The sequence below is a fragment of the Somniosus microcephalus genome, unplaced genomic scaffold (genome assembly GCF_052327205.1).
Source record: "Somniosus microcephalus isolate GS21.2 unplaced genomic scaffold, FLI_Smic_1.0 unresolved_chr4, whole genome shotgun sequence".
NCBI classification, from domain to species: Eukaryota; Metazoa; Chordata; class Chondrichthyes; order Squaliformes; family Somniosidae; genus Somniosus; species Somniosus microcephalus.
The window spans coordinates 34,067,818-34,137,879 of NW_028225182.1; the positions used below are offsets into that span (position 1 = coordinate 34,067,818).

Below are 70,062 nucleotides of genomic sequence, written 5' to 3' on the forward strand. Positions count from 1 at the left end.
GTTCCTTTCTATCTACCCTACCTATGCCCCTCATAATTTTGTACACCTCAATCAGGTCCGCCCTCAGCCTTCTCTGCTCCAAGGAAAACAACCCCAGCCTGTCCAGTCTCTCCTCATAGCTGAAGCGCTCCAGCCCAGGTAACATCCTGGTGAATCTCCTCTGCACCCTCTCCAATGCAATCACATCCTTCCTATAGTGTGGCGACCAGAACTACACACAGTATTCCAGCTGTGGCCTAACTAGCGTTTTGTACAGCTCCATCATAACCTCCCTGCACTTATATTCTATGCCTCGGCTAATGAAGGCAAGTATCCCATATGCCTTTTTAACCACCTTATCTACCTGTCCTGCTGCCTTCAGGGATCTATGTACATGCACACCAAGGTCCCTCTGATCCTCTGTCCTTCCTAGGGTCCTACCATTCATTGTGTATTCCCTTGCCTTGTTAGTCCTCCCAAAACGCATCGCCTCACACTTTTCAGGGTTAAATTCCATTTGCCACTGTTCTGCCCATCTGACCAACCCATCTATATCGTCCTGTAGCCTGAGGCTTCCCTCCTCGCTATTTACCACTCCACCAATTTTCGTGTCATCTGCGAACTTACCGATCATACCTCCTACATTCATATCTAAATCATTAATGTACACTACAAACAGCAAGGGACCCAGCACCGATCCCTGCGGTACACCACTGGACACAGGCTAGGAATAACACAGTGCTCCCAAATCACTAAAAGTTGTGACACAGGTTAACAAGGCCATAAAAAAGCAAACCAGGCACTAGGGTTTATTTCCAGAGGGATAGAATTGAAAAGTAGGGAAGTTATGCTAAACCTGTATCGAACCTTGGTTAGACCACACTTAGAGTACTGCGTACCGTTCTGGTCGCCATATTATAAAAAGGATGTAGAGGCACTGGAGAGAGTGCGGAGAAGATTTACAAGGATGATACCAGAAATGCGAGGGTATACATATCAGGAAAGGATGAACAGGCTGGGTCTCTTTTCGCTTGAAAAGAGAAGGCTGAGGGGTGACCTAATAGAGGTCTTTAAAATTAAGAAAGGTTTTGATAGAGTGGATACAGAGAGAATGTTTCCACTTAAGAACATAAGAAATAGGAGCAGGAGTAGGCCATACGGCCCCTCGGGCCTGCTCCGCCATTCAATAGGATCATGGCTGATCCGAACCTAGACTCACGTCCACTTCCCTGCCCTCTCCCCGTAACCCCTAATTCCCTTATCAGCTAGGAAACTGTCTATCTCCGTTTTAAATTTATTTAATGTCGCAGCTTCCACAGCTCTCTGAGGTAGCAAATTCCATAGATTTAGCACCCTCTGAGTGAAGAAGTTTCTCCTCATCTCAGTTTTGAAAGGGCAGCCCCTTATTCTAAGATTATGCCCCCTAGTTCTAGTCTCACCCCATCAGTGGAAGAGCATAACTGGAGGCCATCAATATAAGATAGTCACCAAGAAATCAAATAGGGAATTCAGAAGAAACTTCTTTACCCAGAGAGTGGTGAGAATGTGGAACTCGCTACCACAGGGAGTGGTTGAAGCGAATAGTATAGATGCATTTAAGGGGAGGCTAGATAAGTATATGAGGGAGAAGGGAAGAGAGGGTTATGCTGATAGATTTAGATGAGGAAAGACGGGAGGAGGCTCGAGTGGAGCATAAACGCCGGCATGGACTGGTTGGGCCGAAGGGCCTGTTTCTGTGCCGTATATCCGATGTAATCCTATGTAAGGGCAACTAGCCCCGGTAGCAGCTGTTTATGCTTGACACAGATGGCACTGTGCTGGCAAAACCCACCTCCTGAGGTGGGTCCCAACACTGCCAATATAAATGGGCGGCAAACCCCAAGAGGTTGAAGCTTTGAATGAAGTTTAATGGTCAGTTTAAACAGAGGGTGGGCCTCAAGTTACAAAAGGCAAAACACTGCGGATGCTGGAAATCTGAAATAAAAAACAGAAAATGCTGGAAACGCTGCGGCGGGCCAGGCGGCTTCTGCGGGGAGAGAAACAGGGTCAACGTTTCAGCTCGGTGATCTTTCACCAGAACCTTAAGAGTAGATGGCTCCAGGCCCCTGCTGTAAGATCCTTTCTCTGTAATCTCCTCCAGCCCCTCCACCGCCCACCCCGAGATATCTGCGCTCCTCTAATTCTGCCCTCTTGAGCATCCCTGATTATAATCGCTCAACCATTGGCGGCCGTGCCTTCTGTTGCCTGGGCCCCAAGCTCTGGAATTCCCTCCCTAAACCTCGTCACCTCTCTCTCCTCCTTTAAGACGCTCCTTAAAACCGACCTCTTTGACCAAGCTTTTGGTCACCTGCCCTAATATCTCCTTGTATGGCTCGGTGTCAAGTTTTTTTGTCTTATAACGCTCCTCTGGCGCACCTTGGGACGTTTTATTACGTTAAAGGCGCTATATAAATACAAGTAGTTGTTGTTGTTGATTCTGGGACGATTCAGTCCGATTTTTCAGGCCTGGGAGAGGGTGCGGAGGAGTTTTACCAGAATGGTGCCAGGGATGAGGGACTTCAGTTATGTGGAGAGACTGGAGAAGCCTGGGGTTGTTCTCCTCGGAGCAGAGAAGGTTAAGGGGAGATTTAATAGAGACGTTCAAGATGATGAGGGGTTTCGAGAGAGTAGATAGAGAGAAACGGTTCCCACTGGCAGGAGGGTCGGTAACCAGAGGACACAGATTTAAAGAAGAACTAGAAGCGACATGAGGAGAATTTTTTTTACGCAGCGAGTTGTCCTGAAAGGACGGCGGAAGATTTCAAAAGGGGAATTGGATAAGTACTCGAAAGGAAAAAATTTGCAGGGCTACGGGGAAAGAGCTGGGGGGAGTGGGACTAATTGGAGAGCTCTTTCAAAGAGCCGGCACAGGCACGATGGGCTGAATGGCCTCCTTCTGTGGTGTGTCATTTCTGTGATTCCATGAAATGTCTGGCATTGTACTTTGTGCAGTACTCCTGTTGTGCCAGCAGGTGGGGACGTCGAGCTGTGTAATGCTCCGAATAGTTCTGTGCAAATCTCCTGCATAAAGAAAGACTTAGGGGGAAAAATTCAGTATCGCTGGGGCGCTAATATCAGCCGGGCGCAAAGTTTAGCGCCCAGCACTAATTATCACCTCCGACTGCAAAATTTGCCTCTATCGCCCCCTGGAGGTGATTTGAGTGCTAAATCGGGCGCTACACACCTCTCTTAAGGCGCTAACGTCAGGGAGCGAGGCGCCACCTCAGAACGCTATCGAAGCTCAGGCGATGACTGTTACCATGGAAGCCAGACAGACTGGCGCCGTCCAGCTCTTATAGGGGAGGGGCCATCTTGCTGGCCAGCCACACCCTGCTCATTGCAGCCTTGAATCTCGGCCAGAGAGACCTCGAAAGCAATTGTGTTGGAAGCACTAATGGATAGGCCCAGGGAAAGAGCTCGGCACTTAGGAACCTCAAAAGTGGTGCTGAGGGCCGAAACTCCTTAGGACAGTGTTAAAACCAAAATTCTGCCGACAAGAAAAGGCAGGAACCGCCCGACTTTAAATAGCGCTCCCCCAGCCCCTTCCTGACTGCAAAAGGTTCCTCTCTACCTGTCGCTCCTAGCGGCAGGCGCTAAGGCAGGGGGCGTGACACAATATCCGGTCCAGGGCGTTGCACGCTCGACTGACGTCACGGTCTGCGGGCGCAGGAGATCGTGGCGGTAGTGTTTAGCGCTGCCGCAAAATGTCTGGTCAATTTTGCACTCGGTCGCTATGTTCCTAGCGCCCCATTAGCGCCTCCGGGGGGCGCTAACCAACCAAATTTTTCCTCCTTGCATTTCTATAGCACCTTTCACGACCACCGGACGTCTCAAAGTGCTTTACAGCCAATGAAGTACTTTTTTGGAGTGTAGTCACTGTTGTAATGTGGGAGTTGTCTTTTTTATATTCATTCATGGTATGTGGGTGTCGCTGGCAAGGCCAGCATTTATCGCCCATCCCTTGTTGCCCTCGAGAAGGTGGTGGTGAGCCGCCATCTTGAACCGCTGCAGTCCGTGTGGTGAAGGTGCTCCCACAGTGCTGTTAGGGAGGGAGTTCCAGGATTTTCACCCAGCGACGATGAAGGAATGGCCGATATATTTCTAAGTCAGGATGGTGTGTGACTTGGAGGGGAACTTGGAGGTGGTGATGTTCCCATGCGCCTGCTGCCCTTGCCCTTCTAGGTGGAAGAGGTCGCGGGTTTGGGAGGTGCTGCCGAAGAAGCCTTGGCGAGTTGCTGCAGCGCATCTTGTAGATGGTGCACACGGCAGTCAATGACGAGTGCAGAGGGAGCTTTACTCTGTATCTAACCCGCGCTGTACCTGCCCTGGGAGTGTTTGATGGGACAGTGCAGAGGGAGCTTTACTCTGTATCTAACCCATGCTGTACTTGCCCTGGGAGTGTTTGATGGGACAGTGTAGAGGGAGCTTTACTCTGTATCTAACCCGTGCTGTACCTGCCCTGGGAGTGTTTGATGGGACAGTGTAGAGGGAGCTTTACTCTGTATCTAACCCATGCTGTACCTGCCCTGGGAGTGTTTGATGGGACAGTGTAGAGGGAGCTTTACTCTGTATCTAACCCATGCTGTACCTGCCCTGGGAGTGTTTGATGGGACAGTGTAGAGGGAGCTTTACTCTGTATCTAACCCGTGCTGTACCTGCCCTGGGAGTGTTTGATGGGACAGTGTAGAGGGAGCTTTACTCTGTATCTAACCCCGTGCTGTACCTGCCCTGGGAGTGTTTGATGGGGTAGTGTAGAGGGAGCTTTACTCTGTATCTAACCCGTGCTATACCTGAGTTGGGAGTGTTTGATGGGACAGTGTAGTGGGAGCTTTACTCTGTATCTAACCCGTGCTGTACCTGCCCTGGGAGTGTTTGATGCTGACACTGGGTGCTGGATAGTTCTCCCCAGTAATATCCCCCCTCACCTTTTATTGAGCACAATTGTAGAAGTTATTAAAGTATCAGTTTGAATCCTGTTCCCCCACTTTGTAGAGTTGTGTGTCCATGTGACAGAGTGCAGTGTATATAAGTGAGAATAAAATTAAACACTGATGTCAAAAAATGAATCTTGGGTCTTTATTGACAATGTTTTGGGGCTTGGTATCTTCCAGCACAATGGCCACCATTGTAAGCTGGGGTAAGTCCGATGCCTCCGCAGGTGATTGCACTGCCAGGTGTGGTATGGAGTCAGATGGGTCTGAACAACCCAAGTTCCTGCCATAGTCCGTGCTGACCCATTGCCCCCTGTGCTCGCTGACCTACATTGGCTCCCGGCAATGCCTCGATTTAACATTTCTCATCCTTGTTCTCAAATTCCTCCATGTCCTCGCCCCCTCCCAATCTCTGTAACCTCCTCCAGCCCCACAAGGCCCCCCCCCACCCCACCCCCGCCAGGATCTCTGAGCTCCTCCAATTCTGGCCTCTTGAGCATCCCCGATATCCATCGCCCCACCTTTGGCGGCCGTGCCTTCAGCCGCCTGGGCCCCAAACTCTGGAATTCCCTCCCTAAACCTCTCCGCCTCTCTCTCTCCTCCTTCAAGACGCTCCTTAAAACCTACCTCTTTGACCATAGAAAAATATAGAAACATAGAAGATAGGAGCAGGAGTAGGCCATTCGGCCCCTCGAGCCTGCTCCGCCATTCAATGAGATCATGGCTGATCATCCAAATTCAGTACCCGGTCCCTGCTTTCTCCCCATATCCCTTGATCCCTTTGGCCTTAAGAAATATATCCAATTCTTTCTTGAATATATTTAATGAACTGGCCTCCACCGCCCTCTGTGGCAGAGAATTCCACAGGTTCACCACTCTCTGGGTGAAGAAATTCCTCCTCATTTCAGTCCTAAATGGCTTACCCCTTATCCTTAGACTATGACCCCTGGTTCTGGACTCCCCAGCCATCAGAAACATCCTTCCTGCATCTAGTCTGTCCAGACCTGACAGAATTTTATAGGTTTCGATGAGATCCCCTCTCAATCTTCTAAACTCCAGTGAGTATAAGCCCAATCGACCCAATCTCTCCTCATACGTCATTCCTGCCATCCCAGGTATCAGCCTGGTGAATCTTCGCTGCACTCCCTCCATGGCAAGAACGTCCTTCCTCAGGTAAGGTGACCAAAACTGCACACAATACTCAAGGTGCGGTCTCACCAAGGCCCTGTACAACTGTAGCAAGACATCCTTGTTCCTGTACTCGAACCCTCTCGCTACGAAGGCCAACATACCATTTGCCTTCTTAACCGCCTGCTGCACCTGCATGCTTACCTTCAGCGACTGGTGCACAATAACACCCAGGTCTCTTTGCACTTCCCCTTCTCCCAATCTATTGCCATTCAAATAATAATCTGCCTTCCTGTTTTTGCCACCAAAGTGGATAACCTCACATTTATCCACATTGTAGTGCATTTGCCATGTTTCTGCCCAATCACCCAACCTGTCCAAATCGTACTGGAGTTTCACGACATCCTCCTCACAGCTTACCCTCCCACCCAGCTTTGTGTCGTCTGCAAATTTGGAGATATTACATCCAATTCCCTCGTCCAGATCATTAATATATATTGTGAACAGCTGGGGTCCTAGGACCGATCCTTGCGGTATCCAAATCAAATCAAATCAAATTAACTTTTATAGTCATTGTTAGTGCACAAGTGCAGTACAACGAAATGTAGGCTTGCGGCTCCCGAGAGTGTACAATTTGGATTAGGACACTTAAACATTCAACATACATTTATACATTTGGCTTGCAGTATATTAGCATAAATATGACCATAATAAAGTGCATTGGCAGATGTGCAGGCTTTAGTGTTTATTTGTGGAGTTCAGTAGGATGACAGCCCTGGGAAAGAAGCTGTTCCTAAATCTGGTCGTACGGGTGCGAATGCATCTGTAGCGTCTTCCAGATGGTAGGAGGGCGAACAGACTGTGGTTGGGGTGGGTAGGGTCTTTGATGATGGACCGTGCCCTCCGTAGGCAGCGTTTCTGATATATATGCTCTATGGTCGGTAGCCGGGTGCCGGTAATGCGTTGGGCAGTTTTGACTACCCGCTGCAGGGCTTTCCGGTCATGGGAGCTACAGCTGCCATACCATACCGTGATACAGTTTGTCAGGATGCTCTCTATAGTGCAGCGGTAGAAGTTAGAGAGGATCAGGGGTGACAGATTACATCCCTTCAGCCTCCTCAAGAAATATAGGCGCTGCTGGGCCTTCTTCACCAGAGAGGAGGTGTTGAGGGACCAGGAGAGGTCTTCCGTGATGTGGACTCCGAGGAACTTAAAGCTGCCTTTAGTCACTGCCTGCCACTCGGAAAACGACCCGTTTATTCCAACTCTTTGCTTTCTGTCCGCCAACCAGTTCTCTATCCAAGTCAATACCTTGCCCCCAATCCCATGTGCCTTAATTTTGCACGCTAATCTCTTATGTGGGACCTTATCGAAAGCCTTCTGAAAGTCCAAATACACCACATCCACTGGTTCTCCTTTATCTATTTTACCAGTTACATCCTCAAAAAATTCCAGTAGATTAATCAAGCATGATTTACCTTTTGTAAATCCATGTTGACTTTGTCCAATCCTGTCACTGCTTTCCAAGTGCTCTGCTATTACATCTTTTATAATAGACTCTAGCATTTTCCCCACTACCGATGTCAGGCTTACCGGTCTATAATTCCCCGCTTTTTCTCTACCACCTTTTTTGAATAGTGGGGTAACATTAGCTACCCTCCAATCCATGGGTACCGTTCCAGAGTCTATCGAGTTCTGGAAGATGACCAGCAATGCATCTATTATCTCTAGGGCCACCTCCTTAAGTACCCTGGGATGTAGACCATCAGGCCCTGGGGATTTATCGGCCTTCAGTCCCATCAATTTTCCTAACACCATTTCCCTACAAATACTGATTTCTTTCAGTTCCTCCCTTTCATCAGACCCTATGTTCCCCGGCATCTCTGGGAGGTTTTTTGTGTCCTCCTTTGTGAAGACAGAACCAAAGTATGTATTTAGTTGGTCTGCCATTTCCTTGTTTCCCATTATAAATTCCCTTGATTCTGACTGTAAGGGACCTACGCTTGACTTCACCAATCTTTTTCTCTTCACATATCTATAAAAGCTTTTACAGTCAGTTTTTATGTTCCCAGCTAGCTTACTCTCATATTCTATTTTCCCTTTCTTAATTAATCCCTTTGTCCTCCTTTGTTGACTCCTAAACTGCTCCCAATCCTCAGGATTATTGCTTTTTCTAGCCAATTTATATGTCCTCTCCTTGGATCTTATGCTATCCCTAATTTCCCTTGTTAGCCACGGTTGAGTCACCTTTTTTGTTTTATTTTTATGCCAAACTGGGATGAACAAATTCTGTAGCTCATCCATTCGGTCTTTGAATGTTTGCCATTGCCTAGCCACCGTCAAGTCTTTGAGTGACATTCCCCAATCAAGCCTACCCAACTCGCTCCTCAGACCATCGTAGTTTCCTTTATTTAAATTGAGGACCCTTGTCTCTGAGTCAACTACTTCATTCTCCATCTTAATGAAGAATTCGATCATATTATGATCGCTCCGACCCAAGGGGCCTCGTACAACAAGATTGCTAATTAATCCTTTCTCGTTACATAATACCCAGTCTAAGATGGCCTGATCTCTGGTTGGTTCCTCGACATATTGGTCCAGGAAACCATCCCGTAAACACTCCAGGAATTCCTCCTCCACAGTATTGTTACCACCTTTTGGTCACCTGTCCCAATATATCCTTATGTGGCTCGGTGTCAAATTTCTTTCTTCGATTACGCTCCTGTCAAAAGCCTTGGGATGTTTTTCCGAGGTGAAAGGCGCTATATAAATGCAGGCTATTGTTGCTGAGTGAGCTGTTTGGGGGTCAACAGTGACGGGGGGGAGGTGGGGCTGGACGATCTGAGTCAGTGACCTTGGGAGAATGAGCCAAGGTGTCTAGCGAGCACCTTGCTGCTGTCTGGGTGAAGAGAGGAGCTGACTGGCCGGTGATGCCCTCGTCGGTCGAATTGCCCGCTGGCCCTCACCCTAAAGGGGTCAACGCCTGAAGGACGGAGCTGTGCCCCAGACGAGGCGCCGAACCTTCCCGAGCACCAGCGCCGGAGATTTTAATCGCAGCTTCCCACCGCATGTGGGGCGATTTAGTTTGGAAAGGTCGCCCAGCCTCACTCCACCGGAGGCCCAGACCGGAGAGCCGGACGCAGAAACCAGAGCGCACCCATCGCGGCGCTCCCGGTGATGGATTTTACCGACCAGGAACACCGGGAGTCTCTCCTCTCTGTGCTCGCGTCCAGTGCGAGGAGTCCCATTCGTCCGAGGTTACCCCGTTATTCCTCGCTTTGGCGTTTTGAGGCTGGCCGATTGGCTCAGTGGGCCGCACTCGCTCGCCACTGAGTCAGAAGGTCGTGGGTACGAGCTCCACTCCAGGAGACTTAAGCCCAAAAATCTAGGCTGACGCTTCAGTGCAGCGCCGCACTGTTGGAGGTGCCGTCTTTCGGATGAGACGTTAAAACCGAAGCCCCCTGTCTGCCCTCTCTCAGGTGGACGTAAAAGATCCCACGGCCATTATTTCGAAAAAGAGCAAGGTGGGGCGTTCTCCCCGATGTCCTGGGGCCCAATATTAATCCCTCAACCAACATCAATTAAAAAAAATGATGATCTGGTCATTATCTTCTTCTTCTTAGGCAGTCCCTCGGAACCGAGGATGACTTGCTTCCACATTAAAAATGAGTTCTCAGGTGACTGATGAGTCCGATGCGGGACCTACAGTCTCTGTCACAGGTGGGGCAGACGGTGGTTGAAGGGGCGGGTGGGTGGGGTGCTTGGGTTGACGTGCGCTACTTCCGCTTGCTCCTGGCGAAGAGACTCGAGGTGTTCGGCGCCTTCCCGGATGCTTCTCCTCCACTTTGTGCGGTCTTGGGCCAGGGATTCCCAGGTGTCGGTGGGGATGTTACACTTTTTCAAGGAGGCTTTGAGGGTGTCCTTGAAGTGTTTCCTCTGCCCACCTGGGGCTCTCTTGCCGTGTCGGAGCTCCGAGTACGGCGCTTGTTTTGGGAGTCTCGTATCGGGCATGCGGACGATGTGGCCCGTCCATCGGAGCTGATCGAGCGTGGTCAAAGCTTCGATGCTGGGGATGTTGGCCTGAGCGAGAACACCGACGTTGGTGCGCCTATCCTGCCAATGGATTTGCAGGATCTTGCGGAGGCAGCGTTGGTGGTACCTCTCCAGTGCTTTGAGGTGCCTGCTGTACATGGTCATTATCACATTGCTGCCTGCGGGTAAGCTAGCTGTGCGCAAGTTGGCTGCCGAGATTCCTACATTACAACAGTGACTAGACTTCAAAGATTACTTCATGGGCTGCGAAGCACTTTGGGACGTCCTGAGATGGTGCTGTAGAAAATGCAATCTGGTTTTACTGTTTAAGCTGACACAGACACAGCCTGGAAGGATTTGTTAACAGCTCAGTTAGCTAAGGGAGTGAGGATCAAAAAGATTCATATCCTGGCTTGTCACTGAACAAGTGCAGCACTGGGCGCAGGAGGCAGCTTGAGGTGCCGGGGTTTTTCGTTGTTGTTGATGGATAGTCCCTTAACTTCTGTTTGGTTTTTTTTCTCTCTCTTCACGCTCACCGAGTTTCTGTTTCAGTTTACTGAGGAAACACAGGCCCAGACAGGCCTCAGGCCCACCCACCCCCAAGCTCCGCCTCGCTGGACTTGCTCCAGGCCCCAGGCCTGGATTTTCGTTACGTGACCTGCAAAGACCCTCCCCACAAGCTGCTGCGAGGATTACCAGTCAGCACCTGAAGGTGGGTTCAAGCGGTAACATTTGAGACGGATTAAGCTGGCCATTTGCGGGCAGGAACCAGGATAAAAATTGACCGTGCAAGCTTCCGGAATGTTGTGTGTATATATATATAAATAAATTTTAAAAACCCCAGCTGGTTCACTAATATCCTTCGGGGAAGGGAACCTGTCACCTACCACCCCCCCCTTGACTCTTAATGTCAGCTGAAGTGAGTCACACACTTTTAAAAACAATTGCTTCAAGAGAGACCCACTTGCATTTCTATAGCGCCTTTCACCACATCCCCAAGGCGCTTCACAGCCAATGAAGTGCTTTTTTTTTCGAAGTGGAGTCGCCGTTGTAATGTAGGAAACGCGGCAGCCAATTTGCGCACAGCAAGATCCCGCAATCCGCGATGCGATAAATGAGCAGATCATCTGGGGGTTTTTTTTTTAAGTGATAATCGAAGGATAAATATTGGCCCCGGGACACCGGGGAGAACTACCCCACTCACCACCCCGCTCTTCTTCGAAATAGTGGCCGTGCGGATCTTTTACGTCCACCTGAGAGAGGAGCAGACGGGCCCTCGGTTTAACGTCTCATCCGAAAGCCGGCACCTCCCAACAGTGCGGCGCTCCCTCAGCACTGGCACCGGGAGCGTCAGCCTAGCTTTATGGGCTCAAGTCTCTTGGAGTGGGGCTCGAACCTGATTTGAAAATTCTCATCCTTGTTTTCAAATCCCCCCTCCTCCCTCCTTCTCTCTGTAACCTCCTCCAGCCCTATAACCCTCCGAGATCTCTGCGCTCCTCCAATTCTGGCCTCTTGCACATCCCCCGATTTCCATCGATCCACCATTGGCGGCCGTGCCTTCAGCTGCCTGGGCCCCAAAGCTCTGGAATTCCCTCCCGAAACCTCTCCGCCTCTCTCTCCTCCTTTAAGACGCTCCTTAAAACCTACCTCTTTGACCAAGCTTTTGGTCGCCTGTCCTAATATCTCCTTATGTGGCTCGGTGTCAAATTCTTGTCTGATTATGCTCCTGTGGAGCGCCTAGGGACGTATTACTGCGGTAAAGGCGCAAGTTTCCTCACATGACCTTCTCCCGCCAATTGCTCCGCCCTCCAACACCCCCGCCATTCTTCGACTCGAGGGTTCTTGACTGCCCGTCAAACAGCACTTTTATACTGAAACATGAAGTGTGGAAAGAAAGTCATCGGGGGAATAATTGAGTCGCGCCTCCTTTGGGTCGAGCGCCCCGAAAAAATTAGCGTCCCCCCGCGGCCGAAATTGAATGGTAGCGCCCAAGAGGGAAGCGGGGCACTACTGGAAACGCCCCGCCTCCCTCCTGGGGCGCTGCGAGGGAATATCGTGACACGACGTGCTGCGGTATTGCACGCCTTCCTCCCCTTCTTAAAGGGGAGGGGCCTAGCGCAGCGCGACCCGGGGCCCAGCTGGGCCCCCAGGGATCAGGTGTGCCGGCAAATAGAGCCCGGCACTCGAGAGAAGTGCCGGGCTCATGGAGCGCAGCCGGCACACTGCGGGGGGCGCGGGTAAGGAGGCCGGGGACGGCAATGGGGGGCAGGTGCTGGCAGGCGGCAAGCAACAAAAATGGCCGCCCGGCACCTCGCCTTTTAATTTGCGCCGCCCCGGCCACAGGTAGGCCCCCCCTGACCCCGTTGGACATAACGTCCGGCGGTAAGTCAGGGGGTGCTACCGAAGATCGCGGCTGGGGTGCGAGCGGGGCGCTGTGCACGGTGATGATGCCATTGCCGGCGGCGCAGTGCACGGTGATGATGCCATCGCCGGTGGCGCAGCGCCGCGGGGCGCTAATGGTTATCGCTGGCGGCGCAGCACCGCGGGGCGCTAACGGTTACCGTCGGCGCTAAACGCCCGCTGAATTTCGCGGGAGGCGCTGGCGGCGCCACGCCCGGGCGCTAGTTGCTTTCTCCGGCACTAACGGGAGGCGCAAAAGCAACCGAATTTTTCCCTCATAGAATCGTAGCAAGTTACAGCACAGAAGGAGGCTGTTCGGCCCGTCGTGCCTGTGTCGGTTCTTTGAAAGATCAGTCGTGCTGAATCCCACATCCCAGCGTTGTGTCCGTAACCCTGTAAATTGCTCATCCTCAATTACCCGTCCAACTCCCTTTTAAGCTTATTGATGGGATCAGCTTCCTCCACCTTTTCAGGTCGAGTGTTCCAGATCCCCAAAACTCTCTGAGTGAAGAAATGTCTCCTCCTCTCCCCCTCTCGATCTTTTGCCAATGATTTTGAATCTGTGACCTCTGGTTATTGACCCACTGGCCAGCGGGAGTCGGTTTTTTTCCCTATTTACTCTGTCAAAATCCTCTCGTCATCTGGAAAACCCCTATCAGGTCACCTCTCAACCTTCTCTGTTCCACGGAGAACAGCCCGAACGTTTCCAACCTCTCCTCATGACTGAAGTCCCTCACCCCGGGCAGCATCCTGGTAAACCTCCTCTGTATCCTTTCCAAGGCCTTTACATCTGTCCTGAAGTGCGGTGCCCAGAATTGTCCGCAGTACTCCAGCTCAGGCCTAACCGGTGATTTATAAAGTTCTAAGTTTATGATTTAATTTTTTTAAATGATTTTTCTCCTGGGTTGTCCTGAAGATTAATCTTCAGTTCCCGTAGTGTGGGTAACCAGGCTGCACGCAATCCAAATCCACAGGCCTCCATTTTCTTTCCTGATGCCAGTTTGGCAACACTTCTATTTTTTTAATCTCTGAGTATCGGCTGATTGTTTACGACCCCTTTTTTTTTAGCACCGTGCCTCAGCCCATGACTGTGCAAGACAGCAGTGAGTGCAAGTGTGTGACTAATGCCCCTCTCCAGTTCAGTTTAAACCGGGCCTGATGCCTCGCTTTTCTGGCTCCTCCCAGTTTCACAAGCCAGCTGCTTTTGGTTTCAGGACGGGCCAAACCTCTTTCGTTTCAGATCTCCCTCTCCCCCCACCCCCTCCCCTCCTGAAGGAGCCGAATCCTTGCCGGAATGGGATGAGTCAGCTGTGGCTCAGTGGGCAGCACCCTCGCCTCTGAGCCTAGAAGGCTGTGGGTTCGAGGCCCCACTCCAGAGACTTGAGCACAAAAAGCCAGGCCGGCGCTCCCAGTGTCAGTGCTGAGGGAGTGCCGCACTGTCGGAGGTGCCGTCTTTTGGATGAGACGTTAAACCGAGGCCCCCGTCTGCTCCTTCAGGTGGACGTAAAAGATCCCACGGTCACTATTTCAAAGAAGAGCAGGGGAGTTCTCCCTGATGTCCTGGGGCCAATATTTATCCCTCAACCAACATAACAAAAACAGATGATCTGGCCATTATCACATTGCTGTTTGTGGGAGCTTGCTGTGCGCAAATTGGCTGCCGCGTTTCCCACATTACAACAGTGGCTCCACTTCAAAAAGTACTTCATTGGCTGTAAAGCGCTTTGAGACGTCCGGTGTTCGTGAAAGGCGCTATAGAAATGCAAGTCTTTCTTTTTTCTTTTAGCGGGGTGGTAGCGTGTCGCCTACCAGCCAGCATTGTCCCTGGAGTCTCCAGCAACTAAAGTTTAACCTCCAGGGGACACTGTGGGAAAACGTGAGGTTATCCACTTTGGGAGGAAGAATCAAAAAGCAAAATATTATTTAAATGGGGAGAGACTACAGAACGCTGCGGTACAGAGAGACCTGGGGGTCCTCGTACATGAAACACAAACAGTTAGCACGCAGGTACAGCAAGTAATTAGGAAGGCTAATGGAATGTTGGCCTTTATTGCAAGGGGGATGGAGTATAAAAGTAGGGAAGTCTTGCTACAACTGAACAGGGCGTTGGTGAGACCACACCTGGAGTACTGCGTACAGTTTTGGTCTCCTTATTTAAGGAAGGATATACTTGCATTGGAGGCAGTTCAGAGAAGGTTCACGAAGCTGATTCCTGGGATGAAGGGGTTGACGTATGAAGAAAGGTTGAGCAGGTTGGGCCGATACTCATTGGAGTTTAGAAGAATGAGAGGTGATCTTATTGAAACATATAAGATTCTGAGGGGGCTCGACAGGGTAGATGCTGAGAGGATGTTTCCCCTAGTGGGGGAATCTAGAACTCGGGGGCACAGTTTCAGGATTAGGGGTCGGCCATTTAAGACGGAGATGAGGAGGAATTTCTTCTCTCAGAGGGTCGGGAATCTTTGGAATTCTCTTCCCCAGAGAGCTGTGGAGGCGGAGTCAGTGAATATATTCAAGGCGGAGATTGACAGACATTGAACTACAGGGGAGTCGAGGGGTACGGGGAGAGAGCGGGAAAGTGGAGTTGAGGCCAAGATTGGATCAGCCATGATCTCATTGAATGGCGGAGCAGGCTCGAGGGGCCGAATGGCCGACTCCTGCTCCTATTTCTGATGTTCTTATGTAACTCCCAGGAGAAAAAATCACAGGGGCCTTAAAAAACAATTGTGCTTCTTTTTCATTTCCTTTGACGACTTCTGTTTATTTGTTATAAAAACATCGGGAGAGGAGGGAATAAAGACTGACAGTCGGGATGTCATCCCGAATTGCTATCGCTCCACCATTGGCGGCTGTGCCTTCGGCCGCCTGGGCCCCGAGCTCTGGAATTCCTTCCCTGAACCTCTCCGCCTCTCTCTCTGCTCCTTTAAGAGCACGGTGGCATAGTGGTTAGCACTGTTGCCTCACAGCACCAGGGACCTGGGTTCGAATCCGGCCTCGGGTGACTGTCTGTGTGGAGTTTGCACATTCTCCCCGTGTTTGCGTGGGTTTTCTCCGGGTGCTCCGGTTTCCTCCCACAATCCAAAGATGTGCGGGTTAGGTTGATTGGCTATGATAAATTGACCCTTAGTGTTAGGGGGATTAAATACGTGGGGTTACAAGGATAGGGTGGGATATGTGTTGGTGTAGGGGTTACGGGGATCGGGTGGGATATGTGTTGGTGTAGGGGTTACGGGGATCGGGTGGGATATGTGTCGGTGCAGGCTCGATGGGCCGAAATGGCCTCTATCTGCACTGTGGGGTTTCTGTGATTTCTGTGAAGATGTTCCTTAAAACCGACTTCTTTGACCAAGCTTTTGGTCATCTGTTCCTAGTATCTCCATATGTGGCTGGGTGTCAAATATTGTTTGATAATCGCTCCTGTGAAGCCCCTTGGGACGTTTTACTACATTAAAGGCGCTCTACACTGAGAATGTGGAACTCGCTACCACAAGGTGATTTGCAGAAGATCCAAAGTCCGACATGAGGGAAAACTTTTATTACGCAGCGAGTGGTTAGGATCTGGAATGCGCTGGCTGAGAGGGTGGTGGAGGCAGACTCGATCGTGGTTTTCGAAAGGGAATTGGATAAGTACCTGAAAGAAAAAAAAATTGCAGGGTTACGGGGAAAGGGCGGGGGAGTGGGACTGGCTGAAGCGCTCTCGCAGAGAGCTGGCACGGGCTCGATGGGCCGAATGGCCTCCTTCTGTGCTGTAACCATTCTATGATTCTAAGGAGTGGTTGAGGTGAATAGCATTAGATGCATTTAAGGGGAAGCTGGATAGGCACATGAGGGAGCAAGGAAGAGAAGGGTATGCAGGGCTGCGGAGGAGGCTGGTGTGGAGCAGAAACACCAGCACGGGCCAGTGGGGCCGAATGGCCTGTTTCTGTGCTGTAAATACGGTGCAATATAAATCCAAGCTTTTGGTCACCTGTCCTAACATCTCCATACGTGGCTTGGTGTCAATTTTTGATGGCATTGCTGCGAAGTGCCTTGGGATGTTTTATTACGCTAAATGCGCTATATAAATGCAGGTTGTTGCTGCCATGTGATGAAACTGCCAGAAGAATCTCCAATCAGAATTGGCGACCGTAGGTAGGGGTGGATGGGGCGGGGAAGGGTGCTTACTGCCCCACAGGAGCCTGCCGCTCCCCTGTACCCCGCCCAAGTGAAGCCCGGCTTCACTGTACGAGGGAGAGCCTGCACACACGCTCGGTTTCCACCAGGGGGCACTGTAGCAGGAGCAGGAATTCTGGGAGACTTTTTTCTTGCCCCCTCCAGGGGTGCTGAGCCCAACTGTAGCGCCTCCTTCCACTTGCCCCAGCACAGTCCAGGCACCAACCCTTGGGCCTTCCGATCTGTATGGGTTCAGTTAGACAGTAGGCATCGCAGTTGCCCGCTCAGCCACCAGGGGGCAATCTCAATTAATCCGTAAACTAGCTCCCTCTACACTGTCCCCTCAAACACTCCCAGGGCAGGTACAGCACGGGTTAGATCCAGAGTAAAGCTCCCTCTACACTGTCCCCTCAAACACTCCCAGGGCAGGTACAGCACGGGTTAGATACAGAGTAAAGCTCCCTCTACACTGCCCCATCAAATACTCCCAGGGCAGGTACAGCACGGGTTAGATACAGAGTAAAGCTCCCTCTACACTGTCCCTTCAAACACTCCCAGGGCAGGTACAGCACGGGTTAGATACAGAGTAAAGCTCCCTCTACACTGCCCCATCAAAAACACTCCCAGGGCAGGTACAGCACGGGTTAGATACAGAGTAAAGCTCCCTCTACACTGTCCCCGCAAACACTCCCAGGGCAGGTACAGCACGGGTTACATACAGAGTAAAGCTCCCTCTACACTGTCCCATCAAACACTCCCAGGGCAGGTACAGCACGGGTTAGATACAGAGTAAAGCTCCCTCTACACTGTCCCCATCAAACACTCCCAGGGCAGGTACAGCACGGGTTAGATACAGAGTAAAGCTCCCTCTACACTGTCCCCTCAAACACTCCCAGGGTAGGTACAGCACAGGTTAGATACAGAGTAAAGCTCCCTCTACACTGTCCCCTCAAACACTCCCAGGGCAGGTACAGCACGGGTTAGATAGAGAGTAAAGCTCCCTCTACACTGCCCCATCAAATACTCCCAGGGCAGGTACAGCACGGGTTAGATACAGAGTAAAGCTCCCTCTACACTGTCCCTTCAAACACTCCCAGGGCAGGTACAGCACGGGTTAGATACAGAGTAAAGCTCCCTCTACACTGCCCCATCAAAAACACTCCCAGGGCAGGTACAGCACGGGTTAGATACAGAGTAAAGCTCCCTCTACACTGTCCCCGCAAACACTCCCAGGGCAGGTACAGCACGGGTTACATACAGAGTAAAGCTCCCTCTACACTGTCCCATCAAACACTCCCAGGGCAGGTACAGCACGGGTTAGATACAGAGTAAAGCTCCCTCTACACTGTCCCCATCAAACACTCCCAGGGCAGGTACAGCACGGGTTAGATACAGAGTAAAGCTCCCTCTACACTGTCCCCTCAAACACTCCCAGGGTAGGTACAGCACAGGTTAGATACAGAGTAAAGCTCCCTCTACACTGTCCCCTCAAACACTCCCAGGGCAGGTACAGCACGGGTTAGATACAGAGTAAAGCTCCCTCTACACTGCCCCATCAAACACTCCCAGGGCAGGTACAGCACGGGTTAGATACAGAGTAAAGCTCCCTCTACACTGTCCCATCAAACACTCCCAGGGCAGATACAACATGGGTTAGATACAGAGTAAAGCTCCCTCTACACTGTCCCATCGAACACTCCCAGGGCAGGTACAGCACGGGTTAGATACAGAGTAAAGCTCCCACTACACTGCCCATCAAAAACACTCCCAGGGCAGGTACAGCACGGGTTAGATACAGAGTAAAGCTCCCTCGACACTGTCCCCTCAAACACTCCCAGGGCAGGTACACCATGGGTTAGACACAGAGTAAAGCTTCCTGTACACTGTCCCATCGAACACTCCCAGGGCAGGTACAGCACGGGTTAGATATAGAGTAAAGCTCCCTCTACACTGTCCCATCAAATACTCCCAGGGCAGGTACAGCATGGGTTAGATACGGAGTAAAGCTCCCTCTACACTGTCCCATCAAACTCTCCCAGGGCAGGTACAGCGCGGGTTAGTTACAGAGTAAAGCTAACTCTACACTGTCCCATCAAACATTCCCAGGGAAGGTACAGCACGGGTTAGATACAGAGTAAAGCTCCCTCTACACTGTCCCATCAAACATTCCCAGGGCAGGTACAGCACGGGTTAGATACAGAGTAAAGCTCCCTCTACACTGTCCCATCAAACACTCCCAGGGCAGGTACAGCACGGGTTAGATACAGAGTAAAGCTCCCTCTACACTGTCCCATCAAACACTCCCAGGGCAGGTACAGCACGGGTTAGATACAGAGTAAAGCTCCCTCTACACTGTCCCATCAAACACTCCCAGGGCAGGTACAGCACGGGTTAGATACAGAGTAAAGCTCCCTCTACACTGTCCCCTCAAACACTCCCAGGGTAGGTACAGCACCGGTTAGACACAGAGTAAAGCTCCCTCTACACTGTCCCCTCAAACACTCCCAGGGCAGGTACAGCACGGGTTAGATACAGAGTAAAGCTCCCACTATACTGCCCATCAAAAACACTCCCAGGGCAGGTACAGCACGGGTTAGATACAGAGTAAAGCTCCCTCTACACTGTCCCCTCAAACACTCCCAGGGCAGGTACACCATGGGTTAGACACAGAGTAAAGCTTCCTGTACACTGTCCCATCGAACACTCCCAGGGCAGGTACAGCACGGGTTAGATATAGAGTAAAGCTCCCTCTACACTGTCCCATCAAACACTCCCAGGGCAGGTACAGCACAGGTTAGATACAGAGTAAAGCTCCCTCTACACTGTCCCATCAAATACTCCCAGGGCAGGTACAGCATGGGTTAGATACGGAGTAAAGCTCCCTCTACACTGTCCCATCAAACTCTCCCAGGGCAGGTACAGCGCGGGTTAGTTACAGAGTAAAGCTAACTCTACACTGTCCCATCAAACATTCCCAGGGAAGGTACAGCACGGGTTAGATACAGAGTAAAGCTCCCTCTACACTGTCCCATCAAACATTCCCAGGGCAGGTACAGCACGGGTTAGATACAGAGTAAAGCTCCCTCTACACTGTCCCATCAAACACTCCCAGGGCAGGTACAGCACGGGTTAGATACAGAGTAAAGCTCCCTCTACACTGTCCCATCAAACACTCCCAGGGCAGGTACAGCACGGGTTAGATACAGAGTAAAGCTCCCTCTACACTGTCCCATCAAACACTCCCAGGGCAGGTACAGCACGGGTTAGGTAAAATGGATCCTAAACCATGGCTGCAGTGTGTACCATCTACAAGATGCACTGCAGCAACTCATCAAGGCTTCTTCGGCAGCACCTCTCAAACCCGCGACCTCTACCACTAGAAGGACAAGGGCAGCAGGCGCAGGGGAACACCACCACCTCCAAGTTCCCCTCCAAGTCACACACCATCCTGATTTAGAAATATATTGGATCTTCCTTCATCGTCGTTGGGTCAAAATCCTGGAGCTCCCTCCTAACAGCACTGTGGGAGCACCTTCACCACACGGACTGCAGCGGTTCAAGAAGGCGGCTCACCACCACCTTCTCGAGGGCAACGAGGGATGGGCGATAAATGCTGGCCTTGCCAGCGACGCCCACATCCCAGGAATGAATAAAAAATAACTTTCACTCGCGGAGGGCAAGTTGCAGTTCTTGCTTAAAGGACAAGTTGTGTGTAAAATGAAAATACATATGGACTCAAAACAGAACTTCCCTTTAGACCATGATTGTATATAAAGGAACTTGTAACTTCCGGAATATTCCTTTCAGGTTCTGAATCATATATTTTGAAGCTGTCCAAGATTTGTTTTTAATCACTTTCATTATGTAGAATCACACAGCACAGAAGGAGGCCATTCGGCCCATCGTTCCTGTGCCGGCTCTTTGAACGAGCTCTCCAATTAGTCCCGCTCCCCGCTGCTCTTTTCCCCACAGCCCTGCAAATTTTTCCCCTTCAAGTATTTATCCAATTCCCCTTTTGAAAGTTCCTATTGAATCTGCTTCCACTGCCCTTTCAGGCAGCGCGTTCCAGATCACAACAACTCACTGCGTAAAAACAATTTCCCTCTGGTTCTTTTGCCGATTATCTTAAATCTGTGTCCTCTGGTTACCGACCCTCCTGCCAGGGGCAACAGCTTCTCCTTATTTACCCTGCATGATTTTGAACGCCTCGATTAAATCTCCTCTTAACCTTCTCTACTCTAAGTAGAACAACCCCAGCTTCTCCCATCTCTCCGCCCAACTGAAGTCCCTCGTCCCTGGCACCATTCTGGTAAATCTCCTCCGCATTCTCGCCAAGGCCTTGACATCCTTCCTAAAGTGCGGTGCCCAGAATTGGACACAGTACTCCAGCTGGGGCCTAACCAGTGATTTGTAAAGATCTCCGTTGAACCTCTCCCCGCTTCCCCATCCTCACCGACTCTTGCCTGGCCACAGTTTCTCCAAGCAGCCACCTCAGCTTGGGGAGGTCATCCTTCACCCACACGCAGCGTAGATAGATGTTCCCCGTCTATTTAATCAGTGCCCCTCCGCACCCTGTTACCAACTGGGGCCTACATTGCAGGGGCTGAGCGGCCTACACCTGTTCCTGTGAGCCTGTCACCTGGCCTCTTGCGCATCCCCCGATTTCCATCGCTCCACCATTGGCGGCCGTGCCTTCAGCTGCCTGGGCCCCAAGCTCTGGAATTCCCTCCCTAAACCTCTCCGCCTCTCTCTCCCCTCCTTTAAGACGCTCATTAAAACCGACCTCTTATCTCCTTATATGGCTCGGTGTCAAATTTTGTTTGATAACGCTCCTGTGAAGCGCCCTGGGACGTTTTACTATGTTAAAGGTGCTATATAAATGCACGTTGCCGTTGTTGCTGTTATATCTCAGCCCCTATGACAGGATTATCCAAGTTTTTCCCAAGAACTCTTGACACTCAACTTCCTCAAGTCATAACCACGTTTAGATTGTACTGCGGGCTTTAAAGCGATCAATAAAACATGCATAACCGTTGTTAAATTAAGGGATTGCCCCAACAGACAGCAGACGTGCCGCTGATTCGCTTTTAAAAATAAAATGTGTCAAAGTTATTAGGATTTTGTATCTGGTCACAATATTAAAATTGGGAAACAGTGTCCCAATCAATTTAGCTTAGCTGAAAACTATTATCACTTTTTAGATAACTTTTACCGAAGGGAAAATGATGTAGGGACACAGACAATAAGGGACAATGTCGGAGCGTGTTTGACAGTGGAAGAGACGCTAAACTGGGCCTCGGTTTAAAAACGGAGAGGGGTTGCGTTTCTATAGCGCCTCTCACCACCTCAGGACGTCTCAAAGCGCTTCCCAGCCACTGAAGTGCTTTTTTTTGAAGCGTAGTCACCGTGGGAAACGCTGCAGCCAATGTGCGCACAGCAAGCTCCCACAAACAGCAATGTGATAATGACCGGATAATTAAAAAAAAAAATTTTAAGCATGCAGGTGCAGCAGGCGGTTAAGAAGGCAAATGGTATGTTGGCCTTCGTGGCAAGAGGGTTCGAGTACAGGAACAAGGATGTCTTGCTGCAGTTGTACAGGGCCTTGGTGAGACCACACCTTGAGTATTGTGTGCAGTTTTGGTCGCCTTATCTGAGGAAGGATGTTCTTGTCATGGAAGGAGTGCAGCGAAGATTCACCAGACTGATACCTGGGATGGCAGGATTGACGTATGAAGAGAGATTGGATCGATTGGGCTTGTATTCGCTAGAGTTTAGAAGAATGAGAAGGGATCTCAAAGAAACTTATAAAACTCTAACAGGACTAGTCAGACTAGATGCAGGAAGGATGTTCCCGATGGTCGGGGAGTCCAGAACCAGGGGTCACAGTCTAAGGATAAGGGGTAAGCCATTTAGGACTGAGATGAGGAGGAATTTCTTCACCCAGAGAGTGGTGAACCTGTGGAATTCTCTACCACACAAGGCAGTAGAGGCCAATTCATTAAATATATTCAAGAAGGAGTTGGATATATTTCTTAAGGCTAAAGGGATCAAGGGATATGGGGAGAAGGCAGGGACAGGGTACTGAATTTGGATGATCAGCCATGATCTCATTGAATGACGGAGCAGGCTCGAGGGGCCGAATGGCCTACTCCTGCTCCTATCTTCTATGTTTCTATGATGCCGGTTGAGGGATTAAATATTGGCCCCAGGACACCGGGGAGAACGCCCCGCCTGCTCCTCTTCGAAATAGGAATCTTTTACATCCACCCGAGAGGGCCAGACGGGGGCCTCGGTTTAACGTCTCATCCGAAAGACGGCACCTCCGACAGCGCGGCGCTCCCTCGGCACCGGCACCGGGGAGTCACGGCCTGGATTATGGGGCTCAAGACCTATTGAGCTTGAAGATCCCACGGGCTTTTATTTTGAAGAAGAGCTGGGAGTTGTATAAAGGCAGGTTCCGTTTTTTTAATTGAATAGTCAAGTTGTTTGAAGCTGTTTCTAACCACAGAACTGCCGCCGCCCCTCCCACGACAAAGCAAGTAGCATGCCACATGTGCCGGGAGTGTGAGAACTCAAGTCTCCTCGTTGAACAACAATAACAACAACTTGTATTTATATAGCGTCCCAAGGCACTGGCAAAAAGTTTGACACCGAGCCCCATAAGGAGAAATTAGGGCAGGTGACCAAAAGCTTGGTCAAAGAGGGAGGTTTTAAGAAACATCTTAAAGGAGGAGAGAGAGGCGGAGAGGTTTAGGGAGGGAATTCCAGAGCTTGGGGCCTCGGCAGCTGAAGGCACGGCCGCCAATGGTGGAGCGATTATAATCAGGGATCCTCAAGAGGGCAGAATTAGAGGAGCGCAGATATCTCGGGGGGGGGGGGGGGGCTGGAGGAGGTTCTTCTTCTTAGGCAGTCCCTGGGAACCGAGGATGACTTGCTTCCACATTAAAAATGAGTTCTCAGGTGACTGATGAGTCCAATGCGGGACCTACAGTCTCTGTCACAGGTGGGGCAGACGGTGGTTGAAGGGGCAGGTGGGTGGGGTGCTTGGGTTGACGTGCGCTCCTTGCGCTGCCTGCGCTTGGCTTCCGCTTGCTCCTGGCGAAGAGACTCGAGGTGTTCGGCGCCTTCCCGGATGCTTCTCCTCCACTTTGTGCAGTCTTGGGCCAGGGATTCCCAGGTGTCGGTGGGGATGTTACACTTTTTCAAGGAGGTTTTGAGGATGTCCTTGAAGCGTTTCCTCTGCCCACCTGGGGCTCTCTTGCAGTGTCGGAGCTCCGAGTAGAGCGCTTGTTTTGGGAGTCTCGTATCGGGCATGCGGACAATGTGGCCCGTCCATCGGAGCTGATTGAGCGTGGTCAAAGCTTCGATGCTGGGGGTGTTGGCCTGAGCGAGAACACTGACGTTGGTGCGTCTATCCTGCCAATGGATTTGCAGGATCTTGCGGAGGCAGCGTTGGTGGTACCTCTCCAGTGCTTTGAGGTGCCTGCTGTACATGGTCCATGTCTCTGAGGCATACAGCAGGGCGGGTATCACTGCTGCCCTGTAGACCATGAGCTTAGTGCTGGGTTTGAGGTCCTGGTCTTCAAACACTCTCTTCAATAATAATAATAATAATTCAACTTTATTGTCATTGCACAAGTACATGAACAACGAAATGTGATCTTGCAAGCTCCCATGACTGGGAGAAGCAAAGCCGCTGCGTCGGTGCGCGCCGCCATTCCATTTCCACCATGCCTCCTGTCCGACAATCTTCAGCCCAACGCCCGGGCCTGCTCACCAGCCGCTCCTCCTTCCGTGACCTTCTCACCAACCGCCCCTCCTCGGGGCTCCTTCCGTGACTTATCTGTACCTGGTCTTCCCTGATGGTTATTCCTCCAGGTACTAACCAGGCCTGGCTCTGCTTAGCTTCCAAGCCTTGCCAGTGACCCTGTCCCTAGTCCCAGGAACAGGCGACCGAAGGCTCCACTGGAGGAGGTTACAGAGATAGGGAGGGGCGAGGCCATGGGGGGATTTGAAAACAAGGATGAGAATTTTGAAATTGAGACGCTGCTTAACCGGGAGCCAATGTAGGTCAGCGAGCACAGGGGGTGATGGGTGAACGGGACTTGGTGCAAGTTAGGGCACGGGCAGCCGAGTTTTGGATGACCTCAAGTTTACGTAGGGTGGAATGTGGGAGGCCAGCCAGGAGTGTGTTGGAATAGTCGAGTCTAGAGGTAACAAAGGCATGGATGAGGGTTTCAGCAGCGGATGAGCTGAGGCAGGGGCGGAGACGGTGATGTTACGGAGGTGGAAATAGGCGGTCTTAGTTATGGCGCAGATATGTGGTCGGAATCTATCAAATGGTCTGCAAGGAGCACTCAATGTGGCTGATTCATAATATAGCCGCATGAGCTGCATTTACATAGCACCTGTAACAGAGAAAAATATCACAAGGCCCTTCACAGAGGAGCATAAGTAATAGGAGCAGGAGTAGGCCATGCGGCCCCTCGGGCCTGCTCCGCCATTCAATAAGATCATGGCTGATCATCGACCTCAACTCCACTTTCTCGCCCGATCTCCATATCCCATGATTCCCCTAGAGTCCAAAAATCTATCGATCTCAGCCTTGAATATACTCAAAGACTGAGCCTCCACAGCCCTCTGGGGCAGAGAATTCCCAAGATTCCCAAACCTCTGAGTGAAGAAATTCCTCCTCATCTCAGTCCTAAATGGCCGACCCCTTATCCTGAGACTATGCCCCCTCGTCCTCGATTCTCCAGCCAGGGGGAAGCAACCTCTCAGCATCTACCCTGTCAATCCCCTCAGAATCTTGTATGTTTCAATGAGATCACCTCTCATTCTTCTAAACTCCAGGGAGTATCGGCCCATTCTACTCAATCTCTCCTCATAGGACAGCCCTCTCATCCCAGGAATCAATCTAGTGAACCTTCGTTACACCGCCTCCAAGACAAGTATATCCTTCCTTGGGTAAAACTGTGCCCAGTACTCCAGGTGTGGTCTCACCAGGGCCCTGTACAATTGTAGCAAGACTTCCTCACTCTTATACTCCAACCCCCTTGCAATAAAGGCCAACATGCCATTTGCCTTCTTAACTGAATTGGAGCTAAAATGCAAATGTAGTATGGGAAACGTGGCAGCCAATTTGTGCACAGCAAGCTCCCACAAACAGCAACAACAAGAAGTTGTATTTACACAGCGCCTCCCTCATAGTAAAACGTCCCAAGGAGCTTCACAGGAGCGATTATCAGACAAAATTTGACCCTGAGCCAGATGAGGAGATATTAGGACAGGTGACCAAAAGCCTGGTCAAAGAGGTAGGTTTTAAGGAGCGTCTTAAAGGCGGAGAGGTTTAGGGAGGGAATTCCAGAGCTTGGGGCCCAGGCGGCCGAAGGCACGGCCGCCAACGGTGGAGCGATGGAAACGGGGGGCGCGCAAGAGGCCGGAATTGGAGGAGCGCGGAGATCTTGGAGGGTTGTAGGTGGGTTACAGAGATTGGGGGGGGGGCGAGGCCATGGAGGGAATTTGAAACTTTGGAGAAGGAACAGGATGGAAGGAGCAGGGTTTTAAGTATGAAACGAAAAACAACATTGATTTGCTAGCCAAGTGCTGAGTAACGCCTTGACCTGGGAGAGAAATGCCCTTGTGAATTTCTGTTGTCAGTTTCGTTCTAGGCTTTGTGAAACTGCAGGGAGGAGCTGAGTGTGAGCATGAGAGGGGGAGGAGGCTGACTGGAGCTGGGGAAAGCTGGCACTGCTGACTGACTATAAAAGGGACATCGGAGTGAACAGGAAGCTTGCTGGAATTAACACACCGAATTATATCTAAATGTATATCTATAGCGCGTCTGCAGCCTAGCCCTGAGCGGGACAATTCAGCAAAGGTCTCCGAGCTGGGCAGGGTGCGGGGAAGAGACCACCTCCAGACTGAGGGAAGAGCTGGGATTTCACCTGGACACGGTGACGGTCAGGTGAGTGCAAGGCAGGGGAGCGGACTGAACCGGGAACAAAGGGGCCAGCCAGTCCCGGGAGAGAGAGAGAGAGACTTAATGGCGAGAGAGAGGGGGAGGGAGAAAGTCTCAGTGAAGAGAGAGATAGAAGGAGAGAGGGGGGGGAAGAGAGATAGAAGGAGAGGGGGGGGGGGAAGAGAGATAGAAGGAGAGGGGGGGGGGGAAGAGAGATAGAAGGAGAGGGGGGGGGGAAGAGAGATAGAAGGAGAGGGGGGGGTAGAGAGATAGAAGGAGAGGGGGGGAAGAGAGATAGAAGGAGAGGGGGGGGAAGAGAGATAGAAGGAGAGGGGGGGGAAGAGAGATAGAAGGAGAGGGGGGGAAGAGAGATAGAAGGAGAGGGGGGGAAGAGAGATAGAAGGAGAGGGGGGGGAAGAGAGATAGAAGGAGAGGGGGGGGAAGAGAGATAGAAGGAGAGGGGGGGGGGAAGAGAGATAGAAGGAGAGGGGGGGAAGAGAGATAGAAGGAGAGGGGGGGGAAGAGAGATAGAAGGAGAGGGGGGGGAAGAGAGATAGAAGGAGAGGGGGGGAAGAGAGATAGAAGGAGAGGGGGGGGGAAGAGAGATAGAAGGAGAGGGGGGGGAAGAGAGATAGAAGGAGAGGGGGGGAAGAGAGATAGAAGGAGGGGGGGAAGAGAGATAGAAGGAGAGGGGGGGGAAGAGAGATAGAAGGAGAGGGGGGGGAAGAGAGATAGAAGGAGAGGGGGGGGAAGAGAGATAGAAGGAGAGGGGGGGAAGAGAGATAGAAGGAGAGGGGGGGGAAGAGAGATAGAAGGAGAGGGGGGGGAAGAGAGATAGAAGGAGAGGGGGGGGGAAGAGAGATAGAAGGAGAGGGGGGGGAAGAGAGATAGAAGAGGGGGGGGGAAGAGAGATAGAAGGAGAGGGGGGGAAGAGAGATAGAAGGAGGGGGGGAAGAGAGATAGAAGGAGAGGGGGGGGAAGAGAGATAGAAGGAGAGGGGGGGGAAGAGAGATAGAAGGAGAGGGGGGGAAGAGAGATAGAAGGAGAGGGGGGGGAAGAGAGATAGAAGGAGAGGGGGGGGAAGAGAGATAGAAGGAGAGGGGGGGGGAAGAGAGATAGAAGGAGGGGGGGGGAAGAGAGATAGAAGGAGAGGGGGGGAAGAGAGATAGAAGGAGAGGGGGGGAAGAGAGATAGAAGGAGAGGGGGGGAAGAGAGATAGAGGAGAGGGGGGGAAGAGAGATAGAAGGAGAGGGGGGGAAGAGAGATAGAAGGAGAGGGGGGGAAGAGAGATAGAAGGAGAGGGGGGGAAGAGAGATAGAAGGAGAGGGGGGAAGAGAGGTAGAAGGAGAGGGGGGAAGAGAGATAGAAGGAGAGGGGGGAAGAGCGATAGAAGGAGAGGGGGGGAAGAGAGATAGAAGGAGAGAGGGGGGGAAGAGAGATAGAAGGAGGGGGGAAGAGAGATAGAAGGGGGGGGGAAGAGAGATAGAAGGAGAGGGGGGGAAGAGAGATAGAAGGAGAGGGGGGAGAGAGAGATAGAAGGAGAGGGGGGGGAAGAGAGATAGAAGGAGAGGGGGGAAGAGAGATAGAAGGAGAGGGGGGGAGAGAGATAGAAGGAGAGGGGGGGAAGAGAGGTAGAAGGAGAGGGGGGAAGAGAGATAGAAGGAGAGGGGGGGGAAAGAGCGATAGAAGGAGAGGGGGGGAAGAGAGATAGAAGGAGAGAGGGGGGGAAGAGAGATAGAAGGAGGGGGGAAGAGAGATAGAAGGGGGGGAAGAGAGATAGAAGGAGAGGGGGGGAGAGAGAGATAGAAGGAGAGGGGGGGAGAGAGAGATAGAAGGAGAGGGGGGAGAGAGATAGAAGGAGAGGGGGGGAAGAGAGATAGAAGGAGAGGGGGGGGGAGAGAGATAGAAGGAGAGGGGGGGGAGAGAGATAGAAGGAGAGGGGGGGAAGAGAGATAGAAGGAGAGGGGGGAAGAGAGATAGAAGGAGAGGGGGGAGAGAGAGATAGAGGAGAGGGGGAGAAGAGATAGAAGGAGAGGGGGGAGGATAGAGGAGAGGGGGAGAGGGGGAGAGAGAGATAGAAGGAGAGGGGGGGAAGAGAGATAGAAGGAGAGGGGGGGAAGAGAGATAGAAGGAGAGGGGGGGAAGAGAGATAGAAGGAGAGGGGGGAAGAGAGATAGAAGGAGAGGGGGGGGAAGAGAGATAGAAGGAGAGGGGGGGAAGAGAGATAGAAGGAGAGGGGGGGAAGAGAGATAGAAGGAGAGGGGGGGAAGAGAGATAGAAGGAGAGGAGGGGAAGAGAGATAGAAGGAGAGGGGGGAGAGAGAGATAAACTTAATGGAGTGAGACTTAGAGAGCAGGAGGGAGAGAAACTTAATGGAGAGAGGGAGAGAATGGGGAAGAGGAGGGAGAGAATGGGGAAGAGGAGGGAGAGAATGGGGAAGAGGAGGGAGAGAATGGGGAAGGAGGGAGAGAATGGAGAAGGAGGGAGAGAGACTTCATGGCGAGGGAGATTTCAGAGAGAGAGAGGGAATGAGCATGGGGAGATCAGAGAGACTCCGTGAATTGAATGGAGATTGAGAAAAGGATCTGAACAGAGCTGCAGAGTGAGCGGGGAGATTGTGAGGAAGGAGAGGGGTTTTTCAAAGAGGTTATTTCTCCATTCAAAAACTCCCATCTCACTGCTCAGATCCATCGCCGGGGTCCACTGTGGGCCCACTTTCTTTTATCTATTCTCTCTCTCTCTCTCTCTCACAGGATCGCCTCAATTGGGACTATTCCTGATTGCTTTCTGTAGAATTTGTGTAATCCAACATGTGATTCTTCTCTTAAAGGGTTATTGTCCTCCAGAATATCTGGCTAGCAAGTTTCTAAACTGGGGAGGTTAATTGCTGTGATATTTTCCCTCTCTGTCTCTGTCTGTCTCTTTCTCTCTCTCTCCCCCGTCTCTCTCTCTCTCTCTCTCTCTCTCTCTCCCCCGTCTCTCCCTCTCTCCCCGTCTCTCTCTCTCTCCCCCTGTCTCTCTCTCCCCCTGTCTCTCTCTCTCTCTCTCTCTCTCTCTCTCCCCCTCTGTGTGTGTCTCTCTCTCTGTCTGTCTCTCTCTCCCACTCTCTTTCTCTCCCTCTGTCTCTCTCTCTCCCCCTCTGTCTCTCTCTCTCCCACTCTCTCTCTCTCTCTCTCTCTCTGCCTCTCTCTCTCTCTGTAAATGGCTTGAGGTGATGTCACTGCTAAACAAGTTGGGCTGTTTCCTTGTGGGGTGAGTGATGCTATTGAGAGAGGGTGAGGCTGGTACATGTTGACTTGCTATTTAAAAGGGTTTCACGAATGCCTCAATACTCTGACTGTGGGGGGAAGGGACAGCAGAGTCAAATGGAACAGGGAGATCCCAGGTTCAATTTCCAATCAATGCTAATCTATGCTGGGTCAGTAACAAGGGGCCACCAATTAGCCTAAGTCCCCTTGGGCTAAGGAGGAAAGAACATTGAGTACAATAGCTTAGTGGTTACATTACTGGACTAACTTTCAAAAGGGAATTGGATATAGACATGAAAAGGAAACAATATGGGGAAAGAGCAGGGGGGAGCGGGACTAATTGGAGAGCTCTTTCAAAGAGCCGGCACAGGCACGATGGGCCGAGTGGCCTCCTCCTGTGCTGTGAGATTCTATGACTAATATTCCAGTTCAAATCCCACCATGGCAATTTGAGAATTTGAATTCAGCTTTATATAAAAAAATGTGGAAATACAGGACTGGTCTCAGTAAAAGTGACCATGGATTGTCGTAAAAGCCTCGACTGGTTCACGGACGCCCTTTATAGGGAAGAAAACCTGCCGCCCTTGCCTGGTCCGGGCCTACACATGACTCCAGTCCCACACCAACGTGGTTGGCTCATGACTGCCCTTTGAAATGCCCTAACGAGTCACTAGCTGTTCAAGAATAAAGGCGCGTCACCACCTCCTCACGGCAACCAGGGGATGGGCAGTGAATGCCTCAGAATTATTATTTTTTTAAATCAGCTCCTGCACCTGTAGGAACAGGAGGTGGCCATTCTTGTTGGAGCTGCACTCATTCTCTCTCCCTCTCTCTTTCTCCCCCTCTCTCTCTCTCTCTCTCTCTCTCCCCTCCTTACCCTCGCCGCTGAGTCATGAAAGTTTGTGGGTTCGAGGCCCCACTCCAGAGACTTGAGCACATGAAAGCTAGGCCGACACTCCCAGTGCCAGGGCTGAGGGAGCGCCGCACTGTCGGAGGTTGCAGTCTTTCGGATGAGACATTAAACCGAGGCCCCCGTCTGCTCTCAAGTGGACGTAAAATATCCCACAGCCACTATTTCGAAGAAGAGCAGTGGGAGTTCTCCCTGGGGCCCAATATTTCTTCTTAGGCAGTCCCTCGGAACCGAGGATGACTTGCTTCCACATTAAAAATGAGTTCTCAGGTGACTGATGAGCCCATTGCGAGACCTACAGTCTCTGTCACAGGTGGGGCAGACGGTGGTTGAAGGGGGCGGGTGGGTGGGGTGCTTGGGTTGACGTGCGCTCCTTGCACTGTTTGCGCTTGGCTTCCGCTTGCTCCCGGCGAAGAGACTCGAGGTGTTCGGCGCCTTCCCGGATGCTTTATATTTATCCCTCAACCAACATAACAAAAACAGATGCTCTGGTCATTATCACATTGCTGTTTGTGGGAGCTTGCTGTGCGCAAATTGGCTGCCACGTTTCCCACATTACAACAGAGACTACACTTCAAAAAAAGTACTTCATTGGCTGTAAAGCGCTTTGAGACGTCCGGTGGTCGTGAAAGGCGCTATAGAAATGCAAGTCTTTTTTTAAGACGCCCCTTAAGACCTACCTCTTTGACCAAGCTTTTGGTCACCTGTCCTAATATCTCCTTATGTGGCTCGGTGTCAAATTTTGTCTGATAATCACTCCTGTGAAGCGCCTTGGGACGTTTTATGATGTTAAAGGCGCTATATAAATGCAACTCCTTGATGTTTATTTATTTCTGTTTGGATCTACTTTTAGGTTTGCTTAACGTCGCCCGACGGAAGAACACATGGCGGGAAACACAGCGGCAACAGGCAATCCACCCTCCGCTGTGGACCGAGCCCGCGTCGGACCCCTGGTCAAGATCTCGCTGGTCAAGGCACATTCGCTGGACCGGCTGAGGAGGAAGAAGGACAGCGAGCGACTGCTGCGGACACTCAAGCACTTGATCAAGAAGGAGCGAGTGAGCGTGGCTCAGAAACCCGCCCTGGCGAGCGGAGCTGGGTCCTGCCCGCCCTCGGGCCTCGACGGCCTGGCCGCCGCGGCCGCCAGCCACCCGTGTGACCCGCTGCGGGCGGCCAAGCTTGACCTGCAGGCCTGCGACCTCCTGGGCCAGGCCTGGCCCCCCGCCACCTGGGACCTCCCGTCGGCCGAGGCGGTGGAGGTGGAGCTGAGGGAGGCCGAGACCCTGGGCCGGCTGCCTCCGGCCTGCGAGGCTCTGGCCCCGAGCGAGGACGAGATGAGCCTGGACCGCCTGCTGGATGTCCTGACCCAGCTGCAGTACCACACGCGCCAGGAGGATGGGCGGTGGATCTGCTGCCAGTTCCTGGTGGGCGTCTGCCCCCGGGGTGACTGTTGCCCCTTCCACCACACCGCCCTCCCCTACCACTGGCAGCTGAGGCGGGCCGACAGCCGGAGATGGGAGAGCGTGCAAGAGGAGGCCCAGGAGACGCTGGAGCGCATGTACTGTGACCCGGACAAGGAGAAGGTCACCCTTCGCTACAGGTGGGTTTGGGGGCACTGAGTTTGTGGTGTTATCCAGTGACGTGTGTGTGAGTGTATATGTGTATACGTGAGTGTGTGTGTATATGTGTATGTGTGTGTGTGTGTGTGTATATGCAATAGGTTCACGGCCAGGTGCTTGGGAGATTACTAAACTCCAGTTCGGTTCCTGCCCCACCCTTACACTGGGCGATGTGCCCACGGTCAGGATGCGGAAAGGTGGCGCAGGCCCAGGAGACACAACAGCAGCAGAGAGGCAGGCGCCTCGTCTCAGTGTCAGCTGTGGCTCAGTGGGTCGCATTCTCTCACCTCAGAGTCAGAAATTTGTGGGTTCGAGTCCCGCTCCAGAGAGTCGAGCACAAAATCCAGGCCGACACTCCCAGTGCAGTACTGAGGGAGCGCTGCACTGCCGGAGGTGCCGTCTGTCGGATGAGCGTTAAACCGAGGGCCCTGTCTGCTCTCTCAGGTGGACATAAAAGATCACCACAGCCGCTATTTGGAAGAAGAGCAGGGGGAGTTCTCCCCGGTGTCCTGGGGCCAATATTCATCACTAAAACCGATGATCTGGTCATTATCAGATTGCTGTTTGTGGGAGCTTGCTGTGCACAAATTGGCTGCCATGTTTCCCACATTACAACAGTGACTACACTTCAAAAAAAGTACTTCTTTGGCTGTGAAGCGCTTTGAGACGTCCGATGGTCATGAAAGGCGCTATAGAAATGCAAGTCTTTCTTTTCTGTTCTGTGCACAGAAACAGGCTCGGCTCAATGCAGCGAGTCCAAAACTGGTTTGGCCTGTTCTAGGTGGCTGGGTTGGAGGAGGAACAGTAACTCGGCATCCATTGCTAGTTGGGGTGGGAGGGAGGGCAGGGCGGCTGGGATAAAAACACAAAAGCCCGAGTCTGTATCGGGGAGGGGTGCGAGGGCCGCGAGGGGCCCCTCCCTGGATGCTGGGTAATGCTGGGTAGCCCCTGTTCTACGAAGCCATGCTTCCCTCTGCGGAATGATCAGTCTTTCTCGAGATACAGAAGGAACTTGCATTTGTATAGCGCCTCAAAGTGCTCCACATCCCATGTTGGGATGTAGGGAAGTCCGGCAGCCAATTTCGGCGCACAGCAAGATCCCACAAACAGCAGCGTGATAAATGACCAGATAATCTGTTTTTTTTAGTGATGTTGGTTGAGGGCTAGATATTGGCCCCCAGGATACCGGGGAGAACTCCCCCCGCCCCCCCCCTTGCCCACCCACCCTGCTCTTCTTCAAAATAGTGGCCCGTGGAATCTTTTACGTCCACCCGAGAGAGCAGACCAGGCCCCTCGGTTTTGACGTCTCAATCGAATGGTCAGGGTCTCGCTTTCAATGCACCCTGGGAAGGGTCATGCCTCCGAGTTTGTCGTTTCTCCCAGGGCGGCGCGGCCGGGATCAGGAATGCGTACCCGGCGGAGCATCTCGTTCCCCAGCCTGCGCCCCACCGCCCGAGACAGCGTTGGCACCGCCAACATAACTGCGGTGCGCTCCTGGCACGGAGCAGTCCGGACTAGCGCATTTTCAGCCACTCTCCTCCATTAGGGTGAGGCTTATAAGTTTTTTTGTGGTGGGGGAAGCCTTTAGGGGCTTTTTAGCTTCATTATGTACAACATCCATTTCTCATCGCACCAAAGTGAAACCCCCCACCCCATATACAAGTTAAAAGGTTCATGTTCCTAAACTCGCGTCCCTGTCCCTCCGCTTTCAGCAGATCTCCCCTCAGCTGACGAAATTCATCCCATTTGCATTTTATTTTAACCAGAAAGCAGCCTCATACTAAACCAGCAGGCACCAGTAGTGTCAGCTGTGGCTCAGTGGGCAGAACTCTCGCCTTCTTAGTCAGAAGGTTGTGGGTTCAAGTCCCACTCCAGACACTTGAGTCCATTATCCAGGCTGACACTCCCGGTGCCAGTGCTGAGGGAGTGCTGCACTGTCGGAGGTGCCATCTTTTGGATGAGACTTTAAACCGAGGCCCTGTCTGCTCTCTCAGGTGGATGTAAAGGATCCTACAGCCACTATTGGAAGAAGAGCGGGAGGGAGGGGGGGGGGGAGTTCGCCCTGGTGTCCTGGGCCAATATTTATCCCTCAATCAACATAACAAAAACAGATTACCTGGTCATTTTCACATTGCTGTTTGTGGGAGCTGCTGTGCGCAAATTGGCTGCTGCGTTTCCTACATTACAGCACTGACTACACTTCAAAAAAAAAAGTACCTTATTGGCTGTAAAGCGCTTTGGGACGTCCAGTGGTCGTGAAAGGCGCTATAGAAATGCAAGTCTTTCTTTTTTTCTGAGTCAGAAGGTTGTGGGTTCAAGTCCCACTCCAGAGACTTGAGCACAAAAATCTAGGCCGACTCTCCCAGTGTAGTGCTGAGGGAGCGCTGCGCTGTCGGAGGAGCCGTCTTTCGGATGAAATGTTCAACCAAGACCCTGGCTGCTCTCTCGGGTGGATGTAAAAGATTCCATGGCACTATTTCAAAGAAGCGCAGGGGAGTTCTCCCCGGTGTCCTGGCCAATATCTATCCCTCAATCAGATCATAGATACAAAGAAACATAGAAGATAGGAGCAGGAGTAGGCCATTCGGCCCCTCGAGCCTGTTCCGCCATTCAATGAGATCATGGCTGATCATCCAAGTTCAGTACCCTGTCCCTGCTTTCCCCCCATATCCCTTGATCCCCTTAGCCTTAAGAAATATATCTAACTCCTTCTTGAATATATTTAATGAATTGGCCTCAACTGCCTTGTGTGGTAGAGAATTCCACAGGTTCACCACTCTCTGGGTGAAGAAATTCCTCCTCATCTCAGTCCTAAATGGCTTACCCCTTATCCTTAGACTGTGACAACTGGTTCTGGACTCCCCCGCCATCGGGAACATCCTTCCTGCATCTAGTCTGTCTAGTCCTGTTAGAATTTTATAAGTTTCAATGAGATCCCCTCTCATTCTTCTAAACTCCAGCGAGTACAAGCCCAATCGACCCAATCTCTCCTCATACGTCATTCCTGCCATCCCAGGTATCAGTCTGGTGAATCTTCGCTGCACTCCTTCCATGGCAAGAACATCCTTCCTCAGATAAGGCGACCAAAACTGCACACAATACTGAAGGGGGAAGAAATTGAGTATAGCCCGTTTGGGGCGCCAGCCTCGCCAGGGCGCCCTGGAAACATTCGCGCCCCCGCACCGGAAATTGAGTGGTTGCGCCCCAAAGGGAAGCGCGGCACTACTGGAGGCGCCCCGCATCCCTCTTGGGGCGCTGCGAGTGAATATCGTGGCGCTGCGGCACGTCGCACTGCGGTATTGCAGGCCTGCCTCCCCTTCTTAAAGGGATGGGGCCTTGTGCAGCACGATCTGGGGTCCAGCTGGGCCCCCCGAGGATCGGGAGTGCAGGCAAAAGAGCCCGGCACCGAGGAGACGTGCCGGGCTCTTGGAGCGCAGCTGGCACTCCGTGGGGGGGGGTGTTCAGGAGGCCGGAAACGGGAACGCAGGCAGGTGCTGGCAGGCGACCAACAACAAAAATGGCCGCCCCGCGCCTCGCCTTTAATTTGCGCCTTCCCCGGCCGCAGGTAGGCCCCCCCTGAACCGGTCGGACATAGCGTCCGGCGGTAAATCAGGGGGCGCTGCCAAATATCGCGGCCGGGGCGTCAGCGGGGCGCTGCGCACACCGATGACATCATCGGCAGCGGCGCAGCGCTAACGGTTAGCGCCACCACTAACGTCCCGTGGAATTTAGCGGGACGCGTGGGCAGTGCCGCGCCCGGGCGCCAGTTGGCTTGCGACCCACTTAGCGCCCTCTTAAGGCGCTAACGGGTGGCGCAACCTACTGAATTTCTCCCCCAAGGTGTGGTCTCACCAAGGCCCTGTACAACTTGCTGCGTAATTGTTCTCCTCGTCTCTCCACAGGCTTTTTTGCCTTAAATCTGTGTCCTCTGATTACTGAATCTTCCGCCACTGGAAACAGTTTCTCCTTATTTACTCTATCAAAACCCTTCATGATTTTGAACAACTCTCTCAAATCTCCTCTTAACCTTGTCCGCTCTAAGGAGAACAATTCCCAGCTTCTCCAGTCTTTCCACGTAACTCATCCCCGGTACCATTCTGGTAAATCTCCTCCGCACACTCTCCAAGGCCCTGACATCCTTCCTAAAGTGCGGTGCCCAGAATTGGACACAATACTCCAGCTTCGGGCCGAACTAGTGTTTTATAAAGGTTTAGCATAACTCCTTTGCTTTTTGTACCCTAAGCTTCTATTAATAAAGCCAAGGCTTTATGCTATTTTAACAGCCACTTTGTCCTGTCACCTTCAAAGTTCCTGTGTGCGGTTTTGGTCTCCTTACCTAAGAAAGGATATACTGACCATAGAGAGAGTGCAGCGAAGGTTCACCAGACTGATTCCTGGGATGGCAGGACCGTCGTATGAGGAGAGATTGGGTCGACTAGGCCTGTATTCACTAGAGTTTAGAAGAATGAGAGGGGATCTTGTGGAAATGTATAAAATTCTGACAGGGCTAGACAGACTGGATACAGGGAGGGTGTTTCCCCTGGCTTGGGGGGTCTAGAACGAGGGGTCACAGTCTCAGGATACGGGGTAGGACATTTAGGACTGATGAGAAATTTCTTCACTCAGAGGGTGGTGATCCTGTGGAATTCTCTACCACAGAAGGCTGTGGAGGCCAAGTCACTGAATATATTTAAGAAGGAGATAGATAGATTTCTAGACACAAAAGGCATCAAGGGGTATGGGGAGAGAGCAGGAATATGGTATTGAGATAGAGGATCAGCCATGATCATTGACATAAGAAAACTAATAGGCACTTGGTCTAAGCATTGAACAAAGCTTTAATCAACTGTTTTTCAACATGGAGGTCTAGTTGTGTCCTTCACTAGTACCTGTTAAGAATGTCCTGCGCAAGCTGGGCCCGTGCCCGAGTATTTATACTCTCCCTGGACAGCGCCACCTACAGGCCGCTCAGTATTATTTCATAAGTCTTTCTTTCATGAATGACTGATTCATGTCAATCATATTGAATGGCGGAGCAGGCTCGAAGGGCCGAATGGCCTACTCCTGCTCCTATTTTTCTATGTTCTGGCAATTTGACGCACGAAAGCCTGGACCTGTTTGGATTTTGTGGCCCGCGAGGTTTGGGAAGGGGCTGTTCTTGGCGCTGTTGCCTCTTTGTTGGATAGATCCTAAATCGGAACAAGATCTGTTGCAATCACCGACTTGAGAGAGCTGCAAATGAATGGGAACAAGGGTTTAATCTCTTTCCCACCACCTTACCCATTCCTCTGCCCCCCCCCCCCCCCCCAAAAAAAAAATAATTCTGGGGATCTGGGCGTCGCTGGCAACAAGGCCGCCATTTATTGCCCATCCCTAATTGCCCTCGAGAAGGTGGTGGTGAGCCGCCTTCTTGAACCGCTGCAGTCCGTGTGGTGAAGGTGCTCCCACAGTGCTGTTAGGGAGGGAGTTCCAGGATTTGGACCCAGCGACGGGATATGTTTCCAAGTCGGGATGGTGTGCGTGACTTGGAGGCGATGGGTGTTTTTCATGTGCCTCTCTTGCCCCACCCAAGTTCCACCAAGATTTAAAAAGGCCTGTTCAGTCCTGCCCTATACAATTGGCAGTGGCCTCCAGCTTAATGGCCGCTTTGCTTTCAACCTCAGGGATCGCAGTTTCAACGCTGACTTTAACCGGATGACCGTTCAGGACGAGACGTTCGACAGGCTGAGGCGGCTGAGCACCTCTGGCACTGACTCCTTCAGCATCTTCCGCACCACCTGGAAGCACTACTGGAGGGACACATTCGGGTGGAAGGAGTACACGCAGGTAGGAGTTCACCGTCCTCAAGGTGGTGGGGGCGGACGGAGGGGGTAAATCAATCCCAGAGGGCAAGTCGGTCGAGGAGGGCTCAAGCACTACACGCGGTGCTGGCTGGTCCTTGCAGCGGAGAAGGTTAAGGGGAGATTTAATAGAGGCGTTCCAAATCATGAGGGATTTCGATAGAGTAAATAAGGAGGATCCGTTTCCACTGGCTGGAGGGTCGGTAACCAGAGGACACAGATTGAAGATAATCAGCAAAAGAACCAGAGGGGAGATGAGGAGAATTTTTTTTATGCAGCGAGTTGTTGTGATCTGGAACGCGCTGCCAGAAAGGGCGGTGGAAGCAGATTCAATAGTAACTTTCAAAAGGGGGAAATGGATAAATACTCGAAAAGGAAAAATTTGCAGGGCTGCGGGGAAAGAGCAGCGGGGAGCGGGACTTATTGGAGAGCACGTTCAAAGAGCCGGCACAGGCACGATGGGCCGAATGGCCTCCCCCCCACCCCCCCCCCCCCCCGCGCTGTGTGATTCTGAAGTGTGGAGTCCGAATGCTGTGGTCTTGCGAAGGTTTTAAACGTGATTAAAGTTCTTGCCAAAGCATAAATAGAAGAGAAGAACATTTCTCCACTCTGCGCCAGCTCCTCCCCCCGCTAGCTGAACAGACGGCGTCACGAACCTGTGGAAACAGGGCGGTGATTTGCCTTCAATGTCAATCTTCCTTTCAAAAGTTCTGCTGGAGGGTATTAGCAGCTATGCCCAGGTGAATATTCCTCGCGTCTGTGCTGGACTGTTCGCCCTGGTGGGTCGGAGGGTTTATTTTGTGCTTCCTCTCCCAAGTAAAACACTGATTTATTTATTCCTTTCATTTTACATAGAAACATAGAGGACAGGAGCAGGAGTAGGCCATTCGGTCCCTCGAACCTGTTCCACCATTTAATGAGATCATGGCTGATAATCCAAATTCAGTACCCTGTCCCTGCTTTCTCCCCATATCCCTTGATCCCTTTAGCCTTAAAAAATATATCCAACGCCTTCTTGAATATATTTAATGAGTTGGCCTCCACCGCCCTCTGTGGCAGAGAATTCCACAGGTTCACCACTCTCTGGGTGAAGAAATTCCTCCTCATCTCAGTCCTAAATGGCTTACCCCTTATAGAAACAGAAGATAAGAGAATTTTTCAAAGTGTGGAGGGGGGAAGGGAGGGAGAAGAGAAACCTAATGACCTAGTGCACGTGGTGTAGGGCAGGGTTTGTACCTAGACCAGGAAATATCATGACTGTTTTAATCACGGGTGTGTCTAGTAATACCGATAGGTTTCACCTCCCGGAGCTCAGCCATGGCATTCCTGCCCCTGACTCCGAGGGTGCAGGGTTTGAATCCCGCTCCAGGCATATCCCAGTGACATCCACCGGGATACTCTCTGATGATCCTGCGCGGCTGCGCAGCGGTCTGCAGGTCCCGCGCAGGCCGCTCACCGGCTTCTACAGGGAAGAAACCGCGTGCGAAAATTGGAATGGGACACGCACCCAGTTAAAGGGACCACGCGCTAAAAGGAAAATTAGAGGGAAGATTGGCACTCGCGTCCTGTGGGTGCGTTGAGAGCCCTTAAAACCCTCCCGCCGTATAGGATTTACCCGCCCCACCCGCCCGCCACCGTCGGCTGATATAGAGACGGTTACGAGCGTGGAAGGAGCCGAGAGACCGTTAGTCAGCCCGCAAAGCCTTCCACCGCTTCACTCTTGTTCTCCGAGGGAAGAGTGTGGAGATACAAACAGAACAAATGCGCCACCCTGTCAGACTGGTAATGGGCCTGAGAGTCGATCCAGCACTGCCGTGGTGAGTCAACATGGGGGGGGGGGGGGGTGGCAGGGGGAACTCCTCAGTGACATTTTACATAGAAACATAGAAGATAGGAGCAGGAGTAGGCCATTTGGCCCCTCGAACCTGTTCCGCCATTTAATGAGATCATGGCTGATCATCCAAATTCAGTACCCTGTCCCTGCCTTCTCTCCATATCCCTTGATCCCTTTAGCCTTAAGAAATATATCTAACTCCTTCTTGAATATATTTAATGAATTGGTCTCAACTGTCTTCTGTGGTAGAGAATTCCACAGGTTCACCACTCTCTGGGTGAAGAAATTCCTCCTCATCTCTGTCCTAAATGGCTTACCCCTTATCCTTAGACTGTGACCCCTGGTTCTGGACTCCCCGCCATCGGGAACATTCTTCCTGCATCTAGTCTGTCTAGTCCTGTTAGAATTTTATAAGATTCAATGAGATCCCCTCTTATTCTTCTAAACTCTAGCGAATATAAGCCTAATCGACCCAATCTCTCTTCATACGTCATTCCTGCCATCCCAGGTATCAGTCTGGTGAATCTTCGCTGCACTCCCTCCATGGCAAGAACGTCCTTCCTCAGATAAGGCGACCAAAACTGCACACAATACTCAAGATGTGGTCTCACCAAGGCCCTGTACAACTGCAGCAAGACATCCTTGCTCCTGTACTCAAACCCTCTCGTTATGAAGGCCAACATACCATTTGCCTTCTTAACTGCCTGCTGCACCTGCATGCTTACCTTCAGCGACTGGTGCACAAGGACACCCAGGTCTGTTTTCAGGAAGGACCATCCTTCGCACTGGGTCTGGAGCTTTCTATAGTCAGGCCAGCAAAACTAGAACGTGTCTGACGGCCAGTTCAGCGATGTTGAGGAAAAACTTGCATTTCTATAGCGCCTTTCACAACCTCAGGACGTCCCAAAGCGCTTTACAGCCAGTGAAGTACTTTTTGAAGTGTAGTCACTGTTGTAATGTAGGAAATGCAGCAGCCAATTAGCACACAGCAAGATCCCACAAACAGCAATGTGATAAATGACCAGCTCATCTGTTTTAATGATGTTGATGGATAAATATCAGACACCTCCCCTGCTCTTCTTCGAAATAGTAACATGGGGTCTTTTACATCCACCGGTGAGGGCGGACGGGGTCTCGGGTTTAACGTCTCATCCGAAAGACGGCACCTCCGACAGTGCAGCACTCCCTCAGCGTGTCAGCCTAGATTTGTGTGCCCAAGTTTCTCTGAGAGTGAGACTTGAACCCACGACTTCCTGACTCGGAGGCGAGAGCCATCTACCCACTGAGCCACAGCTGACAGTTGTGTTGTGGGATGGCCGTACCCCACTAAGGGCCTTGCATGAAATGAGCCCGGAGACGCACAAAATGGTCTCTTTCTCGGGTGTCCTCTCTGGAGAAACAAGACCTTGAATAGTAGAGAGAAGTTATAGTTGGAATATCACTTCGAATTAACCTGCAGGACACGAGGGTACAGATTGGAACCAGTAAAGAGTACATTTAGGACTGATATCAGGAAATTCTTCAAGGTTCAATGCACGGAATAGACTCCTGCGTAGTGAAGAAAAACAATCCTTTTTAAATAGCTGGATGTTGTGATTGGGGAGAGGAGAAAGAGAGACCACAAGAACATAAAAAATAGGAGCAGGATTCGGCCCCTCGAGCCTGCTCTTCAATAAGATCATGGCTGATCCAATTTTGGCCTCAACTCCACTTTCCCGCTCTCTCCCCGTACCCCTCGACTCCCCTGTAGTTCAATGTCTGTCAATCTCCGCCTTGAATATATTCACTGACTCCGCCTCCACAGCTCTCTGGGGTAGAGAATTCCAAAGATTCACGACCCTCGGAGAAGAAATTCCTCCTCATCTCCGTCTTAAATGGGTGAGTCCTTATTCTGAAACTATGCCCCCTAGAAAGGACTAGATTTTTTCTGGATTGATGAGGTAGCATAGTGTGAATGGCCCTCTCTATCCATGAGCTATCATGTAATCAGAGGAAGCCTCCCCTATCTATGATCTCAGGTGCTCAGAAGTGGCCGGTGGGGAGTGGGTGTATCACTGGTGCAGTAGAGAGGAGGGTTTTATGAGGCTCTTGTGTTATCGATGCTTGCTCTTGAGAGTTCTTGCTCTGTGTTTTTTTGTGCCGGCTTTGGACAGGACCTCTTGCTTCCAACCATCCAACGCCTCAATCTCTCTAACGTTGTCCTTGCAGTCCGTCGCCCAGTATTTCGAGGAAGCCCTCCAACAAGGCTTCGGCCCCTACTTCATGATCAGCCCGACTCAACGGTACAAGGTGGACCTCAAAGCTGGATACCAGCAGAATATCAGCTCGGGTACCAAACGAACCATACGGCAGCGGCCTCTTTTCCAATCGACCATCACCCTCCTACCGTACCTCAAGTGAGTGTTTGTTTCATGAGTTGAGGAGGCCAGTGTTGGTAACCAGTACCTGCGTGGCCTTCTGTTGACCAAGCTACATTTGCTGGATTTGATTGATTGATTGTGCTCAACGTTTCCCTATTGACTGTAAGCAGTCGGCTGGGGGCTCCTTTCTCTCTGGAAAAGAGAAGGCCGAGATGTGACCTAATAGAGATCTTTCAAATCGTGATGGGTAGACATAGAGAAGCTGTTTCCACTTGTGGCATAGTGGTTAGCACTGTTGCCTCACAGCGCCAGGGACCCGGGTTCGAATCCGGCCTCGGGTGACTGTCTGTGTGGAGTTTGCACATTCTCCCCGTGTTTGCGTGGGTTTCCTCCGGGTGCTCCGGTTTCCTCCCACAGTCCAAAGATGTGCGGGTTAGGTTGATTGGCTATGATAAATTGACCCTTAGTGTTAGGGGGGATTAAATACATGGGGTTACGGGGATAGGGTGGGATATGTGTTGGTGTAGGGGTTACGGGGATCGGGTGGGATATGTGTCGGTGCAGGCTCGATGGGCCGAAATGGCCTCTATCTGCACTGTGGGGTTTCTGTGATTCTGTGTGGGGGAGACCAGAACTAGGTACCATCGATATAAGATAGTCACGAACAAATCCAATCTGGAATTCAGGAGAAACCGCTTTACCCAGAGAGTGGTGAGAATGTGGAACTTGCTACCACAGGGAGTGGTTGAGGCGAATAGCACAGACGTATTTAAGGGGAAGCTGGATAATAGAAACTGGAAGTTGAATAATATAGAATGTACACAGGGTTGTTAGGACATGGAATATCTAACTAGAAACGGGGGGGGGAACAGAATCCAGGATAGCTCTTCCAGGGAGAGGACACGGGGACGATGGGCCAGAGGATTTAGTCCTTCGGAGGGAAGCACATGGGGCGGCACACCCCTCACTACTGCACTGGGAGCGTCAGTCTGGATTTTGCACTCAAGTCTCTGGAGTGGGACTTGAACCCACAACCCTTCTGACAGTGAGAGGTGAGTGTGCTACCCACTGAGCCACAGCAGAGGGGACAAGAATGGTGTAGATTTGTATGAAGATAACCTGATGTGCCTCACGGGTGGTGCGTTCTCAGTCAGGATCGATGGACACGGCTCGTCGAGGCTTGGTGCCGGTGGCCATGTGGGAGAAGGTGGGTTGTTTGGAATAGAGGGTGCCCCTGGTCCCATTCAGATCGATGATGCTTTAATTCCACTGATGTTTGACCTCCTCCCTCAAAATGTTCCAATAACTAACGGGGAATTATTTCCTCAGGACATTGTCTGGGCCGTCTGGGACGAACTCCTCGCCAGCTGATGGCATCTTGCCAGCTGTGGGCCAACTGGCTTCTCCCGACTGTGAACGGACCTACCCCGAGACCTGGATTCCCATGGACCTCTGCGTAGACTTTGTCAAAGTGCCCATGGCGTTGGATGACAAGGCGTACAGGGTAGTGCACAGCCTCTTCCACAAGACCATGCCAGAGACCAAATTCGTGATCCAGAGTATATCACGGGTACAAAACCAATTTCTCTGGGACAAGTACACCAGGTAAGGAATGGGGAGTGGGGTTTTTAACATTTTAAAATTCTCATCCTTGTTTTCAAATCCCTCCTTGGCTTTGCCCCTCCCTATTTCTGTAACCTCCTCCAGCCTGAGATCTCCGCGCTCCTCCAATTCTGGCCTCTTGCGCTTCCCCCATTTCCATCGCTCCACCATTGGCGGCCGTGCCTTCAGCCGCCTGGGCCCCAAGCTCTGGAATTCCCTCCCTAAACCTCTCCGCCTCTCTCTCCTCCTTCAACACGCTCCTTAAAACCTACCTCTGACCAAGCTTTTGGTCACCTGTCCCACTATCTCCTCATGTGGCTCGGTGTCAAATTTTGTTTGATAATCGCTCCTGCGAAGCGCCTTGGGACATTTTACTACATTAAAGTCGCTATGTAAATACAAGTTGTTGTTGGGTTAGACTTTGATATAAAGGTTCAAATACAAGGGGCAGAACAGAGGGAGCTTTACTGCACATATCTCCGAGCTTGATGCTGACAGTGGGTGCCAACAGCGAACAGCACCTGGTCTCCTCCCCTCTTGAGCAGTGTCCAGCTGCGGCTCAGTGGACTGCACTCTCTGCCTCTGATGTCAGAAGGTTGTGGGTTCAAAGTCCCACTCCTAGAGGCTTGGGCACATTAACCAGGCAGAGTCGTAGTCATAGAGTTATACAGCACAGAAAGAGGCCCTTCGGCCCATCGTGTCCACGCCGGCCATCAAGCCCTGTCTATTCTAATCCCATTTTCCACCACTTGGTCCGTAGCCTTGTACGCTATGGCGTTTCAAGTGCTCATCTAAATGCTTCTTGAATGTTGTGAGGGTTCCTGCCTCTACCACCCTTTCAGGCAGTGAGTTCCAGATTCCAACCACCCTCTGGGTAAAAAAGTTTCTCCTGAAATCACCTCTAAACCTCCTGCCCCTTACCTTGAAACTATGCCCCCTGGTTATTGACCCCTCTACTAAGGGGAAAAGTTCCTTTCTATCTACCCTATCTATGCCCCTCATCATTTTGTACACCTCAATCAGGTCCCCCCTCAGCCTTCTCTGCTCCAAGGAAAACAACCCCAGCCTGTCCAGTCTCTCTTCATAGCTGAAGCGCTCCAGCCCAGGTAACATCCTGGTGAATCTCCTCTGCACCCTCTCAAATGCAATCACATCCTTCCCATAGTGTGGCGACCAGAACTGCACACAGTATTCCAGCTGTGGCCTAACTAGTGTTTTGTACAGCTCAATCATAACCTCCCTGCTCTTATATTCTATGCCTCAGCTAATGAAGGCAAGTATCCCATATGCCTTTTTAACCATCTTATCTACCTGTCCTGCTGCCTTCAGGGATTTATGTACATGCACACCAAGGTCCCTCTGATCCTCTGTCCTGCCTAGGGTCCTACCATTCATTGTGTATTCCCTTGCCTTGTTAGTCCTCCCAAAATGCATCAGACTCCCAGTGCCAGTACTGAGGGAGCACTGGACCTTTGGGAGGTGCCGTCCTCCGGATGAACCGAGGCCCCCTCGGGTGGTGTAAAAGATCCTGTGGCACTATTTTGAAGTAGAGCAGTGGGGGGTGGTCCTGGGAGTGCTTTGGGACGGCCTGAGGTGGCGAAAGGCGCTGTATAAATGTAATTCTTTCTTTCACAAAAGTGACAACAAGATTTCAAAGACAGTAAAACTATTGTGGGACTGATCTGCGTCGTTTGGGTTGGTTGATTTTTGTTCTGTTAAGAAAGACTTGCATTTATATAGCGCCTTTCACGACCACAGGACGTCCCAAAGCGCTTTACAACCAATGAAGTACTTTTGAAGTGGAGTCACTGTTGTGATGAGGGAAACGCTCCCACAAACAGCAATGTGATAGTGACCAGAACATCTGCTTTTGTTATGTTGGTTGAGGGATATATATATTGGCCCCAGGACACCAGGGATAACTCACCCCTGCTCTTCTTCGAAATAGTGACCGTGGGATCTTTTACGTCCACCTGAGAGGGCAGACGGGGCCTCGGTTTAACATCTCATCTGAAAGACGGCACCTCCGACAGTGCAGCACTCCCTCAGCACTGCACGGGAGTGTCAGCCTGGGATTATGTGCTCAAGTCTCTTGGAGTGGGACTATGAACCCACAACCTTCTGACTCCGAGGCGAGGGCGCGCCCCACTGAGGCACGGCTGGCACTGAGGATCAGGAGTTGGGTCTCATCCCGAAACTCGGTGTCGCTGCCCAATGACCTTCATTGGAACACCTCCGGTGAAGAGAGGAGCGGAACTAAAAAAAAAACAAAAAAACAAAACAGTCTCCTGCTCTCGGCTCTTTGCAACCGGATGACCAAGTTAAACCACTTTTTGAGGTTCACGTTAACCTAAATCGCCGGGCGGGAATCCCACGGGATCGGGTGGGATGCCGGTTTTGCGCCCCGTCCAATATTGCTCTCCTCTGACTGCAGTGGGGAGCAAAATTGTGCGGGTGAAACCGGTATCCACGTGGGCGGGTAAGGTTAAAATTGCCCCCAATGTCTCGCTCACTCTTTGCTTCTTCAGACCATCTACAGACGCCAGGTAAGCGATGAGATAGTCTTCACTGTAAAGGCTCGGCTGCACGACATGTGGACCACTTGTGTTTGCTGTGCGAATTGAGGAGGGCCAATTGACACCTTTTTTTTTCTTTATTAGCAATAAATGGCTTTAACTTCCTCACCCCCACCCCCACCCCCATCTCCATGGGCCCAGGTTCAATCCAAAGATTCACAATCCATCGAGTGTAATGTATTCAGGTTTGCTGACGACACAAAGCTAGGTGAGAATGTAAGCAGTGAGGAGGAGAGAGCCTGCAAAGGGATTCTAAAACCCTTCAGGTTAAGTGAGTGGGCAATAAGGTGGCAGATGGAGTCTAATGTGGGGGAAATGTGAGGTTATTCACTTTGGTTGGAAGAATAAAACATCAGAATATTTTTTTTAATTGTATAACCACCACCCCCCCCCCCTCTTCAAAATCGTGCCACAGGATCTTTTACACCACCCGAGGGGGCAGACGGGGCCTCGGTTTATCCGAAAGACGGCGCCTCCAAAGGTCCAGTGCTCCCTCAGTACTGGCACTGGGAGTCTGATGGACTAACAAGGCAATGAGTATAGGCCCATTGTTGGCCTTTATTACAAGGGGGTTGGAGTATAAGAGTGAGGAAGTCTCGCTACAATTGTACAGGTGAGACCACACCTGGAGTACTGGGCACAGTTTTGGTCTCCTTATCTGAGGGCGGATATACTTGCCTTGGAGGCGGTGCAACGAAGGTTCACTAGATTGATTCCTGGGATGAGAGGGTTGTCCCATGAGGAGAGATTGAGTAGATTGGGCCGATACTCTCTGGGGTTTAGAAGAATGAGAGGTGATCTCATTGAAACATACAAGATTCTGAGGGGGGGATTGACAGGGTAGACGCTGAGAGGCTGTTTCCCCCTGGCTGGAGAGTCTAGAACCAGGGGTCACAGTCTCAGGATAAGGGGTCGGCCATTTCAGACTGAGATGAGGAGGAATTTCTTCACTCAGAGGGTGGTGAATCTTTGGAATTCTCTGCCCCAGAGGGCTGTGGATGCTGAGTCGTTGAGTAAATTCAAGGCTGAGATCGATAGATTTTTGGACTCTAGGGGAATTATGGGGATAGGGCAGGAAAGTGGAGTTGAGGCCGAAGATCAGCCATGATCTTATTGAATGGTGGAGCAGGCTCGATGGGCCGTATGGCCGACTCCAGCTCCTAATTCTTATGCTCTTAGCACGAGTTCATGTGTGATATTTTCGGGCAGTGGCGACTCCCTTTAAGAGGGTGACTTGCACAAGTCTACTCCTTCGTCCACCTCTGACTTTCCTAGTGAGCAAATGCTCTTGCAGCACACTAGATTGCAGTCTATAATTCCCCAGGAGTTGACGGCTGGTCTTTGCTGATCTTCGCTGTGGGCGGGCGAGGGGCTGGGGGCAACAGGTTCACAGAAATCACAGAAACCCCACAGTGCAGATAGAGGCCATTTCGGCCCATCGAGCCTGCACCGACACATATCCCACCCGATCCCCGTAACCCCTACACCAATACATATCCCACCCTATCCCCCGTAACCCCACGTATTTAATCCCCCTAACACTAAGGGTCAATTTATCATAGCCAATCAACCTAACCCGCACATCTTTGGACTGTGGGAGGAAACCGGAGCACCCGGAGGAAACCCACGCAAACACGGGGAGAATGTGCAAACTCCACACAGACAGTCACCCGAGGCTGGATTCGAACCCGGGTCCCTGGCGCTGTGAGGCAACAGTGCTAACCACTATGCCACCGTGCTGCAGGTTACAACTGGCTACGGCCCAGCTGGAATGTCTGGTGGTAGGGTTGGGGGGGCGCGCAGAAACGGGTGGCCGTGACGCCCTCACGAGTCAAATAGCCTGCCGACTTGCTGTCTACGGGTTGCACGTGAAGATTGGTTGCTTGGGTGAGGTGGGGTTCGGGCCTCGTACCGTCCGTGGAAACTACCCAGCTAGGGAAGCACAAGCTGGGGCTGTTTTCTCTAGAAAAGAGAAGACTGAGGGGGTGACCTGAGAGAGGTCTTTAAAATTATGAAGGGGTTCGATAGGGTCGACGTAGAGAAGATGTTTCCACTTGTGGGCAAGACCAGAACTAGGGGCCTATAAATATAAGATAGTCACTAATAAATCCAATAGGGAATTCAGGAGAAACTTCTTTACCGAGAGTGGTGAGAATGTGGAACCCGCCACCACAGGGAGTGGTTGAGGTGAATAGTATAGATGCATTTAAGGGGAAGCTAGATGATAGAAACTAGAAGTTGAATAATATAGAACGTACAACACAGAAACAGGCCATTCGGCCCAACTGGTCCGTGCCGGTGTTTATGCTCCACACGAGCCTCCTCCCACCCCTACTTCATCTCACCCCATCAACATAATCTCCTATTCCTTTCTCCCTCATGTGTTTACCGAGCTTCCCCTTAAATGTATCTCTGCTATTCGCCTCAACCACTCCCTGTGGTGGCGAGTTCCACATTCTCACCACTCTGGGTAAAGAAGTTTCTCCTGAATTTCCTGGTGGATTTTGTATGGCCTCTGATGTAAGAAAACTACTCGGCACTTGGTCTAAGCGTTAAACAAAGCTTTAATCAACTGTTTTACAACATGGAGGTCTAGTTGTGTCCTTCACTAGTTCCTGTTAAGAATGTGCTGCGCAAGCTGGGCCCATGCCCGAGTATTTATACTCTCCCTGGACAGCGCCACCCGCAGGCCGCTCAGTATTATTTCATAAGTCTTTCTTTCATGAATGACTGATTCATGTCAGCCTCTTTGTTCAAGGGCAGGAGGATTGTTTTTTCACTCTCTCTCAACGGTATTCGTTCTTTCTTCCAATAGGAAAAAGGTGTACATGGCTCGCAAGCTGTCGGAGCGCGAGAGAGTGCTGAACGAGAAGCACTTGTTTCATGGGACCTCCCAGCTCTCCATTGACGGCATCTGCAAGCACAACTTCGACCCCCGGGTGTCCGGTAGACATGCCACCCTCTACGGCCAAGGTAGTTACTTTGCCCGGAAGTCCAGCTACTCCCACAGGTACGCCCAGCGATCCGACGAAGGGGCCCATTACATGTTTCTGTCCAAGGTCCTGGTGGGCAAGCACACCGTCGGCAAGCCGACCATGAGGAGGCCTCCCGCCATCGACCTGAACAACTCGAGTAGCGACCTCTTCAACTCCTGCGTGGACAGCGTTTACGACCCGCAGATTTTCGTCTTGTTCGAAAACGACCAGTGTTTTCCTTATTTCGTGGTGAAGTACAAAGAAGTGGAGGACAGCGTCGCTGTGAGATGACCGGCCATCCGCTCCCTCCTCCTCTGCCACCGCCGCCGCTCACCATGGCTGCATGTGTGTACCATCTACAAGATGCACTGCAGCAACTCGCCAAGGCTTCTTCGGCAGCACCTCCCAAACCCGCGACCTCTTCCACCTAGAAGGACAAGGGCAGCAGGCGCATGGGAACACCACCACCTCCAAGTTCCCCTCCAAGTCACACATCATCCTGACTTGGGACATATCGGCTGTTCCTTCATCGTCACTGGGTCCAAATCCTGGAACTCCCTCCCTAACAGCACTGTGGGAGTCCTTCACCACACGGACTGCAGCGGTTCAAGAAGGCGGCTCACCACCACCTTCTCGAGGGGCAACTAGAGACGGGCAATAAATGCCAGCCTTGCCAGCAATGGCCACATCCCATGAATGAAATATTTTTTTAAATACCACGTTTCGTGCGTCGATGGGTCAGTAAGACCGGAGAGGGAGGAGGTGGTGAGACAGCAGTGCTGTTCTGCCAGTGTTGAGGGCTCTTTCTCTCTTGATCGCCTTAGGAATGTTAGGAACAGGAGGAGGCCATTCAGCCCCTCGGGCCTGCTCCGCCATACAATGAGATCATGGCTGCTCTGCATTTCCTTCAGATCATTTGATTTTTTTTTTTGATACGGCTCTGAAACATTCTGAATGTCCCATCTTGGGAACATAGGGATTGTTGGATGATCAATGTCCATCTGGTTCACCTTCTACCATCCCGTAACATCGCCCGTCTCCGCCCTTGTCTCAGCTCGTCCGCTGCTGAAACCCTCATCCATGCCTTTGTTACCTCTAGACTTGACTATTCCAACGCATTCCTGGCCGGCCCCCCATGTTCTACCCTACGTAAGCTTGAGTCCTAACTCGCACCAAGTCCCGTTCACCCATCACTCCCTGTGCTCGCTGACCTACATTGGCTCCCGGTTAAGCAACGCCTCGATTTCAAAATTCTCATCCTGGTTTTCAAATCCCTTCATGGCCTCGCCCCTCCCTATCTCTGTAATTTCCTGCGGCCCCACAACCCTCCCCGAGTTATCTGTGCTCCTCTAATTCTGCCCTCTTGAGCATCCCTGATTATAATCGCTCAACCACTGGTGGTCGTGCCTTCTGTTGCCTAGGCCCCAAGCTCTGGAATTCCCTCCCTAAACCTCTCCGCCTCTCTTCTCCTTTTAAGACGCTCCTTAAAACCTACCTCTTTGACCAAGCTTTTGGTCACCTGTCCTAATATCTCCTTATGTGGCTCGGTGTCAAATTTTACTAAGTTAAAGGTGCTATATAAATACAAGTTGTTGTTGTTGCATGATACAACGATAATGGGAGTTGTTGACTAATCACAGCAATCAATCTCTATCAATTAGTCTACAATAGACCCAGACATGAGGCGAGGGAAATCCCTGTGGTTGGAGAGACCCAAAGTGACCTGTTCCGTCCATACACGCTCCACTCACCGTACGTCATGTCTCAAATTACTCCCCCACGCTATCCCAAAATGTTATTGGTTGAGAGAACGCTCTTTTTCTAATGATTACGTTGTGATCCGATAACTTGGTCGGTCATCCTTTCGGAAACTGAGAGCAAAACCAGTTCTGCGGACTCCTCCTCCACCCCAGGCTAAAATATTCGCCTTGACGATAGATTCTTGGAAGCCCTACCTGTTTCACTCTCTCTCTCATGTTCTTGCTCTTCCCCCACTCCCTACTTCCGTGCACCATAAGAATATAAGAACATAAGAAATAGGAGTAGGAGTAGGCCAATCCCCTCGAGCCTACTCCGCCATTCAATGAGATCATGGCTGATCCTCTACCTCATCTCCGCTTTCCTGCACTATCCCCATATCCCTTGATTCCCTTAATATTCAAAAATCTATCGATCTCTGTCCTGAATATACTCAACGACTGAGCCTCCACAGCCCTCTGGGGTAGAGAATTCCAAAGATTCACCACCCTCTGAGTGAAGAAATTTCTCCTCATCACTGTCCTAAATGGCCGACCCCTTATTCGGAGACTGTGACCCCTGGTTCTAGACTCCCCAGCCAGGGGAAACATCCTCCCTGCATCTCCCCTGTCAAGCCCTGTAAGAATTTTGCATGTTTCAATGAGATCACCTCTCATTCTTCTAAACTCTAGAGAATGTAGGCCTAGTCTACTCAATCTGTCCTCATTGCACTCTCCTGGGGCCCTTGCCTTGTGTTGCTTCCTGTTAAGCTGCCAAGAGGTGGACAAGGGCAAGTTGACGCGCTCTTGACGTCTTTCTCCTTTGTTGTCCTTTTTTTTTTCCCCCCACCCCGCCCCCTCCCCAAAACATTCTGCACAGTGAACCAAACCCCTACCACTCTACGGCTGAGTGCGTTGACAGAATCATAGAATGATACAGCACAGGAGGAGGCCATTCGGCCCATCCTGCCTGTGCCACCTCTTTGGTAGAGCTCTCCAATTAGTCACACTCCCCCCTGCTCTTTCCCCATAGCCCTGTAATTTTTTTCCTTCAAGTATTTATCCCCTTTTGGAAAGTTACTATTGAATCTGCTTCCACCGCCCTTTCAGGCAGCGCATTCCGGATCATCATAACTCGCTGTGTAAAAAAAATTCTCCACATCTCCCCCTCTAGTTCTTCACCTCAATTCTGTGTCCTCTGATTTAGCTGAGAGGTCAATAACCAGGGGGCAGAGATTTAAAGTAACTGGTAGAAGGATTAGAGGGGGGTTGAGGGGAACTTTTTTCATCCAGAGGGTAGTGGGGGTCTGGAACTCACTGCCTGAAAGTACTCAGATATGCACTTGAAGAGCCGTAACCTACAGGGCTACGGATCAAGAGCTGGAAAGTGGGATTAGGCTCGATAGCTCTTTTTCAGCCGGCACGGAAATGATGGGCTGAATGGCCTCCTGCTGTGCAGTGAACGTCCATGATTCTAAAACCCTTCATGATTTTGAACACCTCTGTCAAATCTCCTCTTAACTTTTGTTCTAAGGAGAGCAACAACCCCCCCCCCCCCCCCCCCCAGGTTTCTCTAAGCCTCTCCACATAACTGAAGTCCCTCATCCCTGGTACCGATTTAGTAAATCTCCTCTGCACCCTCTCCATGGCCCCTCTCTTTGCCAGTAAACTGCCCAACCCACCAGTCCTTATCGTGCTCCTCGCTGCAAAAGTTTCTGTGGCCGTTTCGATGGGGAACCTGAATCTCTTTCCCGTTGAGGAGGGAGTTTCCAATCCTCCAGGAGTGGCATAGAGTTCCCAGGAATTAATGATTAATCTCCAGGACAATGCTGTGAGCAGCACCCGGGTGATAAATCATTAGCGGGGGGGGGCATTAAAATACAACCTGTGTTTCTTTTTATTTTCTTCAAACCTTTAGTTATAAAATTATTGCCCCGTCACTTCACAGGAGCGTAAATCAGACAAAGTTTGACACCGAGCCATGAGGAGATATTGGGGCAGGTGACCAAAAGCTTGGTCAAAGAGGTAGGGTTTTAAGGAGCCTCTTAAAGGAGTAAAGAGAAGCGGAGAGGTTTAGGGAGGGAATTCCAGAGTATTGTGTGCAGTTTTGGTCGCCTTATCTGAGGAAGGATGTTCTTGCCATGGAGGGAGTGCAGCGAAGATTCACCAGGCTGATACCTGGGATGGCAGGAATGGCGTATGAGGAGAGATTGGGTCGATTGGGCTTGTGCTCGCTGGAGTTTAGAAGAATGAGAGGGGATCTCATTGAAACTTATAAAATTCTAACAGAGGACTAGACAGACTAGATGCAGGAAGGATGTTCCCGATGGTGGGGGAGTCCAGAACCAGGGGTCACAGTCTAAGGATAAGGGGTAAGCCATTTAGGGCTGAGATGAGGAGGAATTTCTTCATCCAGAGAGTGGTGAACCTGTGGAATTCTCTACCACAGAAGGCAGTTGAGGACAAATCATTAAATATATTCAAGAAGGAGTTAGATTTGGTTCTTAAGGCTAAAGGGATCAAGGGATATGGGGAGAAGGCAGGGACAGGGTACTGAATTTGGATGATCAGCCATGATCTCATTGAATGGCAGAACAGGCTCAACAGGCCGAATGGCCTACTCCCGCTCCTATCTTCTATGTTTCTATATTGGAGACTGGCAAAAAAAAAAGCTGTTTGACTGGGTGGGGCAGTTGGATGCCAAGTAATGGAACCTCCAGTTGTACGTCCACGATTGGAGGGCTGCGTCTGGTGGGTGAGGAAGGGTTGGACTTTTAATCCGTGCCCTGAAATTGGATTATCGAAGCCTGTCGCGTAATCCTGTCATGTCTGGTAGAGTGGAACCGAAAACTGGCTCTGCGTACTTAGTTCTTTGGAGCCTGGAATGGAAACCTGGAACCGGTCCATGTTGTCACGGTGCCACGAGGCTGAAACTCTTCTGCTCTATTACCTCAACGCCAGAGTTTTTGAATCATTGCCAGAGCAATTAAGCACGTTTGACAAGATGTTAAACTGTGTAGTCTGCTTGGGTGCAAGTAGACTTGGAAGTGTCTCCAAACCCCTGGAGGACTACTCCCTCCAACCACACCCCCCCTGGTTCCCCGGGTTTGGGTGAAGCTCTCCCCCCGCCCCCAGCGCATTTCTGCACAGGATGATCCCAGGGGTTGATTCCCCTGTCCCTGCTGAGTTAGCCCATCTCGTCGTGGGAGCTGTTACCAGTTGCCCAATGTGTGACTGTGTGGGGATAGGATCGGGCTAGGTTGGGCTGCCTGCTGTGGTTTAACAAGCCTGCCAAAACTCACTGAAGATTCCATGTTTGGACGCAAGATCCCAGCGTGAGTCCGGGCCTTTCCGGAAAGGAAGGCTGTCCAGCAAAACACTAGAGGAGTTCTTGAGGTAGATGGGTATCGACCCGGCTTGCTTTCAGTAATCATCTGTAAATGGGTAATTATTGGGTGATACAGCACAGAAGGAGGCCATTCGGCCTATCGTGCCTGTGCTGGCTCTTTGAACGAGCTCTCCAATTAGTCCCACTCCCCTGCTCTTTCCCCACAACCCTGCAAATTTTCCCCCTTCAAGTATTTATCCAATTCCCCTTTTGAAAGTTACTATTGAATCTGCTTCCACCACCCTTTCAGGCAGCACGGTCCAGATCACAACAACTCGCTGCGTAAAAACAAAATTCTCCGCATCTCCCCCTCTGGTTCATTTGCCGATTATCTTCAATCTGTGTCCTCCGGTTACCGACCCACCCACCACTGGAAACAGTTTCTCCCTATCTACTCTCTCAAAACCCCTCATGATTTTGAAGACCTCTATTAAATCTCCCCTTAACCTTCTCTGCTCTAAGGAGAATAATCCCAGTTCCTAACCAAGACGCCAGCTTCCTCCTTGCACTTTCCCTTTGAATTAAAAACATTAGCCATTCGTGTGCCTGTTGCTCTGGGTTTAGATCTCATTCAAACTCCCTGGCTGAAAAATGACTTAAAACGGCCAAGGGGCAGTGACCTGGCATGGCGCCAACCTGTTTAGGCTGTGGGTAAATCTTCAGGAAAGTATCCATGGTCTTGTAGACTGTGTAAGGAGAACCATTTCAAATGTGACGTAGACTGCAAATGCACCTCACAATCCGGTCCCTAGGAGGAAGGTGTGGGGAAAGACAGAGACACAGAGGGGGAGAGAGACACACAGAGGGGGAGAGACACACGGAGAGAGAGTCACAAAGGGGGAGAGACACATGGAGAGAGAGTCACAAAGGGGGAGAGACACAGAGGGAAAGACAGACACAGGGAGAGAGAGACACACAGAGGGGGAAGAGAGACACAGGGAGAGAGACACATGGAGAGAGACGCACAGAGGGAGAGAAACGCACTGAGGGGGAGAGAAACACAGGGAGAGAGACACAGAGGGGAAGAGAGACACATGGAGAGAGACGCACAGAGGGGGAGAGAAACACACAGGGGGGGAGAGAGACACAGAGAGAAACGCAGAGACAGAGGGAAACAAACACGGAGAGAGCCAAGCAGATAGAGACACACTGACAGAGGGAGGCAGACACACAGGCACAGAGAGAGACAAACACACAGACACAGAGGGAGACAGGCACGGAGAGACAAACACTGAGGGAGACAGACACACAGGCACGGAGACACATACGGAGGGAAACAGACACACAGATGAAAGGTGTTCCCTTACAAGGTGCGAGTGTCCTCTTTCAGGTTGTTTGAACTCAATGGTGTGGCAAGTGTCAATGGAATCTTGAAAGCAAGCTGTCCATGTGCCCTTTGGAGGATCTGAGCTTGTACCTGTGGGCCTCCGTTCTCTTCCTGCAGGGTTTGATGAGCCTCTGTTACCCACTCTGCGAATGTACTCATCTCTCTGCCTGAGATGCGGCAACGTCTAGGCATTTGAGCATGTGTCTAGAATGAGCCGGCAAGGTGGCCTGCCAGTTTTGGGGGCGGGGAGGGGAAGAAATGTGAATGAGACTCTTGACTTGATGTAACTGAAGGTTTGGCCACTGGGTGTTTATTGGAGGGGACGGGGAATAGAAAATGAGGCATCTGGCCAGAAGGACCCCGTTTTTCCAACCTCGCTGAAAAATGGTCAACAATGAACTTTGAACTCATCGCCTTGCCCTTCCTTCCCAGGCAAGACCGTATTGGCCAATCTTCTCCCACGTCTCTCTTGGTGCCTGTACCCCACCCACCCCTCCCCAGGGCTGTGTCATTTACTGAAGAACGGTTCAGTGTAGACACTCCTTCCCCACGCTAACCTGCTTCCTGCTGCAGAGAGACCCCGTGCCTCCCCCGGTGCACGGCGCTGTCATGGTCGTAGAATGAGGCCCTTCGGCCCGTCGTGCCTGTGCCAGCCCTTGGGTCGAGCTGAGAGTCCCGAGGCCAGAGGAGGACGGCTTATCACGTAGCTGGGATCCAGCGAATGGGCCAAGACTTGATCTTCCAACCAAAGCAGTTGCGTTCTGGGTACTGTTTGCACGGTCGAGCCGTGTATATAAGAAATGTAGATTTTATTTATTCTGATGTCTGGTATTTGTAAATCAAAAATAAAAGGAATTGCGATGTAATTTTTCTAAAATAATGCTGTAAATAAATGTTTGGATTACTGAAGTAAAGGCTGAATGGTTTCCATGACAACGTATGGCTCCCAAGGCCCATTTGGAGTCAGGAGCAGGGAGGCGCTTCATGGCGGTTTTTTGTTGGCCTACCTTGCAATAACTAGACCAGGACCCGAGTTCCAGCATCTCCAAACAGGAGACAGGCTCTCTGACGTGTCAAAGGGAAAACCCAGCCAATTGGCTGCTTTCCGACAGAATCGCCGTGCCAGGGGAACGGACTGGGTGGTGCGAACCCTGACCTTTCACCTCCTGGGACACAAATGTCGCCCAGACTGACGGGGAGGAAGGCCCTCATCCAGTAATTGGCCATCTTGCTCAACCAAAATACAATGGGTGGGGTGGGGTGGGGTGGATTATTCCACTTGTGCGGTGTGGAGGGGGTTGATATTCTCTGAGGCTGAGCAGAATTTAAATTTTCAGTGGTGGGGGTAAAACGGGCGACAGTGGATCGACCGCCCCATTACGCACCCCCCCCCCGCCCAATTTTCATTCTGATCGACTTCCATGTGTTTCAGCCGTGACTCAGTGGGTCGCACTCTGAGTCAGAGGGTTGTGAGTTCGCCGTCCCACTCGAGAGACTTGAGCCCATAACCCAGGCTGATACTCCCCAGTGCCAATACTGAGGGAGCGCGGCACTGTCACAGGTGCCGTCTTTCGGATGAGACATTAAACCGAGGGTCCCATCTGCCCTCTCGGGTGGACATAAAAGATTCCCATGGCCACTATTGGAAGAAGAGCAGGGGGTGGGGGGAGTCCTCCGCCACCACCGGGGTCAATATTTATCCCTCAACCAACATCACTTAAAAAAAAACTATCTGCTTATTACCCCATTGCTGTTTGTGGGAGCTTGCTGTGCGCAAATTGACTGCTGCGTTTCCTACATTACAAGTGACCACACTTCAAAAGTACTTGATTGGTTGTGAAGCACATTGGGACGTCCTGAGGCCGTGAGAGGCGCTAATGCCTTTCTTCTGGAGGCACTAGCTCATGGTCAACAGCCTCCCTTCGGTGTCCATTCTCCACAGGGCATCCTTGACAGTGTTGGCAATTTGCCCTCGGGGAGGGGGGGGTTGGGTGGGGAGCACCGTAGAGTCCGACAGCGCCCTCCATGAAGGTGCACATTCCACTGTTGTGGGTCATTTGTTCTTATAACTTAATTGTTATTTTTAAAATTCATTCTTGGGATGTGGGCAGCGCTGGCAAGGCCGGCATTTATTGCCACGTCCATTAGATGGTGGTGGAGGTAGGCCTTCTCCTCGAGACAACCGTTTCTATGCCAGTAAGAGTAGACAACAACAAATTGTATTTAAATAGCGCCTTTAGCATAGTAAAATGTCCCAAGGCGCTTAGCAGGAGCGTTATAAAACAAAAAGTTAGACACCGAACCACGTAAGGAGAAATTAGGGCCGATGACCAAAAGCTTGGTCAAAGAGGTAGGTTTTAAGGAGCGTCTTAAAGGAGGTAAGAGAGGCGGAGAGATTTAGGCAGGGAATTCCAGAGCTTAGGGCCCAGGCAGAAGGCACGGCCACCAATGGTTGAGCGATTAAAATCAGGGATGCACAAGAGGCCAGAATTAGAGTAGCGCAGAGATCTTGGGGGGTTGGGGGTGGGGCTGGAGGAGATTACAGAGATAGGGAGGGGGGCGAGGCCATGGAGGGATTTGAAAACGAGGATGAGAATGTTAAAATCGAGGTGTTGCTTAACTGGGAGTCAATGTAGGTCAGCGAGCACAGGGGTGATGGGTGAATGGGACGAGTTAGGACATGGGGCAGCCGGGTTTTAGATGACCTCAAGTTTATGTAGGGTAGAACGTACCCTAGGACTGTAGCGATTGGCAGAAGGAGGCTGGCTTGCGGGTGCAGGAAGGGAGGGCAACATTTAATTGGTTTAAAACAGGAGCTACAGAAACTCCAGCTCTCACGCTCGGGCTTGGCTGAAACTCCGGTCCTGAAGCAATCCCGTGCGTGAGTCTCGCTGTGAGGGAGCAGCCACACTTAAAAACATGTCATCCTATTGTTAGCCTATCTGGGAGAGTCTGCACCTGCCCAGGCAGGTTCGCACGGTTTGCCTTTCAAGAGGGTGATGCGATGAGTCAGCTTGTAAAAAAAGAAAAAAATTGCGGGCGGCTCCTCCCAGCATTCCCGACAGGATTCCCAGCAGCCATTGCGTTCCACGGCACAGGGTGAGCAAGTAGCAGTGAAACTCGAGGCTTCCGAGCTTCTGCCGAAACTTTGGGTCTCTGTTTCTACCCTCTTATGTGAGCTGACTGGGAGTGGCTGTTCGGTGCTGTGGGCCACAGCTTAGCTGGGCAACACTCTCGCCTCAGAGTCACAAGGTTGTGGGTTCAAATCCTGGCCGACACTCCCCGTGGCAGTACTGAAGGAGTTTCGGACTGGTGGGTGGTGCAGTCTTTCGTGGCCGAGACGTTAAACCGAGTCCCCCGTCTGCCCCCCCTCAGGTGGACGGAAAAGATCCCACGGCCACTATTTCAAAGAAGAGCAGGGGAGTTCTCCCCGGTCTCCTGGGCCAATATTTATCCCTCACCCAACATCACAAAAAAAAAACCCAGATTATCTGGTCATTATCACATTGCTGTTTGTGGGATCTTGCTGTGTGCAAATTGGCTGACGCGTTTCCTACATTACAACAGTGACTGCACTTCAAAAAGTACTTCATTGGCTGTAAAGCGCTATGGGACGTCCTGAGGTTGTGAAAGGCGCTATAGAAATGCAAGTTATTTTTTAAAATTCCATTAAAATATTCTTTCCCCCCGGTCTCATTTTCCACCTGCCCTCCCCATACCACCCCACCCCACCCCCCAGCTCTTACAGATCCACAATTGCAAGCCACTCTCCTGTACCCCCCACTCATCCCCTTTCTTAATGCAGGAACCCAGATGGTGTCAGCGGGCAATTCGACCACAGGGGCATCACAGCTGAGGTGCTGCTCACCTGACAGCCACAGTCCTGGATGTTCCAGTTTGCTGGGAGTGGGCGGTGGGAGTTGATTGTGTGTGTGGCGGGGCGGGGGGGGCGGGTGGCAAGAGTCACTGGATAATGACCGGGAGCAGGATCCCCTCCCCAGTCCAGGGGTCAGTGAGTCAAGTTCTGACGGCGTCAAACGCAGAGATCAGGACGATTAATCAAATGACAACTGGACATGCACTTGAAGAGAACTAATTTGCAGGGTTATGGGGGGGGGGGGGGGGGGGGGGAAACAGGGGTGTGGGACTAAATTGGACAAAGAGCCAGCATAGGCACGATGGGCCGAATGGCCTCCTTGTCTGCTGTAGGATTCTAACTGGGTGGTACATAGGTGGAGATCGATTCTGGTGTGGGTGACCACAGGACCAGGTGAGACAGTGCAAGACAGAGGGTGAAAGAAAGAGAGAGTGAGAGATGGACAGGAAGAGTGAAAGATGGACAGGAAGAGAGAGAGAAGCACAGGGATATATGGAAAGAGAAAGGGGGCTGGAGGATAGAGAGAGAAACGCAGGGATATATAGAAAGAGAAGGGAGAGTGAAGGATAGAGCGAGAAACACAGAGAGGGAGGGAGGAAGGACAGAGAGGCAGTCTGCGAGCGAGCGAGAGAAACACAGGCAGAGACAGAGCGAGAAAGGAGATGAAAAACAGAGGGAAAAAACCGAGTGAAGTTATAATCTGAGCCATGTGGGGAAGGGAGTGGAGTTTCACTCTGATCTGAACCGTTCGCGGCAGATTAAATGGGAAATCTCACTGGGCTTTTACACCTGGCCTCGCCCTTTGCGAGAGATACCCTAAATAAAAAAAACACATTCCACTGGTATCAGCAGAGCGAGAGATTGCGCATGTGATATTACCAACCGTCCTCCAGGAATTCCTGGCTGCTTAATTCAACATTGCCGCACAATAGGCTGGCTAATTCGGCAAGCGGGAAGTGACAGGCTGCGACTGAGGCCTACACTGCCGAGCCCTGCGGCACGCATGCATTTTCAGTCTCTCGTACTCCTCTCCTCTCTCATACTCTTTGTCTCTCTCTCGCTATCTTTCCTTCTCTCTTCCCCACCTCGTCCTTTTATCTCGTTCTGTTTATTCCTCTCTTGCTGATTAGCTGCTGATTCATGGTATCCATTACACTGGCTAACCTCAATCCTTTGCTTGTCATGCCTCCGTGGCGGCTGCGCACAAGGTGGCCTGAGAGGGAGCTGAGAGTGGAGCGGGAGGTTGGAAAGAGGAGGTTGAACAATCAGCCGACGGGTGCTGGCTGTGCACAGTTCAATCCGGACTGAGCCACACCCGTCGACCCTGAACTCAAACCCAACCTGGTTGATTGAAGCAAAGGGACGAGGCTGCCTCCAGGCCAGGCAACGTCTCGAATCCAGAAATTCTCATCCTTGTTTTCAAATCCTTCCTTGGCCACTCAGTTAACCTCTCTAAATCCCTTTGCGTCCTCCTCACAGCTTACTTTCCCACCTAGCTTTTGATATCCGCAGTTATGAAGGAAGGGGGGGGGGGGGTCACTGCGGAGCAATCAGGAGCAGGTACCGGGCCTGATTTTCCTCCGTAACCTTCCCTGTTCACCTCAGCTACCACTGAGGCCTACCGCTTTAAAAACACAAGGCACACTCCCCTCCCTCACTATAGATCTCTGAGCTTTACTTTAGATTGATTCCCCTGAATAAAGAGAGGTGCTTTCCCCCCTCTTGAGGTGTTAAGATGATTAAAGGATTCGATAAGGTAAAGAGAAAGAGAGAGAGAAACTATTTCCTCTGGTGGGCAGGGGGAGTCCAGAACAAGGGGGCACAACCTTAAAATTAGAGCCAGGCCGTTCAGGGGTGATGTCAGGAAGCACTTCTTCACACAAAGGGTCGTGGAAATCTGGAACTCTCGCCCCCAAAAAGCTGTTGAGGCTGGGGGTCAATAGAAAACTTCAAAACTGAGATGGATAGTATTTTGTTGGGTAAGGGTATTAAGGGTTACGGAGCCAAGGTGGGTAGATGAAGTTGGGATACAGATTAGCCACGATCAGATTGAATAGTGGAACAGGCTCGAGGGGCTGAATGGCCTCCACCTGTTCCTGTGCAGAAGGAGAAGGGAATGGGCCCAGGAAACGTCACTTCAGCTGCTGGTCTCTTTCACTCGCTCGCACAGTAGCTCGAGCAGTTAGTCACTGGGCCGCTGGAGAAGGCTTGGAACAGGGCCAGCTCCTGTCTCACAGCCCAGGTATCCTTTTCCCTGTGGCTGGCTGGTGGCGGTATCTGTCAGCACCTCTCACTTGTGACAGTCCACCACATGACTCCAGTGACTCACTGGGTGACTGGATCTTTCCCTGAGGAAAGATGGGTGCTTTCAGCAGAGTTGGAGGGGGGGGGTGGGGCAAATGTGGTAGCCAATTGTGCATTGCAAGATCCCACAAGCAGGACACTGGGGGGAACTCACCCCCCCCCACCCCGTTCAAATTAGCGGCCGTAGGATTTTTTTACGCCCACCTGAGAGCAGACGGGCCTTTGGTTTAACATCTCACCCGAAAGACGGCACCTCCGACAGTGCAGCGCTCCCACTGGGGGAATCGGCCTGCATTATGGGCTCGAGCCTCTGGAGTGGGACTCGGAACCTCGACCTTCTGATTCAGAGGCAAGAGTGCGACCCACTGAGACACGGCTGACTCTGGGCAAAGGCCTGAGGGGCAGTGGGGGTGAGTGTTGATGTTGCACTGGGACTCCCCGCCCGAGACGCTTGCAGACTTCCCGCTGTCTGTCACACAGCACTCGACAGTGTGGGGGACGGGGGAGGGCGGTAGAGAGGGGCCTCTGACGCATTGGCGGTGACACGGAGCCACTCGAAGAGGAAGTTGTGGTCGGCTGAGAGAGACGGGAATCGGTGTCTGAGGTGAAATCGAGAAAAGGTGACTTGTTTTTTAAAAAACAAGACCCTCCTTGCGGAAGGGGCCACCAGCGACCTGAAAGGTCGTTTGAAGGCCACAGGTTTAACACCAGGCGCTGCCTACAACAGGCGCGGTGACAAGCACGTGCCTAAAGTTCCTGGTGTGTAAAAGGTCATCGGCAATCGGATTTTTAAGGCCGTGGCGCTGACCTCTCATGGCGCTGCTCATGTTTGCGATGTTATTGCTTCACAGTTGGCGCGCCTGTCCTGTCCCTTTAAGGCCACCTGTCCAGTACTCTTCACCTTCCCCCCCACCCCCGGCCTGTCCAGTACTCTTCCCCCTTCCCCCCCCACCCCCGGCCTGTCCAGTACTCTTCCCCTCCACCCCCCCCCCCAATCCCCAGATCTAAATAGGCAGGTCCTGTGGGTCAGCTGGAAGCCAATTGCCACGTTAAGTTTGTCTAGGTTGACGGCTGCTTGTAAATTCCAGGCTCCTGCTCTTGGGGAGAAGCCAGAGGATTAGGATCAGAAAATAAACAGCAGGAAATGACTGTATCGCCTTTCTTTTTAAATAATGTTGTCGCTTTGAAGTGTGGATCAGACATGGGACTTTTATTACATTGCAAGTGACTACACTTGTAAAGAACTGAATATTAATGCCTCACCCAACAGCACTAAAAGCAGATTATCTGGTTGATGATCTCATGCCTACTTGATTGATCTTGCTGTGCGTAAACTGGCTGCCACGTTTCCCTACATTACAACAGTAAGGCTATCGTTGACTCTCACCCACCTGATGAATCTCTGGTAGGAAAGTTCTGTACAAACACTCCATGACCTCCAAAGATAACTGGACAGAGATCCATCCCGTCACCTCCGCTACTCATCGATGACCTCCAGACCTTCCTCTGCCTCAACTCCACAGCCACGGCTAGAGTCTGTGCTTCGTTAACTGAACACAGCCAGTTTTTGGGGAGGTGAGTGGTGGGGTCTAGGGTTGGTCTCCATACCCGTGGGTGAGGGAGGGGGGACGAACACAAAAGTCAGGCAGTGATTCTCGCTCCCGATCAGCGGCAAGTACGCACGTGAGGACAGGATCAGTCTCGTTTGCGATGCCTCCCAGAGTCAAATGGCCCGCTGCCACTCGGTCTGCGACCAGCTACTGTGGAACCCAGATCCCAGCCGGCCTCGGCGCCCTTCAGGACAAGTGGGGAGAGAATTCTTTTGACAGGGAAATACTTTATATATAACAGAAGTCCTGCAGTATAAAGATGAACAGGGTGGAGACATTGCTGCTGAAACCAAAAAGAAGTAATTGCCAGCCAAGCAACCCAGGTGTTGATGCTGAGCGGCAGCTCCGGAATGCTTGGGGTGACACTCCTTTCCCTGTCAGCCATGGCTGAGCGGGTAGCACTCTCGCCTCTCAAGTCTGAAGGTCATGGGTTCAAGCTTAGGAAAGATGTCAAGCAATATTCCCGGGCTGCGCAGCCCGCGTGCGCGTTTGTTTCTCAATGAAAAGCCGACTGTCTGCGGGGGGGGGGGGGTGGAACCCCCTAGCCCGCACAGCTTAAAGGTAACATTGATCTCAAGGCCCTGGAGCGGGTGCAGAGGAGGTTTATCGGGATGATACCAGGCTTCAGTTATGTGGAGAGACTGGAGAAGCTGGGGTTTGTTCTCCTTAGAGCAGAGGAGGTTAAGGGGAGATTTAATAAGAGGCGTTCAAAACCATGAGGGGTTTTGACAGAGCAAGTATAGGGAGAAACTGTTTCCACTGGCAGGAGGGTCGGTAACCAGAGGACACAGATTTAAAATAATTGGCAAAAGAACGAGAGGGGAGACGAGGAGGAATTATTTCACACAGAGGGTTGTTACGATCTGGAACACACTGCCTGAAAGGGAGGTGGAATCAGATTCCATAGGAACTTTCAAAGGTCATAGAAACATAGAAGATAGGAGTAGGCCATTCGGCCCCTCGAGCCTGTTCCGCCATTTAATGAGATCATGGCTGATCATCCAAATTCAGTACCGTCACTGCTTTCTCCCCATATCGCTTGATCCCTTTAGCCTTAAGAAATATATCTAACTCCTTCTTGAATATATTTAATGAATTGGCCTCTACTGCCTTCTGTGGTAGAGAATTCCACAGGTTCACCACTCTCTGGGTGAAGAAATTCCTCATCTCAGTCCTAAATGGCTTACCCCTGATCCTTAGACTGTGACCCCTGGTTCTGGACTCCCCCGCCATCGGGAACATCCTTCCTGCATCTAGTCTGTCTAGTCCTGTTAGAATTTTATGTTTCAATGAGATCCCCTCTCATTCTTCTAAACTCCAGCGAATATAAGCCCAATCGACCCAATCTCTCCTCATCCGTCATTCCTGCCATCCCAGCTATCAGCCTGGTGAATCTTCGCTGCACTCCCTCCATGGCAAGAACATCCTTCCTCAGATAAGGTGACCAAAACTGCACACACTACTCAAGGTGTGGTCTCACCAAGGCCCTGTACAACTGCAGCAAGACATCCTTGCTCCTGCACTCGAATCCTCTCGCTATGAAGGCCAACATACCATTTGCCTTCTTAACCGCCTGCTGCACCTGCATGCTTACCTTCAGCGACTGGTGCACAAGGACACCCAGGTTTCGTTGCACTTCCCCTTTTCCCAATCTATTGCCGTTTAGATAATAATCTGTCTTCCTGTTTTTGCCACCAAAGCGGATAACCTTGCATTTATCCACATTATACTGCATCTGCCCAATCACCCAACCTGTCCTAATCATACTGGAGTTTCTCTGCATCCTCCTCACAGCACACACACCCACCCAGCTTTGTGTCATCTGCAAACTTGGAGATATTACATCTAGTTCCCTCGTCTAGATCATTAATATATATTGTGAATAGCTGGGGTCCTAGGACCGATCCCTGCGGTACCCCACTAGTCACTGCCTGCCACTCGGAAAAAGACCCGTTTATTCCAACTCTTTGCTTCCTGTCTGCCAACCAGTTCTCTATCCAAGTCAGTACCTTACCCCCAATCCCATGTGCTTTAACTTTGCACGCCAATCTCTTATGCAGGACCTTATCGAAAGCCTTCTGAAAGTCCAAATACACCACATCCACTGGTTCTCCCTTATCTATTCTACCAGTTACATCCTCAAAAAATTCCAGTAGATTAGTCAAGCATGATTTACCTTTTGTAAATCCATGTTGACTTTGTCCGATCCTGTCACTGTTTTCCAAGTGCTCTGCTATTACATCTTTTATAATGGACTCTAGCATTTTCCCCACTACCGATGTCAGGCTTACATAATTCCCCATTTTCTCTCTACCACCCTTTTTTAAATAGTGGGGTTACATTAGCTACCCTCCAATCCATGGGAACTATTCCAGAGGCTATAGAATTTTGGAAGATGACCAGCAATGCATCTACTATTTCTAGGGCCACTTCCTTAAGTACCCTAGGATATAGATTATCAGGCCCTGGGGATTTATCGGCCTTCAATCCCGTCAATTTTCCCAACATAATTTCCCTACAAATACTGATTTCATTCAATTCCTCCCTCTCATTAGACCCTATGTTCTCCGAAATCTCTGGAAGGTTATTTGTGTCCTCCTTTGTGAAGACAGAACCAAAGTATGTATTTAATTGGTCTGCCATTTCTTTGTTCCCCATTTTAAATTCCCCTGATTCTGACTGCAAGGGACCTACGCTTGACTTCACCAATCTTTTTCTCTTCACATATCTATAGAAGCTTTTACAGTCCGTTTCTATGTTCCCTGAAAGCTTACTCTCATATTCTATTTTCCCCCTTATTAATCCCTTTGTCCTCCTTTGCTGAATCCTAAACTGCTCCCAAGCCTCAGTTTTGCTGCTTTTTCTGGCCAATTTATATGTCCTCTTGGATCTTATGCTATCCCTAATTTCCCTTGTTAGCCACGGTTGAGTCACCTTTTTTGTTTTATTTTTATGCCAAACAGGGATGAACAAATTCTGTAGTTCATCCATGCGATCTTTAAATGTTTGCCATTGCCTATCCACCGTCAACCCTTTAAGTAACGTTCCCCAATCCATCCTAGCCAACTCGCGCCTCATACCATCGTAGTTTCCTTTATTTAAATTCAGGACCCTAGTCTCTGAGTCAACTACTTCACTCTCCATCTTAATGAAGAATTCTATCATATCATGATCGCTCCTCCCCAAGGGGCCTCGCACAAGATTGCTAATTAATCCTTTCTCATTACATAATACCCAGTCTAAGATGGCCTGATCTCTAGTTGGTTCCTTGACATATTGGTCCAGGAAACCATCCCGTATACACTCTAGAAATTCCTCCTCCACAGTATTGTTACCGATTTGGTTAGCCCAATCTATATGTAGATTAAAGTCACCCATGATAACTGCTGTGCCCTTATTGCACGCGTCTCTAATTTCCCGTTTAATGCCATCCCCAACCTCAGCATTACTGTTTGGGGGTCTGTATACAACTCCCACTAATGTTTTCTGCCCCATGGTATTTCTCAGCTCTACCCATACAGATTCCACATCATCAGAGCCAATATCCTTCCTTACTATTGTGTTAATCTCCTCTTTAACCAGCAATGCTACCCCACCTCCTTTTCCTTTTTGCCTGTCCTTCCTGAATATTGAATACCCCTGGATGTTGAATTCCCAGCCTTGGTCACCCTGGAGCCATGTCTCCGTAATTCCAATTACATCATATCCATTTACATCTATTTGCGCAACTAATTCATCCACCTTATTACGAATGCTCCTCGCATTAAGTCACAAAGCCTTCAGGCTTGTTTTTTTAATACTTAGTCCTTTTAGAATTATTATTTACTGTAGCCCTGTTTGATTTACACCCTTGATTTCTCTGCCTTCCACTTTTGCTTTTCTCCTTCCTGTCTTTTGTTTCTATCCTTGCTTCCCTTTCCTCGTCTCCCTGCACAGGTTCTCAACCCCCTGCCATTTTAGTTTAAACCCTCCCCAACAGCACTAGCAAACACTCCCCCTAGGACATTGGTCCTGGTTCCGCCCAGGTGCAAACCGTCCAGTTTGTACTGGTCCCACCTCCCCCAGAACCGGTTCCAATTTCCCAGGAATTTGAATCCCTCCCCCTTGCATCATTCCTCTAGCCACGTATTCATCTGAAATATCCTTCTATTTCTACTCTGACTAGCACGTGGCACTGGTAGCAATCCTGAGATTACTACCTTTGAGGTCCTATTTTTTAATTTACCTCCTAACTCCCTATATTCAGCTTTTAGGACCTCATCCCGTTTTTTTACCTATATCGTTGGTACCTATATGCACCATGACAACTGGTTGTTCACCCTCCCCCTCCCCAACGCCCTGCAGCTGCCCTGAGACATCCTTGACCCTTGCACCAGGGAGGCAACATACCATCCTGGAGTCTCATTTGCGGCCGCAGAAACGCCTATTTATTCCCCTTACAATAGAATCACCTATCACTATAGCTCTCCCAGTCTTTTTCCTCCTGTCCTGTGCAGCAGAACCACCCATGGTGCCAGGAAGTTGGCTGCTGCTGCCTTCCCCCAATAAGCCATCTTCCCTCAACAATATCCAAAGTGGTATATCTGTTTGAGAGGGGGATGGCCACAGGGGACCCCTGCATTACCTGCCTGCGCCTACTACTCTGCCTGGTGGTCACCCATTCCCTTCCTGCCTGTGCAGCCTTTACCTGCGGTGTGACCAACTCCCTAACGTGCTATCCATGATGTCCTCAGCATCGCGAATGCTCCAGTATGTATCCATTCGCAGCTCCAGTGCCGCAATGCGGTCTGTCAGTAGCTGCAGCTGGATACACTTCCTGCACACATGGTCGTCAGGGACACAGGAAGTGTCCCTGATTTCCTACATAGCGCAGGAGGAGCATGCCACGGGGCCGAGCTGTCGTGCCATGACTTCCCCTTTAATTAATTCAAATTAATTAAAATCAAATCAATACCACTAATTACACTACAATTAAATGATGTACTCAAGGGCCCTTGGTTACTAGCACTCCCCGATACACAACAGACCTTAGAAAGTATAACCACAAAAATTAAGACCGTCTAAATTTTATAAACTATTAATCTTAACTGTCAAACTATAGAGTAGTATAAATTGGACATGTACTTGCAGAAGACAAATTTGCAGGATTATGGGGGAAAAAACCTGGGGTTTGGGACCAATATTCCCTTTAAAGGTGCGCGGCTGTGCTAGTTTTTCAATGTGACAAACTGCGCATGCATGGTATTTTGAATGGGCCACGCACACACAAAAAATAAGAGGGAACATTGTTTGAAAGAGCAATCCAACTTTGTCCCAAAGAGCCGGCACAGGGACAACGGGCCGAAAAGCCTCCTTCCGTGCTGTGAGATTCTGTGTCCCACTCCAGAGACTCGAGCCCATAATCCAGACCGACAATCCCAGTGCCAGTACTGGGGACACGCTGCACTGTCAGAGGTGCCGTCTTTCGGATGAGACGTTAAACCTCAGGTGGACACGAAAGATCCCATGGCCACTATTGGAGGAAGTGCAGGGGAGTTCTCCCTGGTGTCCTGGGTCTAATATGAATCCCACTACATCACAAGAGCGACTGCACTTCAAAGAGTACTTTGTTGGCCATGAAGAAAAGTACTTTGTTGACTGTGTAAATTAATGAAAGACTCGCATTTCTATAGCACCTTTCACGACCACCGACGTCTCAAAGCGCTTTACAGCCAATGAAGTACTTGGAGCGTAGTCATTGTTGTAATGTGGGAAATGCGGCAGCCAATTTGCTCACAGCAAGCTCCCACAAACAGCAATGTGATAATAACCAAATAATCTGTTTTTGTTATGTCGAGAGATAAATATTGGCCCCAGGACACCGGGGAGAACTCCCTTGCTCGTCTTCGAAATAGTGGCCATGGGATCTTTTATGTACTCCTGGGGGCAGACGGGGTCTCGGTTTAACGTCTCATCCGAAAGACGGCACCTCCGACAGCTCAGCACTCCCTTAGCACTGGCACTGGGAATGTCGGGCTGGATTTTTGTGCTCAGGTCCCTGGAGTGGGACTTGAACCCACAACCTTCTGACTCAGAGGCGAGTGTGACCTGCGACAGGCGGACGAGGCTGCCGGTGAGTGAAACTCCTTTGACCGGTTGGCCCGCAGTTTACACATAGTTATGATGTGACTGCGATGAACAGACAGACAGCCATCCGAAGTGGTAAACAAGGAAAGCGTGAAAATTAGCTCGTGA

The 70,062-nt window shown here is 51.0% G+C and overlaps 1 protein-coding gene across 1 annotated transcript; it reads left to right on the forward strand.

Moving 5' to 3' along the window:
* The first annotated feature begins 26,189 nt into the window (after nucleotides 1-26,189).
* Nucleotides 26,190-56,903, forward strand: LOC147090496 (protein mono-ADP-ribosyltransferase TIPARP-like). The gene is made up of 6 exons (XM_085977266.1): nucleotides 26,190-26,628; nucleotides 31,634-32,380; nucleotides 38,063-38,225; nucleotides 42,282-42,469; nucleotides 43,763-44,038; nucleotides 49,427-56,903. Exons 2-6 carry the CDS (start codon nucleotides 31,665-31,667, stop codon nucleotides 49,875-49,877), a joined length of 1,794 nt encoding a protein of 597 aa, XP_085833392.1. The 5' UTR covers nucleotides 26,190-26,628; nucleotides 31,634-31,664; the 3' UTR covers nucleotides 49,878-56,903.
* Nucleotides 56,904-70,062: the final 13,159 nt, after the last annotated feature.

Bases quoted from the DNA above. Each gene is read 5' to 3' on its own strand.
- LOC147090496 (XM_085977266.1), top strand. From the start codon at position 31,665: ATGGCGGGAAACACAGCGGCAACAGGCAATCCACCCTCCGCTGTGGAC. The intron at 38,226-42,281 runs GTAGGAGTTCAC...TTGTCCTTGCAG, and splicing joins GGTGGAAGGAGTACACGCAG to TCCGTCGCCCAGTATTTCGA. The intron at 44,039-49,426 runs GTAAGGAATGGG...TTCTTCCAATAG, and splicing joins CTCTGGGACAAGTACACCAG to GAAAAAGGTGTACATGGCTC.